This window comes from Ranitomeya imitator, chromosome 5, assembly GCF_032444005.1.
Source record: "Ranitomeya imitator isolate aRanImi1 chromosome 5, aRanImi1.pri, whole genome shotgun sequence".
NCBI classification, from domain to species: domain Eukaryota; kingdom Metazoa; phylum Chordata; class Amphibia; order Anura; family Dendrobatidae; genus Ranitomeya; species Ranitomeya imitator.
This window is the reverse complement of record NC_091286.1, coordinates 653,698,057-653,770,145: the sequence shown is the minus strand read 5'-3', so window position 1 is coordinate 653,770,145 and position 72,089 is coordinate 653,698,057. Positions and strand designations below refer to the sequence as shown.

Below are 72,089 nucleotides of genomic sequence, written 5' to 3'. Positions count from 1 at the left end.
TGGAGCAGTCTGGACATGGTTTTCAGTTGATGTAGTCAGTACATTGCATCAGTTTCCATTGCTTTCGAACCAAAGGAAATATCCAGTCAAAGCAACAAAGGCCCCCACCCCCATGCCCAAGTATCTATAGTAGGGCTCAACATTAAATATTCTTTCTGGTCACTCAACTCTGGAAACATGTACAGGATAATATGCAACATGGATGAGTTTCCTACAGGTTGGGTCAAAGCAAAGTCACTCGGCTTAATTTGATAACCATCTTTGTTCATGAGCAACATTGTCTGGCTTCAGGTCCCTGTGCACCAACCCTCTACCATGAAAATAGTCAAGAGCCCAAGATATCTGTAATGTGCACCTCTTGACTGCATCCTCGGGAATTCCAACATGCAGAAAACAGATCAGTATCATGATATTTACCTTTTTGTGCAGTGCCTTATCCCAATCAAAAACATAAAGCATTGAAGATGTTGGTCTTGTTGGCACAGTGGATGCTATAGTGGACTACACTGCTGCTGTGATGTCCATGTGGCATCAAACAGTGCATTGCTATGGAACCCTCGGCCACCAACGGAAAGGTTTGATGTATTCCCAGAGACCCCTAGACATACTAGTCAGCTGCGTAGCTACCATTTAGAAAAGTATTTAGATCCTGCCCTGACCTACATCAATCACCTGCATTTGCTTTTTCTTGAATGAAATATCACATTGAAGGAGAACATATGGACCCAGACACTTGGCTCCCTTTGGATAATATGAAGCAAAGTGCACATTGTTGCCAACTCCTGAGTCAATACATAGTGGTCCATTGTGCCAACAAAAACAGAATATGTGCTAATGTCGGTGTTCAGGAAGGGTGACTGACAAACTGTCTGGCGTTCAATTGAGTTCTGTCATTTCAGCCACTGGTTCTTCTGCAGGAAAAAAACAAATATGAAGTTTTTAAATATCCTCCACGTTCTACCATACAATTTTACTATTCAATCACCTTTTCATCATTGACTGTAGTAATGAAATGTTGAGGATGAGGGATTAATATCCACCATCAATCCTACTAATAAGGTGCCATAGTAAAACCCAAACCAAGGCACAGATTAGAAAGGAGGAATACCAGACAAGAAATCAATATAATAGAAATATTTCATTAAGGCTTTCTATATAGCAATAAGGCAAATCACAGTAATAGAAAGGTTAAAGGGAACCTGTCACCCCCAAAATCGATGGTGAGGTAAGGTCACCGTCATCAGGGGCTTATCTACACCCTTCTGTAATGCTGTAGATAAGCCGCCGATGTTACTTGGAAGAGGAGAAAAAGACATTAGATTATACTCACCCAGGGGCGGTCCTGCACCGGTGGGCATCTCGGGTCCAGTACAGCACCTCCCATCTTCATTCTATGACTTCTTCTTCTGGTTTTCATGCTGCGGCTCCTGCGCAGGCGTACTTTGTCTGCCCTGTTGATCTAACTTCAGCATCATCATTTTGTCCCGTGATATCGGCTGTGAGGTATACTGAGTGGTGCAACCTATAGATATTTTCAGATGGCCATTTTTCTGAAATCGTACAATTAGCAACAAGCATTGATTGATATTTGCCTCCAGACTGACAAATCCAGCTGAATTTGGTGTGAACTAATGACCATACTCTATTAATAGCTATCGACCCGATGCTTATTTAGCCAACACCTATTTCTCCCAACCTCTCCAAATTCAAATGATACTTCTGGGAAGAGTTGGGCATCTTCTATATGCAAGATGATGATTTAATATTCAACAAATTTGTTGGGATTGTATAACTTTACTTTTGTGTGGCAATTTTTTTTCAGCTTATGTTGCTAAAAAACCTGTATTTGCCACTGACTTACAGATGAACCTCTCCGCTCTATGGTCAGTTAAAATCAATATCACATTTTTAAACCTTATTTACCACTTGGTTTACTTACAAGGTTTTTTTTTTTTCTTGTTCACATATCTTGATTTGTTCTGTGCCAGTAGAAGTTTTCCATATGACCTCCTTTTCCAGCTTCTTGATGTTGTAGCGTTCAGAAATCTCCTGTATCTCCAAGGTTTGCAATACTGCCTCCATTGTAGCTTGGAAACTGGTTATTCTTTGGCCTAACCAACACAGTAGGTAGAACCTGCTTATGTATGGTCTAGAACGGAAGGTACAGGTAGGTTGATGGACAAAAATGAGGGCTGAGATATAGGGCAGTGCAGAACTGAAATGGTTTGTGGATGACCTGCTTTGTATTGTTTGGTAAATGGGCAACCAGTACATATACTGGAACAAGATTGAGGCATCGGTGAAGCGGCTGGGCAAAAATGACCATGGCTGCCGCATTCATGACCTATTGGAGGCGAGTTTGGTTAGAGGGAGATTGTGAGAGCAGCGGCTGTGGTAGTGACTGCATGGTCAAGGTTTCAGTGAGCCCAATGGTCAAGGAAATTGGACAGTAAAAAATCTTGGATGTACAGGAGTCTGCATGTTGACGTGAGTTCCAGAGGTCACAATTAAGACAGCAGTAGGTGAGCACTGAATGTTTAAGCTTCATCAGGGTATCTGAGCTGCATGATGGATTTTTTTTTTTTTTATAATGGTGGAAGGAGGCCCAGGGTTAGAGGAGATGTCACCATTGACTATAGTGAGAAATGAACAAGTTGCTTAACTTGTTTGGGTTTTGTTCACTGGATGAATTGGAGCGACTGAAAGATGTCAGCCTGTGTTGTACATGGGAGAGAGGGAAATGGAGGGGCTGATGTGGAGTATATCTAATAGGGACCGGGGGGAAATCGTGGTAATACTGGCACCACGTCTCCCTCATCGCATAAATATTCTGTACCTTTTGGTTGTGCTTTTTATTTTTTTTTTTTTTTTGGTTCACTTACTTGCACATCAGTCCTCTCCAGTCTGCTGAGGGTTTCCTTTCCCAAATACCATGCAGATACAGGCAGTCCATATCAAGTTTTTAACAAACAACTCTACTCAGTACTTGTAACAGCTCATCCAGATTAGTCACAGGTACAACAAAGGATCTTTCACACATCACAGCCTTTTCCTGTCCCTCCAGGAATATCATCTCCAGGAATATCGCATGGTTGTATCATCATCTCCAGTACCGCAGCATTCTCTGGCCAGTCTAACTACCTCTTGGAGTTCTGTCCATTTCATCCTGGATATTTAGACATCTTCCTACATGGCTTACTGCAACCATGTCGAAGCTGTCCTGTATTACTTCTCCTCCCAAGCTGGGCTCCTTTTCATAAATGTTGCATGGCACAACTGCTGCTCCCAGGCCTTACTGCCTCAATTCAGGAAGCCCTCTTACACAGCTGGCCCCTCCTAACTTAACTAGTTCCTATCTATTCTTACTATCCTAAATTGCCCCCTCTAGTGGGCTAATCCAAAAACTACTTCTCTATCTATACAATACCGGAACATATACATTATGCAGCATTGATACAAGGCATTATAAAACATAACATATATGTATATATGAGACATTCGATAACTTAAAAGCAGGTGCAGGGTATAAGCTGTCTGTAACCCCTTACATATGCAGAATGTGTAAAAGGGAAGCCTTACCTGCCTTCTGCCCTGTCAACATGCCATGTTTAACTGGCAAGACTATGAAATATTACACTTAGAAATGAATTGCATGCATTTGTCAGGAATGTCTGCTAAGTTCAAAATGCATAATTCTTTAACAAAGCAAATTAGCCGTTAGCAAGAGACCACAGCAGACATTACTATGGAAGATACACAAACACTCATACTAGGCAGAAGACCATATAACCTCATCAAGTGAAAACGCTGAGATGAGCCTTTTAAGCTGCAATGCTCCTCTGGGAAATATATGAATTATCAGAGGAAAAGGACTAGAATGCTAGTGCCTCCTATAGGAAGTATCACATTGAATATTATAATTGCTACTACTTAGAGGTGGCACTATTAAACATACTTAGTATATTTATTCAGGACTCATTACCAGATGTGGTAAAAAAAATGTCATATTTCTTATAAACAAAAAATGTAGTGGTTTATTGGATTGTCGACCAAAAAACATAATTTCATCAAAACGTCACCAAGGTAAAATGGTTAAAAAGAATTGTCCATTTGTCCAAATCAATGTTTGTTCCCCATCTTTCATGAGATTCTTAATGGTAAATGGCATCTGCTTCTACCATGCTTTTGACAGACCAAGAAGCATGTGGCTGACTTGCACACCAGCTGTCCATCTGTCTGTGTAGTGTGTGAAGTGTATGAAGAGACCCCAAAAGAACCCCCTCCATCCTGTCATGATTGTCTCATAGAGTAGGTGACAAAAAAAAAAATGCTGAGAACTTGTATGAGGTGATGGTGGAATCCCACTGTAGGTTTGGTGCTTATGCAAGTCAGCTATACTTGCAATGGGATTCCACCATCACATCAGATGAGCCTGAAGAAGCTGTTCTCTGCTTCCTAGGTCCACATCGTGTTGGTGTTCCTTCAATAAAGATTCCATTTTAGGTCACCAGTGGTGAGTGACTCTATCTATCTATCTATCTATCTATCTATCTATCTATCTATCTATCTATCTATCTATCTATCTATCTATCTATCTATCTATCTATCTATCTATCTATCTATCTATCTATCTATCTTCTCACTTACCTATATATGCTATTGTAGCTGAGCACTGACTTATTTTTTTTGTTCTGGTTTTTCATTTAAGGCTATTTCCCATATGTGATAAGGACTTGTGAGCAGTGCCTGGTGTTTTTTTTTTTTTTTTTTTTCTTTCTCATAATCAGTGCAAGAATATCGGCCAGTGTTGGGTATTTGTTTTAAGCTTTTATAACTGATCTGCAAAAAATCCAGTACTCTGGACCAGTGTTCTGACAGGCTAGAAATGTGCATTGATTGCCACCAGATATTGGGCTACATGTTTGGAATCGGGCATATCACTCTAGATATATCCAATATGTGGGGGATAGAGGTCCACACACGGCTCAGAAATGGCAGATATGGTTTTTCTTTCCGTAAACCTGGAACATCTGCTTTGTTTAATTATCCACACAACTTGATGCAGATTTGATAATCTTCCAGCAAAGAAATCGCTTAAAATCCTTGCCAAAAAGTGAAGCGTATACCCATGTGTGGGTGTGAAGAGGTACATGGGAATAGACCTCCCAAAAAGGACACTGGATTGGAGTTTGTTACGCTGCTATCATTCAGTGAAGTAGAGTAGTCTAGCCCAATCCAGCCCTGGTTAATTTTTGTCAGCCTTTCAGCAATTTCAGTTGACAGGCAGATGTGCTTATCAGTTATAATTCCACCAGCGGCACTAAACACACTTTGACACAAGCTGGTGACAGGACCTCAAAGGCATAGTGCATGCCACTTGTCCAGCTTGGATACCCATTAATTAAAAGGCACAAAGCAATCACGGATGTTCGTAGTCAGCAAGGTACTCCCACAGCATCTTCGAAAACCTTGCACACCTTGTGACAATACCCCGTGCCTCTGGGCCAGGGCGATAAGGTCTGAACTCCCCCAGAACTGTCAGTGTTCCCCTGCCTCTGCTGGGTTGGAGTTCTGTCGCTTGAACTCTTTGGTTGTCTAACAGACTGTGACCTCTGCTGCCAGCATTTACAGATAGGAATTTTTCTTAATTCCGCAACAAGGGCCTTCTGGTACTGCACCATTTTAGTAGATCTGTCTGCCTCTGGAAGAAGACATTGAAAGTTCTTCTTGTAGCGAGGGTCTAGAAGTGTCACCAACCAGTAATGAGTCACCCAAAATTTTGAGAATACGAGGGTCACTGGGAAAGGCAGCGCAACAGTCAGCCATGCATGCTGGACTGCTAACAAGCAAGACTTCACTGTCCTCACCAAAATGATGACTGGCCATCCACGCTTAACAGATGATGACGGCTGTGCTTGTAGTAAAGTCAGTAGTGCATGAAATACATAAGCTACTTACTGTTAGTGGTGTTTTTTTATCAGGAGCCCATGACAGCACTGAGGGGATCCACCCTTCAGGGACAGGAAACCTACAGACATAAAAGGGCGGTACCTCTCTCCTGCATCAGTTGGTTCCAGAGCGTGAGAGGACCCCCTTGGTTAGTAACCCAAACAGCATAAACTATGGTACAATTCACCATATGAGTGAAAGTAGGATTTAAAGAGAAAAATGAGTGAGCCATCCAAGAAAGAATAGGGTAGGGACTTAAGGGTGCTGTCATGGGCTCCTGAGAAAGCACCACTACCGGTAAGTAGCTTACGTATTTAATCAGTCGCCATGACAGCACTACGAGAGACTTTCAGAGAAGTAAGAAAGATTTAGGGAGGGATAACTGCCTCAAGCACCCTTCTCCCAAACGTGAGGTCAGAGGAACCACCGAGATCTAGCCTATAGTGTCTAAGAAAGGTAGATGGAGAAGACCATGTGGCTGCGTTACAAATGTCTTCAATCGACACCTGATCTCTCCGCCCAGGATGTTGCCACAGCTCAAGTGGAGTGAGCTTTTATACCTTCTGGGATCACCATGCCACCTGCTGCATAAGCGAGAGATCACCTCCCTGATCCATCTGCCTAGTGTGTTTTTAGGTATTCTAAGACCCTTTCTAACTCCCTGGTAGGCTATAAATAAGGAGTTATCTTTTTTTCCAGGTATCTGTAACTGAGATATATTAAGGACCTCTTCTTACATCTAAAGAATTAAATCTCTGTTCCTTATTAGTGGGATTAGAACAAAATGAAGGTAGGACCACCTCTTGTAACCTATGAAACTTTGAAGCAACCTTTTGGAAGATCGAGGATCAGGTTTCATAACTCCATCTTCCTTAAACTGCATGTATGGAGGTTGTCTAGATAATGCTTGTAGATCACTAACCCTTCTAGCAGATGTAAGTGCAACTAACAGGACTGTTTTAACCGACAGGATTTTTATTGGAACAGTATCAATAGGTTCAAATGGGGCTTGCGTTAAAGCTGAGAGCACAAGATTTGGGTCCACGGAACTATTTTTTTGTTTAATGACTGGTCTGGATCTAGTAACAACCTTGAAGAACCTGGATATCCAATGATTGCTGGTTAAGTTAGAATTGTATAGCGCCCCCAGGGCCGAAACTTGAACTATGAGTGCTTGTGGCGAAGCCCATTTCTAGACCCTTTTGTAAGAATTCTAAAGTTTGATTAATACAAGGTTCCTGGTCAATATGTGCTCCTAAACTTGATAAGAATTTCTTCCAAACCCTGACTTAAATGTTTGTTGTAGAGGGTTTTCCTACTCTTGAGAAGTGTATTTACAAGATCTTGAACCCCCTCCCCCTTAGTAATGACCTCTCAAATTCCACGCTGCTAGGTGTAAATTGGCTATTCGTGGATGGAAAATTGGGCCTTGGGAGAGGAGATCTGGTAATTCTGGGAGAATCCATGGTTGGGTAATAGACATCTTCCTCAGCCAAGGAAACTACAACCTCCTGAGCCAGAGCGGGTCTATCAGGTTTATCCGAGCTCTGTCTTCCCGTATTTTCCTCAGAATTATAGGAATTTGGGTTTAGAGGGGAAAGGCATAAGCGAGACTGAAGTGCCAAGAGGTTAGAGCGTCCACTGCATACGGGTTGTCCCTTGGATTTAAGGAACAGAATTGGTGTTTTCTGTTTCCTCGATTGGCAAAAAGATCCATTTCTGGACATCCCCATATTTGCACGATCTGATTGAAGATAGCTGGACTTAGTGACCAGTCCCCCTGTCTGAGTTTGCTACGGCTTAGATAGTCGGCCACGGCATTAAGCTTTCCCTTTATGTGAAGAGCCATAAGAGAAAGTAGGTGATTCTCGGCCATCTGAAAAATATGATCCGTGACCTCCATTAATGAACCGGACCGCATACCTCCTTGATGGTTAATATAGGCTACAGTTACCTGGTTGTCTGAGAACAGCCTGACGTTTCGACTCTGTAGGGGTATAAGAAAATTATTTAAAGCACTCTACTGCTAACAATTCTATTAGATTGGTCCCATTCTGAACAAGACTCATCTTCCATAGTCCCTGGACCCAATTATTTTCTAAGTGTGCTGCCCATCCCTTGGGGCTAGCATCTGTAGTTATCTGTTACATGATTTGTCCAGGGAACCCCTCTACGTAGATTTGGTAAGTGTCCACCAATCTAATGAATGAATAGTTTCAACGGACAGTAAAAATTTGCTGTTAAGATGAGCTCCTAGCCAACGAGAATTATGTAGGACATCCCACTGCAGTGTTCTGGTGTGATATTGAGCCCAGAGAAGCGCCGGAATACAAGATGTAAGTGAACCCAAAAGAGACATTGCTCCTTTTACGGAGACTAATGGATTGCTAATCATTCTGGCGGCCAGCCGTTGAATACTATCCACTTTTGGATATGGCAGGCGACATTCCTGCTGACTAAAGACTATACGAAACAAGAGAACACAAAGCGATCAAATAGGCCATTTATTAAGTATAAATATAAAAAAAAACAGGTGTATCAATGGGAATTCCCACTAACCATATGTGCAAACAAAACAGAGAAACCGGGACATGGGCACAAAGGCTAGAATATATCACAAATAGATCCAATATACATCATGTAACGAATCCTCCCACATTTAGTATATAAACAGCCGGCAGGACCACACAGAGAAAAATGGACAGCCTCTAGATGGCAAAATTAATGCCAAGCATATAGGCCATACGGACACATGTAACAAACACCTAATAGTAAGTACCGGCATATCTTACCAAAGTATCAGTGTGGAACCACCGGGGAGGTATAAAGGTGGGGGTAGCCAGAATAGCCCACGTCGCCCCAACGCGCGTTTCGGCACAGCCTTCGTTTATATTTATACTTAATAAAGTTTCGTTTTTCTATATATATTCTGGCCTATTTGATCGCTTTGTGTTCTCTTGTTTCGTGTATCTTTATATTTGCGATCTAGTAGTCTGTCACACGTCGGTATATACATATTTTCTTTATCTGTGCCATGTAAAATGTTACCTAAGTGTGTGCTGAGATTTATCTTTATGACTAAAGACTATGACAAGACCCAAAAACTCCTGTGTTTTTAAGGGCCATAACCGAGTTTTTTTTTTTTTTTTTTTTAGATTAATGATCCATCCTAACCTGTGCAACGCTGCTATCACCTTCCCTAACTGGTCTTTGCAATGTGACTCTGAATGTCCCACAATCAATAAATCATCTAGGTAGGGAATTAAGATGTTCTGTTCATGAAGGTGCACCATAACCTCTACCATAATTTTAGTAAACTGGGTGCAACTGCAACACCAAAGGGAAGTGCCTGATATTGGAAGTGTTCTACTGTGCCAGCAAGTGAAACCGCCACCCTAAGAAAACGTTGATCTACATGGATCGGAACATGATAATGGGCGTCTTTTAAATCTAAGACAACCATGAAGCAATTGTTAAACAGAAGCTTTATTGCTGTCTTTACAGACTCCATTTTGAAGGACTGAACCAGCAAAAATTTATTCAGGCCTTTTAAATGATGGTACGAAATGATCCATCAGGTTTTTTGGTTAGGAGCAAAGGGGAATAGATCCCCTTACCTCTTTCTTCCACAGGTACTTTAATCAGAACCCTTTTTTGCTGGAGTTCCTGAACTTCCGACTCCAGTGCCAATTGCTCTGCAGGGGAAGAACAGATAGGCATCAGTTTAAATTTGTCCTGAGGAACTCAATAGAACTTAAACGTCAGACCCCTTTCAATAAAACTGAGAATCCATGGGCTATTGGTGATCAGTATCCAGGCCGGATAGTAGGCTAAACGCCTACCCCCCACCTGGTCCATCAGTCATTGTGGCTTTTTTTAAGTCTTGAGAGGAATTAAACATATCCTCTACCTCTTCTCCTGTTGCTGTCATATCTGGTTGACTGTTTGAGTCTGTTAGATCTTCTGCGGTTAGACCAACCTCTGTTGTAATCCCATCTATAAAAGGGTCTTCTCAAGAAAGGAAATCGCTTTTTGTCTCCCGCCTTTTCCAATAGTTCATCCAGAACTGTACCAAACAAATGAGCTCCTTCACAGGGAATGCTACACGGCTTTGATCTGGCCTGTAAGTCTCCTGGCCAACATTTTATCCACAGCACTCTACAGGCTGCGTTGGATAGGGCTGAAGATCTGGTGGCCAATTGATCAAAATCCGCCGACGCATCTGAAAGGAAAGCTGCTGCATCCTGAATTATAGATATGGAAGATACTGTAAGATCTCATTTCTGGGAAATCTATTTTTAAGTTGATCCTCTAGGTCAGGGGTCCCTAACTCCAGTCCTCAAGGCCCACCAACATGTCATGTTTTCAGGTTTCCCTTAGTCTTGCCCAGGTAATAACTGCATCACCTGTGCAATGCAAAGGAAATCCTGAAAACATGACCTGTTGGTGGGCCTTGAGGACTGGAGTTGGGGACCCCTGCTCTAGGTGACCCAGCCACACTATTAACAACCAAGCTGTGCAAGTGGCTGCAATTGCTGGCCTCAGGGAACCCGCTGATGTTTCCCAAGCACCTTTATGGAAGACGTCAGCTTTCCTATCCAGTAGGTCCTTTAGATTTTCCTAAATCTTTAAATGGAAGAGATTTTTTTTTTTTTTTTTTTTTTTTTGCACGCCTTGGCCACTGCTGTATCTAGTTTTGGGGCCTTATCCATTTGAGGAGGAAGTCTCATCGGACACCTCTTTTTAAACACTGGTGGAAGTGAACCCTTCCTTTCGGGCTTTTTCCATTCCCTTGTAATCAATGTTTTTATCTTATCCACTACTGGAAAAGACCTTCGGCATTTCTGATCTATACCCTTAAACATTGTCTTGAATGGAGCATTCTGACTGGGTCTCCTCAATCCCCATTGTGGTGTTGACTGCTTTTAACTAGGTGGCTAACCCTATTGAGTAAGACAGGCCTGGCTAGACTCTTTATCCCCCGATGAGGAGAATGATGGGAGGGAATCTGAGCTCAGTTCACCAGAGTCTGAACCTACTGTGTGTGTATGTATGATTATATTATACACCATATTTTCCGGCGTATAAGACGACCCCCAACTTTTCCAGTTAAAGTGTAAAATCTTCTCAAAAGTCGGGGGTTGTCTTATAGGGTGGGTGCGGAGCAATTTGCAGTCAACGTAGATAGTTGGGGGGAGTGGTCCCGATGATGAGGTGAGGGAGCGCCTCACCAGGAAGATGTAAGTGAAGCAAACTGTCAGCGTCTGGGATGCCAGGGGTATGCAAAAAAGAGCGCGATGCTGTGCCTAGAAAAACTCCTTTCACTCATCTGGCTCGCCCTTGTATCCTATTATCTCCTTCTCTGCCTCTGCTTCACTTACACCTTCCCGGTGAGATGCCCCCTCACCTCGTCATTGGGGTCGCTCCCCCCACAATATGCGGCGACCGCAGATTACTCCGCACCTGCCCTATAAGACGATACCCAACTTTTGAGAAGATTTTCAGGGGTTAAAAAGTAGTCTTATACGCCAGAAAATAGTGTGTGTGTATATGTATATATATATATATATATATATATCTCAAAAATATTTCACGGATCCGCACATTCCTAAACCAAGAATCTGCAAAAACCCTAGTCCATGCCCTCATCATCTCCCGCCTTGACTACTGTAACCTCCTGCTCTGTGGCCTCCCCTCTAACACTCTTGCACCCCTCCAATCTATTCTAAACTCTGCTGCCCGACTAATCCACCTGTCCCCCCGCTATTCCCCGGCCTCTCCCCTCTGTCAATCCCTGCACTGGCTCCCCATCACCCAGAGACTCCAGTACAAAAGCCTAACCATGACATATAAAGCCATCCACAACCTGTCTCCTCCATACATCTGTGACCTCGTCTCCCGGTACTTTCCTGCACGCAACCTCCGATCCTCACAAGATCTCCTTCTCTACTCCCCTATTATCTCCTCTTCCCACAATCGCATACAAGATTTCTCTCGTGCATCCCCCCTACTCTGGAATGCTCTACCACAACATATCAGACTCTCGCCTACCATCGAAACCTTCAAAAAGAACCTGAAGACCCACCTCTTCCGACAAGCCTACAACCTGCAGTAACCACCGATTGACCAAACCGCTGCACGGCCAGCTCTACCCTCACCTACTGTATCCTCACCCATCCCTTGTAGATTGTGAGCCCTCGCGGGCAGGGTCCTCTCTCCTCCTGTACCAGTTGTGACTTGTATTTTTCAAGATTATTGTACTTGTTTTATTATGTATACCCCTCCTCACATGTAAAGCGCCATGGAATAAATGGCGCTATAATAATTAATAATATATACACACACATATATATTTATACATTGCTGCCGTTTATTTCCAGCAGCCTGGCTCTATTTGAAGGTTTGAGACGGTTAATTCCATCCGCCTATTGGCATAGTATGTTTACTCGCCAATAAATCCATCCAGTATATAGTTTGTTTAATGTGGCCATTTGATCTGCAATGTGGATTTCTAATTTACACGTTCCTGCTTTGAATCGTTCGCTGCTGCTGTAGATTTCTGCGGGTTGGCGCTAGTTAATGGCATTAGACAGCAAATTCCACCCCTTTGTGATCTCATTGGCTCATGGCGGCTTAAAAGCTCTATGATGCCTCTTTGTAGACATGCCCCCAAGAGGAAGCTGTCGCGAAACGCGCGTCGGGGTTCGGCAGGGATTGGCGTGCCTTGTGGCTGGTAGCGGGGAGCACCGCATTCTTCAGGTAATATGTACATTATTGGGTCTTCATTGCCCAGTGCGTTAGCACTTATGGACGCATGTTGGTTATAGTCAGTACGGTATTTAGATCGGATTTAGACTGTTTATTGAACGCACCCCACATATGCACGTCTGTGGCCGCTTGCTGCACTGATTGAATCTGCAGTTCTGGGTATTAGTTTAACGGGGTTATCCCAGCATGTGGTGGAGTTGTTGCATATAGTGAATTAGATGTAATATACAACCACGTGTGTCGTCCTCGGCTGCACTAATTTATAGTCTGTGGTTTCGAGTATTTGTTTTCCATCGAGGTATCTGAATTCAGTCAGGTGGTCTTCTAGTTGAAAATAGTATTCATTATAAGCGGTGTGGTTTATTTAACCGCACAATGATGTTTGGGGATCTTTATATTTATGAAATGTGGTTGCGGTCCTGTTTAGGAAATTTAGCCAGCACATTTGACTATGGAGTTTGTATAGCGCCTTTATTTACCCAATTGGGTTTATTGAATTTATACACCAAATTGCACGCTGTACAGTTTCTATTTTCTTATCATAAATATTCATGTTTAGAGCAGATGCATAACAACACATAAAGCTTATAGTACTAACATTTGTCAATTTGGCATTTGTGTTATATCTAACACATTTGAGGTATTTTCTTAGCATGCTCTATTGTTCAAACCTGGAAAATTAAAGAATGTTCGTTTTACCTGATGCTTTCCTGCTAACATTAGAATTTGTTCTACGCCTACCTGCCACCATATAATTGATCTTTATGGTTTTATTTTTTGTATTGTCCGTATTAATAAAGTTATAACTTTTTATCTAAAAGAGTAAAACACTCCTTGATTTAGCGTGCAGTTTAATAATTGTTTTAGCTGATCAGTATGTTTGTTTATAGAGAGAATTATTTTTGCATCGCTTTATTCTGAGGACTAACTTTTATTTTTGCTGATGCTGTATGGCTACTCGTTTTTTGCGGGACAAGATGACGTTTTCAGAGGTACCATGGTTATTTATATCCGTTTTTTTGATTGCGTGTTATTCCACTTTTTGTTTGGCGGTATGATAAAGCATTGTTTTGCCTGTTAATTTTTATTTTTTTTTTATTTACGATGTTCCCTAAAGGGGTTAACTAGTGGGACAGTTTTATAGGTCAGGTCATTATGGACGCAGCGATACTAAATGTGTACTTTTATTAATTTGGATAAAGAAATATATTTATGGGAACAATATTGTTTTTTCTTTAAAAAAAAGTTTAATTTTTTTTTTTTTTACACTTAAAATTATTTTTACTTTGTCCCAGGGGGGACATCACTGTGTATTGACTGATCGCTGATCTGACACTTTGCAGAGCACTGTCAGATCAGCAATCTGACATGAAGGGCTCCTGGCTTACCAGCCCCTACTGAGCAGGCACTTGGTAAGCCACCTCCCTGCAGGACCCGGAAGTAGCCCCGTGGCCATCTTGGATCCGAGGCCTGCAGGGAGGAGATGCTCGGTACAAGGTGAGCACATTGCCTTGTACCGATCGTCTCAGGGAAACCCGCAAGGAGCCCCCTCCCTGTGCGATGCTTCCCTATACCGCTGGAACACTGCGATCATGTTTGATTGCAGTGTCGGGGGTTAATGTGTTGGGAGCGGTCCATGAATCAGCTGCGTTCCCCCCTGTGAGCGTGGCCGATCGCATATGACGTACTATCCCATCACTGGGTCCCAGGTCACCTTGACGGGATAGTACGTCATATGGGATTAAGGGGTTAAAGCATCCCAAGTTTTTGATAAATTAATTGTGACAATGACTAAGGCATCAAGTCGGAATAACGCTGCCACTCTATGAACTTTTTATGCGTGATGCTGTGTAATACTTTGAGTGGTTTACCATTATCTACATTTTAAATATGGAGAAATAATTAAGAATTTTTACTTGAATTTCCTGCTGGATTTATTGTATTTTTTGGTGACAATGATTGTGGCAGTGGAAGCAATCATGGTCATATGAGAAGTTGTATTACACTTAATATGACTATCTTAGATAGTTATGTTCATGTGACACTTCGCAATTATATATTGAGTATAACAGCTCAGGTATTTATCAATTTTATTTTATCTCATTATCAAGTTGTAGGGATGTTCCAGATTCTAAATCCACGTAGCCTCATTTTATAATGGGAGTCGGCTAGTATCACCCGCTCTTCTGTTTACCTGAAGTTGGCACTTTGCCGCCAAGTGTTTTACTCTGTAGGCCTCATCTATGGAACCAGTCATGTCAGACATGGCTTACAATACATGCAGTCACATGGGGCACGCTGCACAATACAGGCATACATTGTGGCATTGGGGGCCTAATGGATGGAAGTCAAGCTGGAAAGAAGATTGTTTCGCCACTACTGATCCTCAGATGCAATTTTCAGATACTGCGAAGGACAGGCATAGTTTAATTAAAGAAATATATTTTTGTTTAACTCATTCCTCGACCTGTAGTCAATGTGTTCACATGGCCTATTTGGTGAGGTTTCAATATGGGTATTTAAGTCAAATCAGGAGTGAGAAAAATGCACCACTTCAGCAGTTTTTAATTATACTTTTCCTCAAACTCATTAAACACTCAACGTGTGCACATAGCCTTAAAGAACAACATTGATGGCTGGCTGACCCAAGCAATTATGTGGAATCCAAATCTTTTATAAATTGGAGACCAAGATTTGCCTTTTCCCTACTACATATATCACATCACAGGGACAATTTATCACTACAAATGCTGAAAGGGAGAGATTCTTCGCTTTAAGAACTCCTTGATTTTTAACCTGCCTACAAGTCTTTCCACATTCATACATCCCTGTTGGACGGTAGGGAATTGTGCCAACCCGAGTAATAAAATATTCCCTGAATAATAATGCTTCACAACAGAAGGTCATTAAATTTGGGTCATTTTTCACGATTACACTAGGGCTTTTACTAATTGTTTAATGTGGTCCAATTTGAGTACCTCTAAATATTTACAACAATACAATCCAATTAAATCACCATAGATTTGTTGGGAAATAAACAAAAAGGCCACGGCTGGCCACACACATTAGCTGACTCTCTGCCAGTAGCCATCTCATCTGATATACACAGGAGGACTTGCTTGGCCAGTGTGCTCTATGAGAAAGCCCTGGGTTCAGGGGAACAAATGATCAGCACCCTCACACAGGAAGCTGAACTTGGCAACATGGTCTTGTTCAGTCATAAATCCAGATTGTGTGATATGTGAAGATGCATTAAATTTATCAGTCTTCTGTCTAGAGCAGTTGCTACACAACTCTACACAGTCGCCATCAATAATTCTCACTTGAACGTATTTAGCTGTGATCGGGGGAACGGGTTGTTGAGCAACATTTTAAAAGCAGTAAAAATAGACAAAATTCAAAAACATTTCCTCTTTAAAAAAAGTTTGTAAAATGAGAGCAAGGATTTTGCAAATTTTTTTTTTTAAATGAATGTTGTGCAGAAAAATCAGCAATCACAATTCAAGTCCAAGCGTCCTTCCATTCACATGTTGGGCAGGACCAGTAGTGCTGAAGAACCACCCAACACTTGGGATACAGATGTCCGTCCTCATTCTGGGCAGATTTCCCAAATAGGATGGCTTTAAGAAATTATGCATATCTATCATCACTGAGAAATCCTAGCTGTGCAATTTACCAGTGTTTTATAAAAATAAGTCTCCACAGACAGGAAAACGCAGTTTAGGAGGAAGATGTGTTGGCCTGATGTCAATGACGACTTGTGAAGATGGAAGCAACCACTGAAGTGTACACAATTTTATCCAGACTAGACAATATTCCTGGGCAATATAAACAGCAACTGTACTCACACTAAAGCAAACTACAAAAGAATCAATCTGGGATCCAGGTTGTTTAAAAATATCTAGACCAGGGGACCCCGACCATTTCTTGCTTTGAGAGCCACGTTCTGCTCTGATTGATGGTCGCAAAACATGCTGTGCAAATAGATCTTGGAAGCCCCTATGTGACCTTTTAATGGTTCTAATTGCACCAAGTGCCCCTCTATTACTTTACAAGTTCTTGTGTCCAAGTGCCTCTAAATATTTACGTTTTATGGGTCATTAATACTAAGGATGCCAACAATAATGTCCTGTTGACGCCATGGCTTTTTTTTTTTTTTTCCCCCAAAATTCATCAATATATTTTCAATGGTGCCATTTTGGGGTAAACAAAACTTTTCTCTGATCGCCCATGACGGCACCACGGAGAGAGGGGATCCGCCCACTAAGGACAGGAAACCTACGGATAAAAAGGCGGTACCACTCTCCTGCATCAGTTGGTTTCCTGTCCTTGATGGGAGACCTACGGACTTACCAGTTCGACGTTGGAATTCTGGGGCCAACCAGTCCGATTCAGGCAGCTGGGGTCCCTCTGCCTCGGCTAGGGTGGTGACCCGAAGCGCCACCGCTGGGAGCCAGTGGGCCGACAGGGTGTGCGGGGGAGGTGACAAGGAGTTCGCGGTCACCTCCCCAGGTAAGATGCAGCAGCGGCAACATCCAGGGGGGGTCCCTCTGTGGTTGCGGGAGGTGCAGCGCGACCCTCCCTAAAACAAGCATCAGTATGCATGCTGCACCGCCATCGGGCGTGCAGAGTAACGCGCTATAGGGACTGCATAGGACCAGGGGCGCCGGTAAGCAGAGCCATATCTGCTTCCCGGGCGCCATCTTGAAAGTTCGGCGCATGCCTGGGATCTAAGCTGGTCTTGCGAGGTTAGGACGCTTCCGCGCAGGCGCCGGCGGATCGCCGCTCGAGCGCTGGGCGCGGTCTGCGCAGGCACCGGCGGGGTTGGCGCTTAGCGCGGTCTGCGCAGGCGCCGGCGGAGTTGCCGCTAGGGCGCTTGGCGCGGTATGTGGGCTCATGCAGGCGCCGGGCTTAATGCGCAGGCGCCGGCGTTCGGCGCTCCTCTCCGTGGAGCAGGCGCTACTGCGCAAGTGCAGAAAGGAAGAAGGAAAAAAAAAAAAAAAAGCAAAGCGGCGGGAGGGTTTAAATAGAGGAATCCACATCCTCCCAGTGGCTCTGCAGTAATAAGCAGGAGCCTCAAGAGCTAATAGTGCCGCAGTGCCAGCTCAGCCGAGTGTCAAGGCAGCTTTCGCAGACCAGCAGCAGTATGAGCGACCCGACATCACCTCAGCCCGAGTCACCTCCACCTGTAGCGTCGCCGCAGCAGCAAAAAAGGCGACAGCAGAAAGGGCACCAGGACACCAGCAAAGAACGCCAAAGGTCCCAACACAGTAAAAAGTCCAGTACGGCGTCGGGGGGAAAAAAGCCAGAGGCAGAGAATCCCCAACCGGTATTTATGGGTCCTGGAGGTGGTAAGTGGATCTTCGTGAATGTCAGACAGTAAGATTGTGATTTGTCTCTTTTAGGGGAGGAAAAGCGTAGGTAAAACTAAGCACAAAAGTTGTGCCATCTGTAGAGAGGATCTTCCACCTACATGGGATAAGAGACTATGCAATACTTGCATTCAGCAGACTGTATCTGAAAACCTTCCTGGGTTTGCAACAGATCTTAAAAGCCTGATTAAAGAGCAAGTGGAGGACACCTTCAGATCACTAAAGTGGGGAAAAAAAGGAGAAAGACCAGACACAGGTCCCCATCTCAGTCTCAAAATCCGAAAGCGATAGTGAGAGTTCAGTGTCCTCCAACTCCTCCACCTCATCTTCATCGTCTACTTCTTCCTCGGGGGGACATAACTGTTACCCTCTAGAGGATACTGATGGCCTCATAAAAGCCGTGAGAAGTACCATGGGTCTGGTAGACTCCCACCCTAAAAAATCGGTACAAGACATCATGTTTGGGGGCCTGGAACAGAAAAAGAAGAGCTTTTCCTCTTAACGAAGCAATAGCAGCCTTAATTAAGAAAGAATGGAAGAAGCCCATGAGAGACTCTTTTAACTCCAAAAATGAAATACCCCTTCGAGGAGGAATCCTGCTCCTTTTGGGAGAAGGCCCCCAAATTAGACGTAGCAATTGCTAAAGCCTCAAAAAAATTCGCCCTCCAGTTTGAGGACATGGGGGGTCCTAAAAGACCCTATGGACAAGAAGGCAGATGCCTTTCTCAAAGGCTCCTGGGAGGCAGCGGGAAGAGGCCTGAAGCCGGCAGTAGCAGCAGCATGTACTTCACGCTCCCTGATGATTTGGCTGAACCAACTAGAGGGTCAATTAAAGGGGACAACTTCCCGGGACTCAATGCTGGACACATTACCAGTAATGAGAGGGGCCGCAGCTTTCCTAGCTGATGCCTCGGCCGACTCCATCAGGCTATCCGCCAGAGCAGCAGTGTTTGCTAATGCGGCCAGGCGCGCCCTCTGGCTTAAGAATTGGCCAGGCGACCTGCAAACGAAAACAAAACTGTGTACCATCCCCTGCAAAGGAGAATTTCTGTTCGGTTCCACCCTAGATGACATCTTGGAAAAAGCAGGGGACAAGAAAAAGTCCTTCCCCTCTCTGGGTCTCCCCTCTTATAGGAAGCCCTTTCGGAACAAGAGGTTTTTCCGTAAGAACCCAGGGAGAGGCCAGGGGAAATGGGAAGATAAGAAGAACAAAAATAAGGGGTTTATCTTTAACAAAAACCTCAATGACAACAAAAAACCTTCACAATGAAGGTTTGCCCCAGGTGGGAGGGAGATTATCTCTTTCTCCCAGCCTGGGAAAAGATTACCTCAAGTCGATGGATACTAAACATCATAGAATCAGGACTGAGGTTAACATTCAAGAGGTGCCCTCGTCCCTCTTTCAAGATAACATCCACAAGATCCTCGGCAGAAGAGCAGTTGACGCTAGAAAACGAGGTTATCGGGTTAGTAAAAAAAGGAGTACTCCTGGAAGTTCCCCCTCAAGAAAGGGGGCAAGGGTACTATTCCCCTCTATTCCTGAGAAAGAAGCCAGATGGTTCCTTCAGGACAATTATCAATTTAAAAAACCTAAACTACCTAGAGGTTCAAGCATTCAAGATGGAAACGATAAAATCATCTATCAAAATGCTGTTTCCTCAATGCTTCATGGTGGTCCTGGACCTGAAGGATGCATATTATCACGTCCCAATACACAAGGATCACCAAAGATTCCTCAGAATGGCAGTCCACATCAAGGGAGTCCTAAGCCACTTCCAGTTCTCAGCTCTACCATTTGGCCTAGCAATAGCCCCGAGGGTTTTTACAAAGCTGGTCGCGGAGGTAATGGCTCACCTCAGGGAAGAAAACACCCTGATCGTACCATATCTGGACGATTTCCTGGTGATAGGCTCCTCCCCGCAACATTGCAATAGTCAACTAGATTTAGTGATTCATTCTCTAAAGGATCTGGGTTGGCTATTAAACCTAGAAAAATCCAGATTGGTGCCTTCTCAGGTTCAGGAGTACCTAGGTCTCACTCTAGACTCCAAAAAAATGGAATGTCGGCTCCCAGAGAGCAAAATACAAAAGATAAAAAGCTTAGCGTCAAGAGTACAATCTCTCCCCTCTATAACACTCCGTCAGGGCATGTCCCTGTTAGGCTCTCTGACCTCTTGCATCCCGGTGGTCCAGTGGGCCCAACTACATTCAAGAGATCTCCAATGGCAGCTACTGTCAGAGCAAATCCTCCTAGGAGAGCATTTAGACGAGCGGTTAACATTGTCTCCTCGCACCAATCACTCTCTGACTTGGTGGACGTTGCAGGAAAATCTTTCCCAGGGAGTCCCATGGGTAATCCCGATCTTGAAGGTCCTAACTACGGACGCAAGCCCCTCAGGGTGGGGGGCTCATCTGGGCGACCTAGTAGCCCAGGGCATTTGGTCTGTCCCTTGCAAACAATTCCTCCAATATGAAGGAACTCCTGGCAGTAAAATTTGCCATTCAGGAATTCTTGGGAGTCCTTCAATCTCACCATGTAAGGGTGATGTCGGACAATCGGGTGGTAGTATCTTACCTAAATCATCAGGGGGGTACCCATTCCAAAAATCTAATGGAAGTGACCAACTCGATCCTTCAAATAGCCGAGAGCAACCTTCTATCCCTGACAAGCCTACACATAAAGGGAGTAGACAATTACAAGGCAGACTTCCTCAGTCGATCCAGCCTAAAACGGGGGGAATGGGAACTAAACCCAGTGATATTTACCCAGGTCACACAAAAATGGGGTGTTCCCAAAATAGATCTCTTCGCGAGCCATTTAAACAAAAAAGTAGCCTCCTTTTGCTCCCTATCTCCCCTGGGGAACCCAGTAGCTGTGGACGCTTTCCTAATTTCTTGGGGTCACCATCTGGTCTATACCTTTCCTCCTCTCATTCTGATTCCAGCAGTGCTGAGGAAGATTCGGGAGGACGGAGCGTTGGTCATCTTAATTGCCCCGTTCTGGCCGAAGAGACCTTGGTTCTCATGGATGAGGAAGATGTCAATATCCGACCCTTGGGTATTACCAGACCTCCAGGATCTGTTGTCACAGGGCCCAGTCTGTCATCCACGAGTCAAGAACTTGCACTTGACAGCCTGGCTCTTGAGAGGAAAATATTAGAAAGCAGAGGGTTCTCTTCGGGGTTAACCTCAACTCTGTTAAAAAGTAGGAAGCCGGTTACAACAAAACAGTACGGCAAAATATTGAAAAAGTTTGTCTTCTTCAGGTGCAAAAATAGGGAAAGAGATTCCCCTTAATTCCATATTAGAGTTCCTACAAAAAGGTTTGGAGATGGGTTTAGCCACTAGTACCCTAAAAGTTCACGTGGCGGCATTGGGAGCATTATTCAATTTTGACTTAGCTTCAAATAGGTGGGTCTCTAGATTCATCAGAGCAGCAGGAAGATCGAGGCCTCTGCCAGTAAAAGTGGTTCCACAATGGGACCTAAACTTGGTCCTTAAAGCCCTGACTAATCCTCCATTCGAACCATTACACGAATCTACAATAAAAACGCTATCTCTCAAAACAGCTCTATTAGTCGCCCTCACTTCGGCCCGCAGGGTTAGCGACTTACAGGCTCTCTCAGCCAACCCTCCTCACACACAATTTCTAGAGGATAGGGTCGTTTTAAAAACAGACCCAGCATATCTCCCGAAAGTGGCTTCAAAATTTCACAGGTCTCAAGAGATATCTCTCCCCTCCTTCTGTCCCAATCCTAAAAATAAGGAGGAACAAACATTACATACACTAGATGTAAGAAGATGTCTCTTACATTACCTAGAAGTCACTAGAGAGAGTAGGGAGGATTCCTCTGTGTGTTTTCAGGGTCCCCGGAAGGGGAAAAAAGCATCTAAAGCCACCATAGCAAAATGGATCACAGACGCCATCAGTCTCTCATACACGGCAAGTGGGATGTCCGCTCCCGGGGAGGTTAAGGCTCACTCAACAAAGGCAGTAGCAACTTCCTGGGCGGAGAAGGCCGGAGCTTCCATTGACCAGATATGTAGAGCTGCTACCTGGTCCTCACCATCCACATTCTATAGGCACTATAGATTGGACCTAATCTCCTCTTCAGACCTTACTTTCGGTAAAAGGGTTCTGGAGGCGGTGGTCCCTCCCTGAATGCACTATCTATGCAATTCTCTCCGTGGTGCCGTCATGGGCGATCAGAGAAAAATATAGTTCTTACCGATAACGGTATTTCTCTGAGCCCATGACGGCACCCGTACATTCCCTCCCTTCACTTATGGGTGCGCACATTTAAAGAGTGCCATAGTCTATTCATAATCTATTTATAGTTAGTCACGCGGTATCTTATTAGACTAAACAGTTAAAATTTGCAAATGCCTTAGTAGTCTCCCATCGTTCTCTATGTAAACAAACTGATGCTGGAGAGTGGTACCGCCTTTTTATCCGTAGGTTTCCTGTCCTTGGTGGGCGGATACCCTCTCTCCGTGGTGCCGTCATGGGCTCAGAGAAATACCGTTATCGGTAAGAACTATATTTTTTTGATCATTGTTTGTAAATGCAGGATCCAAACCAAAAAATGGAGTAGACACAATCTCACAAATCATAATAATATTAATTTATTAAATGCGAAAGAACAATTATATCAAAACGTAGTACAGTTTACACAGGAGACATCTGAGGAACAAACTAGTGGTATAAGAGTTCATGGGAACAAAGCCAGGGAGTCCGTGGGATTTACTTCTCATCATGGGTAAGCCTTCATAATTACATCGGTGTATTTTGTGGCTGGCGGTATTTTTATTTATATAACTTGGTTATGGACTTTATGACACTGTGCCTCCATTATCTTGTACATTAGTATATGTACCGGTCCTCTACCATGATATACTATACCTTTGTTCCCATCAACTGTTATGCCACTAGTTTGTTCCTCTGTCTCCTATGTAAACTGTACTACGTTGTTTTAATATAATTGTTCTTTCGCATTTATTTAATCTAATTTATAATTTGAGATTTTCTCTACTCCATTTTTTGGGGGGGTTTGGATTTGTCAGGGAGTACTCACACAAACTATCTTAACAGTTTTGATGGAAGAGTGATATTATTTTACTCTAAGCCAAGGTGTAACCCTGTGCTGTATGACTCTATAAATAAATATTATAAATGCAGGATGCAGATTTTTGTAATGATTAGGTGACCTAAAAGAACATTGCTATGTACAGCATGAAGATTTCTTTCATCCATAGAGTATTGGAAGATTTAGGCTATTTTCACACATTTACTTCAGTAACTTGACATAAGAAAGCAACCTGTTAGATTATGTCAACAATTGGCAGATACTGGATAAACCAAGCATGGCCTCCACCCAGAAGTCTTTTGTACCTGGGCTGATCTTTCCACTCACAATAGACTTGTGTTAAAGGAGAGATCTTCATTTCCCTATGACTAGACGGTCACTTAACCCATTGTCTATGGAAGGAGGAGGAACCTCAATCTCATGGCCATGGTGTCCATATAAGACTGATGGGTCATTGCAGTCATTTGTGATGTGGATCTTTACTACAAGGTCTTTGCACTCCACTCCTAGAGAAGCGACTTCACAAATTGTGAGATTGCAGCTCGTCCTACGTCGGATCAAAATCTACTTGAGACTAATAGCACTGTGCATGACAGCGCCGGGTCTGCTACTACCGGGCAGGCATGGACTCTGGGCCAGAGGAGCTGATGCCGCGGCTGCTGCCGGTGGGAGACAGCGAACCCATGGATGATTTTGACCCCGCTGCTCCTCCTCGGACACTGCAGGAGTATTTAAGGCGGGTCCATATTGAGGCAGCACGATGTCCTGATGTAGTCATTGCTCAGATTGACCCTAAAAAGCGAAGAAAGAGGCAAACTGTTAGTATAGCGCTGTCCAGATGTCAGCCTGCTCCTGAAGGATATTCACCGAGCCTCCGATGGCAGCAACAGGTATCCCAGTTCTCAGCTGTATGACAGTCTCAACAAGCACAGGAGCCATTGGAAATCCCAACCCCATGACAGCAATGTATTGATGCCAAGCATAGAGGATGAGGAAAGCTGGAAACGATTCTTTGGGAGAGCAGTTTTATTCTGACCTGGCGGCTGCTCTAAACCGTGAAAATGATAACCTAGGGATTGATTATATCAAGGTTGGGTTCCCTCCTTTGCTGAGCATTCAGTCGCATGAGCCAGGCTACGGTCACATGTGTAAATCATATACATACAAGGCCAATATCCACAAATAACCAATTAAATGTGGAAAGAGCAGGAATAGATTCATGCACCACCAGGAATCAATAGGTAAAAATTGTACAAACTTTATTATAGACAAATTCATAAAAATACAGGGGATGTGACAGAGGTTAGCCAAAACATAGGTGGAAGTTCACAAGGGAACAGGCAACAATGGGTGTATGTGAATTGGGGATTAGTAAGATTGCTCCATAGACCAGAATGTACCTTACATTTATAATACAAAAACCCAAGTATGAGTGCACATCATAGAACAAAAGGACTCCAAAAGAAGCTGTATACCAAATCTGGATATAAGACAGAGTACCCAAATCTTGATCATGCGATCATAGTATTTACCTGGAGGTGCCTGGAGCCCTGTGCGACCCACCGTCCCCTGTGCGACCCACCGTCCCAATGCGCGTTTTGGCGCTCAAGCCTTCTTCCGGGGGAGTGGCTTCCAGAGCAAGGAGGTGTCTTAAAAAGGCCAGGCCGGCCAATCAAAATTTAACATTAATAAGAAGCTGCTTAAAAGTGGCACATGAAGCGCCAGCATACCTGGAAGTCAGGGTCGCCGAGGACGTCTACAGGCAGGGCGGTCCGCGTTGGAGACAATGCCCACGTGTCACTTGAGCGCAACCCAGGATGCGAGAACCACCCAGCCTAAGCAGACAGTTGGCGGCGCCGAACATACAGGAGCCGGCCCGCATGCGCGCAAGACTACAAAAGGTTTGTATGAATACCAAGTGCAATGAACAACAAGTATTACAAAAGGGTATAGCCTACCAAAAAGTTGTATACAGCAACCAACATATTTTAAATGAGTGCTAAAGTAGTGAAGGGCAACTCCCATTGCCAATAAATATACTAAAACAGAATAATAAATGCATAATAAAGATGCATATACAAGATACAAAACATATAATACGCATTTGAATATAAGACATCACAATATCCAAAATTCATAGAAAGTGATGAGTAACAGTTATGGGTGATGTATCTATTCGATGCTGTTCATCAAAATGAGGAAAATCCATGTCCGTAGAAATGTATCCCAAAGACCACACTTGTAAGAAAGATGATAAAGGGAACAGCCCGACAATGAAAGTATGAACCTAAGGGTATATACATAAAAATTAATAACAGAAGATTAAAAAGACATAGAAATAACAAACTGGAAGGCAAAATTAAAAAGCACAAGCAGAGGTGAATACATAAAGAAAAGGGGCAAAACTCAATCTCATTAAGGCCGTAAGGATGTACAGTGCGAAGCTTCCAAATCTAGAAGGCCTCCCTTTGTGCCAGCAACGACCTAAATTTCCCCCACGAGCATTAGGAACAATACAATCAATACCTCTAACCTTAAGACCCGACGAATCACAAGCATGAAGGGCTTTGAAATGGTGCGGAATAGTTTTAAGGGCCTCCACAATATCCTCTTTAGCAGCTGCTATTATATCCCACATGCTCACGTGTTCGAACCTTAAAAGCCCGAGTGGTGAGACCTACATAAACTTTATTGCAGGGACACGAGGCATAGTACACTACCATTGTAGTTGAACATGTGATAGTTTGTGTAATGGTGAAATTCCGACCTTCTGAGGAAAAAGCCTTGGCATTGATGATGATAGGGCACGCCACACAATTACCACATGGCTTACAGCCCCAGGCCACATTGTGAGGTGGCCATCCAGATGAGAACAGAGGGGGAGGAACACGAGGTGCAAAATTTTTCACTAGGTGATCACCCAGATTGCGTGATCTCCTAGCCGTAACTGAAGATTGAGCAGTTTGATACTGTTACTGATACCGTTTTAGAATGGGGTCAGCAAGGAGTATTGGCCAGTATTGGGCCAACACATCCTGCATACTGCTCCATTGTGAGTGGTATTGAGTTACCAATCATAAAAAAGGTGAGAAAAGTCTTGTCTTCAATTCACAATGATGCAATTTTATTCATTAATTCTGGGGGTTCACAGCCATGAAACAAAGTAGAGCGATCAAAGGAACCATAACTGATTTAATACCTGGTTGATCCTGCCAGTAGCATATGCTTGTCTCAAAGATTAAGCCATGCACGTGTAAGTACACACGGACGGTACAGTGAAACTGCGAATGGCTCATTAAATCAGTTATGGTTCCTTTGATCGCTCTACTTTGTTTCATGGCTGTGAACCCCCAGAATTAATGAATAAAATTGCATCATTGTGAATTGAAGACAAGACTTTTCTCACCTTTTTTATGTGTGCTGGAGGTTGTTCTATTCTATTGACTTTATTTTTTTCCTCCTAAGCACCTACTTGTATTGAGTGCAAAGTGATCCTGATTATTCATATTGAGTTACCAATCATACCTGCGAATTATCCTTAATCTTTGTTGCCGAGTAAAGCAGTTGGTGTCTCTTGGTGTTTCTGGTTCGATTGTACGCTCTTTTTTTTTAAGCACCTTTTGCTATGTCCTCTATCCAGGAAGCGATTAGTCCATCCTTGGCTTGAGCCTGTCTTCATGTGATGAACAGATCCTTCTAATTCTAAAACTAGTCAGTTGGAACAGAGTTAATCACGTGGGGAGGATGGGATGATGATGCATGCAAGACAGAATTAACTGCCGTGTCCTTATGGAAGGCATCGGCTACAAGGACCCCGCCCACGCCTCTCCTCAGTGACATCTAAAAAATCAATGGTATTCAAATCAAATTTAAATGACAGATGTATATTCAAATTATTTTTATTCAAATCTGAAAAGAAATTGTTACTCAAAAGGTGAACCTCGCCAGATCAGGAATGTCATCAATCTAGCGGGCCCAAAATATGACCCACTCCATTGACACACCCCGATCTGACGAGAACAAGTCCCTCTCCCACAGCCCCAGGAAGAGATTTGCATAGGTGGGCGCACAGGCCATGCCCATTGCAGTCCCCTGGAGCTGCAGGTAGAAGGACCCATTAAATAAAAAAAAAAATTGTCAACAAAAATTGCAAAAGTACAAAGAGAAAATCATTGTCACTTGAGAAGCTAGTCATGGACAGGAAATATGAAACCACCCTCAAGCCATCCTGGTGGCGAATACTGGTGTATAAGAACTTAACGTCACAAGTTACTAAGATCATGTTGTCATCAATGTGAACGGAGTCTATTTTCTTAAGAATCTGACGAATCCTCCATCAGATAAGAAGGGATAGTCTCCACCAGGGGCTTGAGGAATGAGTCAATAAATTTGCCGATGCCCTCTGTAAGCCCACCCACCCCAGAGATTATTGGCCTACCTGGAAGATTGTGCACACTCTTGTGGACCTTGGGGAGGAGGTAGTGTTGCATTACAAGGGTTTTTAACAACCAGCACATCCCACACTTGCGGAGTTATAACGCCATCAGTGATTGCCCTCTGCATGATTTTAATCAATTCTTCCTTATAAGAGATAAAAGGGTTATATGTTAGTTTGTTATAGCAAGAAGAGTCCCTAAGTTGGCGATAAGCCTCCACAAGATACATTTTTGAAGGCCATATCCCAATGTCCCTGCCCTTGTTAGCAGGTTTGAATACCACGTCCTTAAGTCGTTTACCTCCTAAAGCCTAAAGATTCAGCCCTAGAAAGGTTATTGTAGTGGGTGAGGGAGGAAATTCTGTCAGTCGTGGGATACCAATCTGACAAAAATCTCCACATTAGGACATATTGACAAGGGCGGGAACTTTGCGGACCTGGGGCGGAGTGATGGCAGTAACCTACCCAACTGGATAAACTAAGCATGGCCTCCACTCAGATGTCTCTTGTATCTGGACTGATCTTTCCACTCACAATAGACTTGTGTTTATGGAGAGATCTTCATTTCCATATGACTAGACGGTCACTTAACCCATTGTCTATGGGAGGAGGAACCTCAATCTCATGGCCATGGTGTCCATATAAGACTGGGTCATTGCAGTCATTTGTGATGTGGATCTTTGCACTCAACTCCTAGAGAAGCAACTTCACTGATTGTGAGATTGCAGCTCATCCTACGTCAGATCAAAATCTGCTTGAGACTAATGGCCCTGTGTGTGACAGCATCGGGTCCGCTACTACCGGGCAGGCATGGACTCTGGGCCAGAGGAGCTGATGCCGCGGCTGCTGCCGGTGGGAGACTGCGAACCCATGGATGATTTTGACCCCGCTGCTCCTCCTCAGACACCGCAGGAGTTTTTAAAACGGGTCCAAATTGAGGCTGCACGATGTCCTGATGTAGTCATTGCTCAGATTGCTTCTTTCTTAGCTTTTAGGGTCAAATGGTCAGTATAGCGCTGTTCGAATGTCAGCCTGCTCCTGAAGGATATTCACCGAGCCTCCGATGGCAGCAATAACAGGTATCAGAGTTCTCAGATGTACGACAGTCTCAACAAGCACAGGAGCCATTGGAAATCCCAACCCCATGACAGCAATGTATTGACGCCAAGCACAGAGGATGAGGAAAGCTGGAAATGATTCTGTTTGGGTGAGCGGTTGTATTCCAACCTGGCGGCTGCTCCAAACCGTGAAAATGAAAACCTAGGGATTGATTATATCAAGGTTGGGTTCCCTCCTTTGCTGAGCATTGTCAGTCGCATAAGCCAGGCTACGGTCACAAGTGTGTTGGAGTACCTGGTGAATTGGTTTGAAGAAAGAGATTTTACACCAGAACTGGGTCGTTGGCTGTACGCCTTGCTTGCCAGTATGGAAAAACCCCTACTACCAGAAGCCCATTCACTTATTAGACGGCTGGCACGCAGATGTTCAAAAGTTAGAGCTGGTGTGGAACACAGGGAATAGGCGTGTCTGCGTTAAACCTGTTTATCTGTTTAATTGGCAGATATTTTGAGTAACGAGACCTAGCTGATTCCAGTGACCCATCTTGATGTTATACAACTACCTTTCTTCCTCCTTTTTATATTTTCTGACACCGCAATACCTGGTTTTAACCAAACATCCTACATTCATTACTGCACCGGCCATCTTTTCTTTTGCAAGTGCTGGGATAAAAGTAGCAGTCCTTGTTGCTTGGGCAGCCTCAAGAGCAAAGAAAGATCCTACAGTCAACAGTTGCATGATAACATCTTCTGATAAAGGGAGACTTGGTTTTCTGTCTTCTCAAAAACAATTCTCAACCTAAAAGGTTTTGGAAATCATATATTCATACCTTTCCACTTCCCTGCAATGAACCCATTTTCTGCCAGCAGGACCTGCCTGGAACCTTGTTGGGATTTGTGGTTGAAGCAAACTGTAGCATGGAAAACTGTGAAACGTCTCATTTTATAGACACTTATTTGTATTGCTCCATTTTTTATTTAATTTTTTTTACCCTGCCTTGTATCTTCTGCCTCTGGAATTAATGGTCATATAATGTAATCACATTTTACATACATAAACTACTGTTACTAAATGTCATGCTGTAATACAGTCTCCTCCCCCTCCCCCCCCCCCCCTTAATATTGTGCTTCCGACACAAATGCTTTTATTTTAAATATTTTTTTTCATACCATGTGCTTAATTTTGATTAAAAAACCTAATTCAAAGTACTTTGGTTGCAGAGGCAATTGTAAGATTCACATTTTATCACCTGTGTATGTTCAATTGTCAGTTTCTGTAAATATATTTTTTTAATAAAATCTACTTGAGGAAAACCAACTGAATTTTCATTTCGTCACAATCTACGATGGTCACCCACACCAAAGAGGAGGACTACCAGTATTTGAAGACTCTGGGCAGCGGAACCTATTTCAAAGTGGTCATGGCTCCCGAGAAGAAGACAGGTAAGGCCTAACATTACAAGGGTGAATTGGTCATATGGGATTTTTAATATCTGAAACTATTTAACATGAAAACCATAAGTCTTCCCTGAGCCATGTAGTCTAAAGGTCTGTTATTAGTTGTGATTCGCGCTCTTAGATGTGTCAGATGTCACCAATTCAGGTCTTCACATCACCAGATCATTTTCATTAGGTTTACCCCAAGTTAAAATTGTTTGCCTACATAAAAAACAAACCAAAACCATGATGGTGTTAAAAAATAATTCTCTGCAGCAGCACCCTAACACCTGAGACTCTTCAAACCCTTTAAGAATGGTGGCTTTTGGACAAAGCTATTTTTTTGTTCATGGTAATTTCAGGAGCCATATTATTTTTGGGCAATATAGCTGTATGAAAGCTGGGTTATTTCTGGATGAGTTGTATCGGTCTTGGCTGCATTTCAGGGTTCATTTAACTACCAAAGTTTGTTTTGTGAAAAAGGAAATAAATTAAACCTAGCAGGTGCACAAGTCTCCACAGCAAAGCATCCAATACTTAAAAAACGGTCTAAACTGCTATGGGGTAGATTTAGTATTACGTTGTGTATTTTTTGGTTAACTTGTTTCTATTGTACATTTGATCTTCAACTTTATTTTTGCGAGTAGCAAGACAAACTATATATAGGACAATTCTGAATCCACCTGTAGCATCTTTCCTTTAGTGGCTTGTGGGGGAATCAATTTACAGGACAAAAGCTTAGTTTCTACTTTTGCCATTGAAAATCCAATAATTTTATTTTGCTTCATCGCATACAGTGCATGGGTTTAAGAGTTTTATAGTATGGATCATGTAACCAGTGATTATAAAATGTTAAAAAATGCATCTTGTGTAAATTACATAAATTCTCACATTTTACTACTTTGGCACAACAAAAAAGAAAGCCACTTATCACGTTCAAACCGCAGCCTTTTGTTTCATGGACCTGTAGCATCTTTTTTTTTTTTTTTCCATGATCTGGGGCTGGTGGAGGGCTTGAGTGCTGAGAAGGATGGAAGAACATTGACCGACCAATAAAAGATGCCACGATCGGTACCAAAAGTTTGAAAAAGTCAAGATCACTATGAATCTAATTCAAGATCGATATACAATTGTTTATATTTTTTTGGAACAAAAAATTATTTTTTATTAACAAGAAATAATAATTACTTTCATTTGGTTATTTTTCTATATATTAAGTGTTTGTAGAAAAATGTTAATGATTCTCCATCCCATAGTCCAGTGCCCATACACCATTCACACTACCTCTATCCCATAGTCCAGTGCCCATATACCCTTGATACCATCCGACATGGAGGCCTTGTCCGCTAACTACGTTAAGTATATAAAAATCAGATGACCTTAGTAATTTGTTTGTAAAATTAATTTCTGTTGAATAACATTGTCATTATTTTTTCAACATGAAAAAAACAGAAGTGGGCCTTTTCTTGGCAACGTACCCTGTGAAAGTATAGATGGTTGCAAACAAAATTGCATCTTGGCCATAGGAGGTAGCTGTGTCTGTACTGAAATTGGGAGTTAGAGATGGTCCCAGTCATTTCCTCCATTGGAATAATTGCTGGCAGGTCGGTTGTATGAGTAAGGCTCTCTTGCTTGTGGTTCCCTTGGTTTAGGTCGTGGCCAAAACAGTCCAAAAACCCCCATCCACACCTCATCATAAGGCATGATTGGAGCAGGGTCCTCCAAAGCGGTGAGACATTTGGCACTTTGACGTAGTGACTGCCTATCCGGTGGCAGTGAGCGAGCCTTGTGTGCAATAGTCAATGTGAAAAAAATCACAATGGTCCTCAGTTGAGGATATTTTGAGTAAATCCAGGGTAACACTAGCAATCTGTTCAGATTTATCCTTATAGATTTTATTTATTTTTTTACTAGACTCTCCTGCCACCGGATAGGAAGCTCTTCTCCATTACCACAGCTTCTGCTGAACCAGATGATCCAACAGCTGCTGAAGTTGATGTGCCTGCAGCAGCTGCTGAACATGTGGCACCAGCAGAAGCTGTGGTAACGGATGGAGAAATTGTCCCTCCCGCTCCAGCGGAACTGCTTGCTCATTCTTCCAAGGTGTCATCCACAGGTTGCGGGCTAGAAAAGTTGACCTCAGTCCTGTGTGGGGAAAAAAAATCATTAATTATGACAGCTGCGGAGGAGCAACATTTTTTGGCGCAGCAATAAGGCTGCTCCGTCCAAAACGCTGTTCACTTTTTTGCATGTGTTGATAACGCATGTTTTCATTTAACACGTGCGTTATCACCACATGCTATCAATACAATGTGCTAGTTATCTTGCAAATTCAATGTGCCAACACAAGATAAATAGACATGGTGTGGTGTAAAAAGGCAACACGTGTGGTGCTGTAGGTCTGACAACTCAATCTTTGGAAGCATAGTGCAGACAGGATTTCTGAAAATCCTCTTTACTATGGTATAACAGCTGGATGCTGTGTATTGAACGCTGCGGCTGGACACAGCGTTCAATACACAGCCAAGTGTGCTACACCACATGGAAACATTGAGGTTACATATATATTAGTGGTTTATAAAATTCTTCTGTAAAGTCCGGTTGTAATGAAGCAACAGGAAAGGGGTTCTTTTCGATTGACTGGATTTAACAACTCTGCTCTATTTTAATTTTTTTTGTATCCCTATAAGCCTTTTGAGGAATACCATCTGGGTAACCTCTGTTCAAAAAAAACTCACGTAGGTCTGGTGTTTGTTCCTGGTAATCTCACTCCGAGGAGCAATGATGGCGCACCCTCGTGTGTTGTCCCTTAGGGATGCCCTTCTTTAAGGGGAAGGATGGTGACTGTACCACCAAAGGGCATTTGTAGATGTTGGTTTTCTATTGATTTTTGTGTTGACATTTCCATCAGGGTTTTTTGGGATGTCGAAATCTTTAAAAAAAAAATATATATCTATATCCTTCCGATATTCAATGATGTAAAACCCAGGGGATTATCATTAAATTTGGCCACAAAATTAAGTTCTGGGATCCCTCCATTCCAAACCAGCAACACATCAATATAACGTGCCCAGAATGTAATTTTTGAACATTCTTCAGTATACAAATGGCCAAATGCGATTGTCTCCTCCCAGGAGCATATTTGGCATATGATGGCGCACAAGAATTGCCCATTGCGGTGCCCCTGAGCTGGTGGTAGAGCTTGCCATTGAATAAAAAATGTTTTTAGTCAAACAGAATTCCAACAGTTTGAGGACAAAAGTATTGACCATAGCACTCCTGACCCCATCTTTTGAAAAAAATTTCACCGGTTTTACTTTTATACTTTTCCTCAAACTCATTAAACACTCAACGTGTGCACATAGCCTTAAAGAACAACATTGATGGCTGGCTGACCCAAGCAATTATGTGGAATCCAAATCTTTTATAAATTGGAGACCAAGATTTGCCTTTTCCCTACTACATATATCACATCACAGGGACAATTTATCACTACAAATGCTGAAAGGGAGAGATTCTTCGCTTTAAGAACTCCTTGATTTTTAACCTGCCTACAAGTCTTTCCACATTCATACATCCCTGTTGGACGGTAGGGAATTGTGCCAACCCGAGTAATAAAATATTCCCTGAATAATAATGCTTCACAACAGAAGGTCATTAAATTTGGGTCATTTTTCACGATTACACTAGGGCTTTTACTAATTGTTTAATGTGGTCCAATTTGAGTACCTCTAAATATTTACAACAATACAATCCAATTAAATCACCATAGATTTGTTGGGAAATAAACAAAAAGGCCACGGCTGGCCACACACATTAGCTGACTCTCTGCCAGTAGCCATCTCATCTGATATACACAGGAGGACTTGCTTGGCCAGTGTGCTCTATGAGAAAGCCCTGGGTTCAGGGGAACAAATGATCAGCACCCTCACACAGGAAGCTGAACTTGGCAACATGGTCTTGTTCAGTCATAAATCCAGATTGTGTGATATGTGAAGATGCATTAAATTTATCAGTCTTCTGTCTAGAGCAGTTGCTACACAACTCTACACAGTCGCCATCAATAATTCTCACTTGAACGTATTTAGCTGTGATCGGGGGAACGGGTTGTTGAGCAACATTTTAAAAGCAGTAAAAATAGACAAAATTCAAAAACATTTCCTCTTTAAAAAAAGTTTGTAAAATGAGAGCAAGGATTTTGCAAATTTTTTTTTTTAAATGAATGTTGTGCAGAAAAATCAGCAATCACAATTCAAGTCCAAGCGTCCTTCCATTCACATGTTGGGCAGGACCAGTAGTGCTGAAGAACCACCCAACACTTGGGATACAGATGTCCGTCCTCATTCTGGGCAGATTTCCCAAATAGGATGGCTTTAAGAAATTATGCATATCTATCATCACTGAGAAATCCTAGCTGTGCAATTTACCAGTGTTTTATAAAAATAAGTCTCCACAGACAGGAAAACGCAGTTTAGGAGGAAGATGTGTTGGCCTGATGTCAATGACGACTTGTGAAGATGGAAGCAACCACTGAAGTGTACACAATTTTATCCAGACTAGACAATATTCCTGGGCAATATAAACAGCAACTGTACTCACACTAAAGCAAACTACAAAAGAATCAATCTGGGATCCAGGTTGTTTAAAAATATCTAGACCAGGGGACCCCGACCATTTCTTGCTTTGAGAGCCACGTTCTGCTCTGATTGATGGTCGCAAAACATGCTGTGCAAATAGATCTTGGAAGCCCCTATGTGACCTTTTAATGGTTCTAATTGCACCAAGTGCCCCTCTATTACTTTACAAGTTCTTGTGTCCAAGTGCCTCTAAATATTTACGTTTTATGGGTCATTAATACTAAGGATGCCAACAATAATGTCCTGTTGACGCCATGGCTTTTTTTTTTTTTTTCCCCCAAAATTCATCAATATATTTTCAATGGTGCCATTTTGGGGTAAACAAAACTTTTCTCTGATCGCCCATGACGGCACCACGGAGAGAGGGGATCCGCCCACTAAGGACAGGAAACCTACGGATAAAAAGGCGGTACCACTCTCCTGCATCAGTTGGTTTCCTGTCCTTGATGGGAGACCTACGGACTTACCAGTTCGACGTTGGAATTCTGGGGCCAACCAGTCCGATTCAGGCAGCTGGGGTCCCTCTGCCTCGGCTAGGGTGGTGACCCGAAGCGCCACCGCTGGGAGCCAGTGGGCCGACAGGGTGTGCGGGGGAGGTGACAAGGAGTTCGCGGTCACCTCCCCAGGTAAGATGCAGCAGCGGCAACATCCAGGGGGGGTCCCTCTGTGGTTGCGGGAGGTGCAGCGCGACCCTCCCTAAAACAAGCATCAGTATGCATGCTGCACCGCCATCGGGCGTGCAGAGTAACGCGCTATAGGGACTGCATAGGACCAGGGGCGCCGGTAAGCAGAGCCATATCTGCTTCCCGGGCGCCATCTTGAAAGTTCGGCGCATGCCTGGGATCTAAGCTGGTCTTGCGAGGTTAGGACGCTTCCGCGCAGGCGCCGGCGGATCGCCGCTCGAGCGCTGGGCGCGGTCTGCGCAGGCACCGGCGGGGTTGGCGCTTAGCGCGGTCTGCGCAGGCGCCGGCGGAGTTGCCGCTAGGGCGCTTGGCGCGGTATGTGGGCTCATGCAGGCGCCGGGCTTAATGCGCAGGCGCCGGCGTTCGGCGCTCCTCTCCGTGGAGCAGGCGCTACTGCGCAAGTGCAGAAAGGAAGAAGGAAAAAAAAAAAAAAAAGCAAAGCGGCGGGAGGGTTTAAATAGAGGAATCCACATCCTCCCAGTGGCTCTGCAGTAATAAGCAGGAGCCTCAAGAGCTAATAGTGCCGCAGTGCCAGCTCAGCCGAGTGTCAAGGCAGCTTTCGCAGACCAGCAGCAGTATGAGCGACCCGACATCACCTCAGCCCGAGTCACCTCCACCTGTAGCGTCGCCGCAGCAGCAAAAAAGGCGACAGCAGAAAGGGCACCAGGACACCAGCAAAGAACGCCAAAGGTCCCAACACAGTAAAAAGTCCAGTACGGCGTCGGGGGGAAAAAAGCCAGAGGCAGAGAATCCCCAACCGGTATTTATGGGTCCTGGAGGTGGTAAGTGGATCTTCGTGAATGTCAGACAGTAAGATTGTGATTTGTCTCTTTTAGGGGAGGAAAAGCGTAGGTAAAACTAAGCACAAAAGTTGTGCCATCTGTAGAGAGGATCTTCCACCTACATGGGATAAGAGACTATGCAATACTTGCATTCAGCAGACTGTATCTGAAAACCTTCCTGGGTTTGCAACAGATCTTAAAAGCCTGATTAAAGAGCAAGTGGAGGACACCTTCAGATCACTAAAGTGGGGAAAAAAAGGAGAAAGACCAGACACAGGTCCCCATCTCAGTCTCAAAATCCGAAAGCGATAGTGAGAGTTCAGTGTCCTCCAACTCCTCCACCTCATCTTCATCGTCTACTTCTTCCTCGGGGGGACATAACTGTTACCCTCTAGAGGATACTGATGGCCTCATAAAAGCCGTGAGAAGTACCATGGGTCTGGTAGACTCCCACCCTAAAAAATCGGTACAAGACATCATGTTTGGGGGCCTGGAACAGAAAAAGAAGAGCTTTTCCTCTTAACGAAGCAATAGCAGCCTTAATTAAGAAAGAATGGAAGAAGCCCATGAGAGACTCTTTTAACTCCAAAAATGAAATACCCCTTCGAGGAGGAATCCTGCTCCTTTTGGGAGAAGGCCCCCAAATTAGACGTAGCAATTGCTAAAGCCTCAAAAAAATTCGCCCTCCAGTTTGAGGACATGGGGGGTCCTAAAAGACCCTATGGACAAGAAGGCAGATGCCTTTCTCAAAGGCTCCTGGGAGGCAGCGGGAAGAGGCCTGAAGCCGGCAGTAGCAGCAGCATGTACTTCACGCTCCCTGATGATTTGGCTGAACCAACTAGAGGGTCAATTAAAGGGGACAACTTCCCGGGACTCAATGCTGGACACATTACCAGTAATGAGAGGGGCCGCAGCTTTCCTAGCTGATGCCTCGGCCGACTCCATCAGGCTATCCGCCAGAGCAGCAGTGTTTGCTAATGCGGCCAGGCGCGCCCTCTGGCTTAAGAATTGGCCAGGCGACCTGCAAACGAAAACAAAACTGTGTACCATCCCCTGCAAAGGAGAATTTCTGTTCGGTTCCACCCTAGATGACATCTTGGAAAAAGCAGGGGACAAGAAAAAGTCCTTCCCCTCTCTGGGTCTCCCCTCTTATAGGAAGCCCTTTCGGAACAAGAGGTTTTTCCGTAAGAACCCAGGGAGAGGCCAGGGGAAATGGGAAGATAAGAAGAACAAAAATAAGGGGTTTATCTTTAACAAAAACCTCAATGACAACAAAAAACCTTCACAATGAAGGTTTGCCCCAGGTGGGAGGGAGATTATCTCTTTCTCCCAGCCTGGGAAAAGATTACCTCAAGTCGATGGATACTAAACATCATAGAATCAGGACTGAGGTTAACATTCAAGAGGTGCCCTCGTCCCTCTTTCAAGATAACATCCACAAGATCCTCGGCAGAAGAGCAGTTGACGCTAGAAAACGAGGTTATCGGGTTAGTAAAAAAAGGAGTACTCCTGGAAGTTCCCCCTCAAGAAAGGGGGCAAGGGTACTATTCCCCTCTATTCCTGAGAAAGAAGCCAGATGGTTCCTTCAGGACAATTATCAATTTAAAAAACCTAAACTACCTAGAGGTTCAAGCATTCAAGATGGAAACGATAAAATCATCTATCAAAATGCTGTTTCCTCAATGCTTCATGGTGGTCCTGGACCTGAAGGATGCATATTATCACGTCCCAATACACAAGGATCACCAAAGATTCCTCAGAATGGCAGTCCACATCAAGGGAGTCCTAAGCCACTTCCAGTTCTCAGCTCTACCATTTGGCCTAGCAATAGCCCCGAGGGTTTTTACAAAGCTGGTCGCGGAGGTAATGGCTCACCTCAGGGAAGAAAACACCCTGATCGTACCATATCTGGACGATTTCCTGGTGATAGGCTCCTCCCCGCAACATTGCAATAGTCAACTAGATTTAGTGATTCATTCTCTAAAGGATCTGGGTTGGCTATTAAACCTAGAAAAATCCAGATTGGTGCCTTCTCAGGTTCAGGAGTACCTAGGTCTCACTCTAGACTCCAAAAAAATGGAATGTCGGCTCCCAGAGAGCAAAATACAAAAGATAAAAAGCTTAGCGTCAAGAGTACAATCTCTCCCCTCTATAACACTCCGTCAGGGCATGTCCCTGTTAGGCTCTCTGACCTCTTGCATCCCGGTGGTCCAGTGGGCCCAACTACATTCAAGAGATCTCCAATGGCAGCTACTGTCAGAGCAAATCCTCCTAGGAGAGCATTTAGACGAGCGGTTAACATTGTCTCCTCGCACCAATCACTCTCTGACTTGGTGGACGTTGCAGGAAAATCTTTCCCAGGGAGTCCCATGGGTAATCCCGATCTTGAAGGTCCTAACTACGGACGCAAGCCCCTCAGGGTGGGGGGCTCATCTGGGCGACCTAGTAGCCCAGGGCATTTGGTCTGTCCCTTGCAAACAATTCCTCCAATATGAAGGAACTCCTGGCAGTAAAATTTGCCATTCAGGAATTCTTGGGAGTCCTTCAATCTCACCATGTAAGGGTGATGTCGGACAATCGGGTGGTAGTATCTTACCTAAATCATCAGGGGGGTACCCATTCCAAAAATCTAATGGAAGTGACCAACTCGATCCTTCAAATAGCCGAGAGCAACCTTCTATCCCTGACAAGCCTACACATAAAGGGAGTAGACAATTACAAGGCAGACTTCCTCAGTCGATCCAGCCTAAAACGGGGGGAATGGGAACTAAACCCAGTGATATTTACCCAGGTCACACAAAAATGGGGTGTTCCCAAAATAGATCTCTTCGCGAGCCATTTAAACAAAAAAGTAGCCTCCTTTTGCTCCCTATCTCCCCTGGGGAACCCAGTAGCTGTGGACGCTTTCCTAATTTCTTGGGGTCACCATCTGGTCTATACCTTTCCTCCTCTCATTCTGATTCCAGCAGTGCTGAGGAAGATTCGGGAGGACGGAGCGTTGGTCATCTTAATTGCCCCGTTCTGGCCGAAGAGACCTTGGTTCTCATGGATGAGGAAGATGTCAATATCCGACCCTTGGGTATTACCAGACCTCCAGGATCTGTTGTCACAGGGCCCAGTCTGTCATCCACGAGTCAAGAACTTGCACTTGACAGCCTGGCTCTTGAGAGGAAAATATTAGAAAGCAGAGGGTTCTCTTCGGGGTTAACCTCAACTCTGTTAAAAAGTAGGAAGCCGGTTACAACAAAACAGTACGGCAAAATATTGAAAAAGTTTGTCTTCTTCAGGTGCAAAAATAGGGAAAGAGATTCCCCTTAATTCCATATTAGAGTTCCTACAAAAAGGTTTGGAGATGGGTTTAGCCACTAGTACCCTAAAAGTTCACGTGGCGGCATTGGGAGCATTATTCAATTTTGACTTAGCTTCAAATAGGTGGGTCTCTAGATTCATCAGAGCAGCAGGAAGATCGAGGCCTCTGCCAGTAAAAGTGGTTCCACAATGGGACCTAAACTTGGTCCTTAAAGCCCTGACTAATCCTCCATTCGAACCATTACACGAATCTACAATAAAAACGCTATCTCTCAAAACAGCTCTATTAGTCGCCCTCACTTCGGCCCGCAGGGTTAGCGACTTACAGGCTCTCTCAGCCAACCCTCCTCACACACAATTTCTAGAGGATAGGGTCGTTTTAAAAACAGACCCAGCATATCTCCCGAAAGTGGCTTCAAAATTTCACAGGTCTCAAGAGATATCTCTCCCCTCCTTCTGTCCCAATCCTAAAAATAAGGAGGAACAAACATTACATACACTAGATGTAAGAAGATGTCTCTTACATTACCTAGAAGTCACTAGAGAGAGTAGGGAGGATTCCTCTGTGTGTTTTCAGGGTCCCCGGAAGGGGAAAAAAGCATCTAAAGCCACCATAGCAAAATGGATCACAGACGCCATCAGTCTCTCATACACGGCAAGTGGGATGTCCGCTCCCGGGGAGGTTAAGGCTCACTCAACAAAGGCAGTAGCAACTTCCTGGGCGGAGAAGGCCGGAGCTTCCATTGACCAGATATGTAGAGCTGCTACCTGGTCCTCACCATCCACATTCTATAGGCACTATAGATTGGACCTAATCTCCTCTTCAGACCTTACTTTCGGTAAAAGGGTTCTGGAGGCGGTGGTCCCTCCCTGAATGCACTATCTATGCAATTCTCTCCGTGGTGCCGTCATGGGCGATCAGAGAAAAATATAGTTCTTACCGATAACGGTATTTCTCTGAGCCCATGACGGCACCCGTACATTCCCTCCCTTCACTTATGGGTGCGCACATTTAAAGAGTGCCATAGTCTATTCATAATCTATTTATAGTTAGTCACGCGGTATCTTATTAGACTAAACAGTTAAAATTTGCAAATGCCTTAGTAGTCTCCCATCGTTCTCTATGTAAACAAACTGATGCTGGAGAGTGGTACCGCCTTTTTATCCGTAGGTTTCCTGTCCTTGGTGGGCGGATACCCTCTCTCCGTGGTGCCGTCATGGGCTCAGAGAAATACCGTTATCGGTAAGAACTATATTTTTTTGATCATTGTTTGTAAATGCAGGATCCAAACCAAAAAATGGAGTAGACACAATCTCACAAATCATAATAATATTAATTTATTAAATGCGAAAGAACAATTATATCAAAACGTAGTACAGTTTACACAGGAGACATCTGAGGAACAAACTAGTGGTATAAGAGTTCATGGGAACAAAGCCAGGGAGTCCGTGGGATTTACTTCTCATCATGGGTAAGCCTTCATAATTACATCGGTGTATTTTGTGGCTGGCGGTATTTTTATTTATATAACTTGGTTATGGACTTTATGACACTGTGCCTCCATTATCTTGTACATTAGTATATGTACCGGTCCTCTACCATGATATACTATACCTTTGTTCCCATCAACTGTTATGCCACTAGTTTGTTCCTCTGTCTCCTATGTAAACTGTACTACGTTGTTTTAATATAATTGTTCTTTCGCATTTATTTAATCTAATTTATAATTTGAGATTTTCTCTACTCCATTTTTTGGGGGGGTTTGGATTTGTCAGGGAGTACTCACACAAACTATCTTAACAGTTTTGATGGAAGAGTGATATTATTTTACTCTAAGCCAAGGTGTAACCCTGTGCTGTATGACTCTATAAATAAATATTATAAATGCAGGATGCAGATTTTTGTAATGATTAGGTGACCTAAAAGAACATTGCTATGTACAGCATGAAGATTTCTTTCATCCATAGAGTATTGGAAGATTTAGGCTATTTTCACACATTTACTTCAGTAACTTGACATAAGAAAGCAACCTGTTAGATTATGTCAACAATTGGCAGATACTGGATAAACCAAGCATGGCCTCCACCCAGAAGTCTTTTGTACCTGGGCTGATCTTTCCACTCACAATAGACTTGTGTTAAAGGAGAGATCTTCATTTCCCTATGACTAGACGGTCACTTAACCCATTGTCTATGGAAGGAGGAGGAACCTCAATCTCATGGCCATGGTGTCCATATAAGACTGATGGGTCATTGCAGTCATTTGTGATGTGGATCTTTACTACAAGGTCTTTGCACTCCACTCCTAGAGAAGCGACTTCACAAATTGTGAGATTGCAGCTCGTCCTACGTCGGATCAAAATCTACTTGAGACTAATAGCACTGTGCATGACAGCGCCGGGTCTGCTACTACCGGGCAGGCATGGACTCTGGGCCAGAGGAGCTGATGCCGCGGCTGCTGCCGGTGGGAGACAGCGAACCCATGGATGATTTTGACCCCGCTGCTCCTCCTCGGACACTGCAGGAGTATTTAAGGCGGGTCCATATTGAGGCAGCACGATGTCCTGATGTAGTCATTGCTCAGATTGACCCTAAAAAGCGAAGAAAGAGGCAAACTGTTAGTATAGCGCTGTCCAGATGTCAGCCTGCTCCTGAAGGATATTCACCGAGCCTCCGATGGCAGCAACAGGTATCCCAGTTCTCAGCTGTATGACAGTCTCAACAAGCACAGGAGCCATTGGAAATCCCAACCCCATGACAGCAATGTATTGATGCCAAGCATAGAGGATGAGGAAAGCTGGAAACGATTCTTTGGGAGAGCAGTTTTATTCTGACCTGGCGGCTGCTCTAAACCGTGAAAATGATAACCTAGGGATTGATTATATCAAGGTTGGGTTCCCTCCTTTGCTGAGCATTCAGTCGCATGAGCCAGGCTACGGTCACATGTGTAAATCATATACATACAAGGCCAATATCCACAAATAACCAATTAAATGTGGAAAGAGCAGGAATAGATTCATGCACCACCAGGAATCAATAGGTAAAAATTGTACAAACTTTATTATAGACAAATTCATAAAAATACAGGGGATGTGACAGAGGTTAGCCAAAACATAGGTGGAAGTTCACAAGGGAACAGGCAACAATGGGTGTATGTGAATTGGGGATTAGTAAGATTGCTCCATAGACCAGAATGTACCTTACATTTATAATACAAAAACCCAAGTATGAGTGCACATCATAGAACAAAAGGACTCCAAAAGAAGCTGTATACCAAATCTGGATATAAGACAGAGTACCCAAATCTTGATCATGCGATCATAGTATTTACCTGGAGGTGCCTGGAGCCCTGTGCGACCCACCGTCCCCTGTGCGACCCACCGTCCCAATGCGCGTTTTGGCGCTCAAGCCTTCTTCCGGGGGAGTGGCTTCCAGAGCAAGGAGGTGTCTTAAAAAGGCCAGGCCGGCCAATCAAAATTTAACATTAATAAGAAGCTGCTTAAAAGTGGCACATGAAGCGCCAGCATACCTGGAAGTCAGGGTCGCCGAGGACGTCTACAGGCAGGGCGGTCCGCGTTGGAGACAATGCCCACGTGTCACTTGAGCGCAACCCAGGATGCGAGAACCACCCAGCCTAAGCAGACAGTTGGCGGCGCCGAACATACAGGAGCCGGCCCGCATGCGCGCAAGACTACAAAAGGTTTGTATGAATACCAAGTGCAATGAACAACAAGTATTACAAAAGGGTATAGCCTACCAAAAAGTTGTATACAGCAACCAACATATTTTAAATGAGTGCTAAAGTAGTGAAGGGCAACTCCCATTGCCAATAAATATACTAAAACAGAATAATAAATGCATAATAAAGATGCATATACAAGATACAAAACATATAATACGCATTTGAATATAAGACATCACAATATCCAAAATTCATAGAAAGTGATGAGTAACAGTTATGGGTGATGTATCTATTCGATGCTGTTCATCAAAATGAGGAAAATCCATGTCCGTAGAAATGTATCCCAAAGACCACACTTGTAAGAAAGATGATAAAGGGAACAGCCCGACAATGAAAGTATGAACCTAAGGGTATATACATAAAAATTAATAACAGAAGATTAAAAAGACATAGAAATAACAAACTGGAAGGCAAAATTAAAAAGCACAAGCAGAGGTGAATACATAAAGAAAAGGGGCAAAACTCAATCTCATTAAGGCCGTAAGGATGTACAGTGCGAAGCTTCCAAATCTAGAAGGCCTCCCTTTGTGCCAGCAACGACCTAAATTTCCCCCACGAGCATTAGGAACAATACAATCAATACCTCTAACCTTAAGACCCGACGAATCACAAGCATGAAGGGCTTTGAAATGGTGCGGAATAGTTTTAAGGGCCTCCACAATATCCTCTTTAGCAGCTGCTATTATATCCCACATGCTCACGTGTTCGAACCTTAAAAGCCCGAGTGGTGAGACCTACATAAACTTTATTGCAGGGACACGAGGCATAGTACACTACCATTGTAGTTGAACATGTGATAGTTTGTGTAATGGTGAAATTCCGACCTTCTGAGGAAAAAGCCTTGGCATTGATGATGATAGGGCACGCCACACAATTACCACATGGCTTACAGCCCCAGGCCACATTGTGAGGTGGCCATCCAGATGAGAACAGAGGGGGAGGAACACGAGGTGCAAAATTTTTCACTAGGTGATCACCCAGATTGCGTGATCTCCTAGCCGTAACTGAAGATTGAGCAGTTTGATACTGTTACTGATACCGTTTTAGAATGGGGTCAGCAAGGAGTATTGGCCAGTATTGGGCCAACACATCCTGCATACTGCTCCATTGTGAGTGGTATTGAGTTACCAATCATAAAAAAGGTGAGAAAAGTCTTGTCTTCAATTCACAATGATGCAATTTTATTCATTAATTCTGGGGGTTCACAGCCATGAAACAAAGTAGAGCGATCAAAGGAACCATAACTGATTTAATACCTGGTTGATCCTGCCAGTAGCATATGCTTGTCTCAAAGATTAAGCCATGCACGTGTAAGTACACACGGACGGTACAGTGAAACTGCGAATGGCTCATTAAATCAGTTATGGTTCCTTTGATCGCTCTACTTTGTTTCATGGCTGTGAACCCCCAGAATTAATGAATAAAATTGCATCATTGTGAATTGAAGACAAGACTTTTCTCACCTTTTTTATGTGTGCTGGAGGTTGTTCTATTCTATTGACTTTATTTTTTTCCTCCTAAGCACCTACTTGTATTGAGTGCAAAGTGATCCTGATTATTCATATTGAGTTACCAATCATACCTGCGAATTATCCTTAATCTTTGTTGCCGAGTAAAGCAGTTGGTGTCTCTTGGTGTTTCTGGTTCGATTGTACGCTCTTTTTTTTTAAGCACCTTTTGCTATGTCCTCTATCCAGGAAGCGATTAGTCCATCCTTGGCTTGAGCCTGTCTTCATGTGATGAACAGATCCTTCTAATTCTAAAACTAGTCAGTTGGAACAGAGTTAATCACGTGGGGAGGATGGGATGATGATGCATGCAAGACAGAATTAACTGCCGTGTCCTTATGGAAGGCATCGGCTACAAGGACCCCGCCCACGCCTCTCCTCAGTGACATCTAAAAAATCAATGGTATTCAAATCAAATTTAAATGACAGATGTATATTCAAATTATTTTTATTCAAATCTGAAAAGAAATTGTTACTCAAAAGGTGAACCTCGCCAGATCAGGAATGTCATCAATCTAGCGGGCCCAAAATATGACCCACTCCATTGACACACCCCGATCTGACGAGAACAAGTCCCTCTCCCACAGCCCCAGGAAGAGATTTGCATAGGTGGGCGCACAGGCCATGCCCATTGCAGTCCCCTGGAGCTGCAGGTAGAAGGACCCATTAAATAAAAAAAAAAATTGTCAACAAAAATTGCAAAAGTACAAAGAGAAAATCATTGTCACTTGAGAAGCTAGTCATGGACAGGAAATATGAAACCACCCTCAAGCCATCCTGGTGGCGAATACTGGTGTATAAGAACTTAACGTCACAAGTTACTAAGATCATGTTGTCATCAATGTGAACGGAGTCTATTTTCTTAAGAATCTGACGAATCCTCCATCAGATAAGAAGGGATAGTCTCCACCAGGGGCTTGAGGAATGAGTCAATAAATTTGCCGATGCCCTCTGTAAGCCCACCCACCCCAGAGATTATTGGCCTACCTGGAAGATTGTGCACACTCTTGTGGACCTTGGGGAGGAGGTAGTGTTGCATTACAAGGGTTTTTAACAACCAGCACATCCCACACTTGCGGAGTTATAACGCCATCAGTGATTGCCCTCTGCATGATTTTAATCAATTCTTCCTTATAAGAGATAAAAGGGTTATATGTTAGTTTGTTATAGCAAGAAGAGTCCCTAAGTTGGCGATAAGCCTCCACAAGATACATTTTTGAAGGCCATATCCCAATGTCCCTGCCCTTGTTAGCAGGTTTGAATACCACGTCCTTAAGTCGTTTACCTCCTAAAGCCTAAAGATTCAGCCCTAGAAAGGTTATTGTAGTGGGTGAGGGAGGAAATTCTGTCAGTCGTGGGATACCAATCTGACAAAAATCTCCACATTAGGACATATTGACAAGGGCGGGAACTTTGCGGACCTGGGGCGGAGTGATGGCAGTAACCTACCCAACTGGATAAACTAAGCATGGCCTCCACTCAGATGTCTCTTGTATCTGGACTGATCTTTCCACTCACAATAGACTTGTGTTTATGGAGAGATCTTCATTTCCATATGACTAGACGGTCACTTAACCCATTGTCTATGGGAGGAGGAACCTCAATCTCATGGCCATGGTGTCCATATAAGACTGGGTCATTGCAGTCATTTGTGATGTGGATCTTTGCACTCAACTCCTAGAGAAGCAACTTCACTGATTGTGAGATTGCAGCTCATCCTACGTCAGATCAAAATCTGCTTGAGACTAATGGCCCTGTGTGTGACAGCATCGGGTCCGCTACTACCGGGCAGGCATGGACTCTGGGCCAGAGGAGCTGATGCCGCGGCTGCTGCCGGTGGGAGACTGCGAACCCATGGATGATTTTGACCCCGCTGCTCCTCCTCAGACACCGCAGGAGTTTTTAAAACGGGTCCAAATTGAGGCTGCACGATGTCCTGATGTAGTCATTGCTCAGATTGCTTCTTTCTTAGCTTTTAGGGTCAAATGGTCAGTATAGCGCTGTTCGAATGTCAGCCTGCTCCTGAAGGATATTCACCGAGCCTCCGATGGCAGCAATAACAGGTATCAGAGTTCTCAGATGTACGACAGTCTCAACAAGCACAGGAGCCATTGGAAATCCCAACCCCATGACAGCAATGTATTGACGCCAAGCACAGAGGATGAGGAAAGCTGGAAATGATTCTGTTTGGGTGAGCGGTTGTATTCCAACCTGGCGGCTGCTCCAAACCGTGAAAATGAAAACCTAGGGATTGATTATATCAAGGTTGGGTTCCCTCCTTTGCTGAGCATTGTCAGTCGCATAAGCCAGGCTACGGTCACAAGTGTGTTGGAGTACCTGGTGAATTGGTTTGAAGAAAGAGATTTTACACCAGAACTGGGTCGTTGGCTGTACGCCTTGCTTGCCAGTATGGAAAAACCCCTACTACCAGAAGCCCATTCACTTATTAGACGGCTGGCACGCAGATGTTCAAAAGTTAGAGCTGGTGTGGAACACAGGGAATAGGCGTGTCTGCGTTAAACCTGTTTATCTGTTTAATTGGCAGATATTTTGAGTAACGAGACCTAGCTGATTCCAGTGACCCATCTTGATGTTATACAACTACCTTTCTTCCTCCTTTTTATATTTTCTGACACCGCAATACCTGGTTTTAACCAAACATCCTACATTCATTACTGCACCGGCCATCTTTTCTTTTGCAAGTGCTGGGATAAAAGTAGCAGTCCTTGTTGCTTGGGCAGCCTCAAGAGCAAAGAAAGATCCTACAGTCAACAGTTGCATGATAACATCTTCTGATAAAGGGAGACTTGGTTTTCTGTCTTCTCAAAAACAATTCTCAACCTAAAAGGTTTTGGAAATCATATATTCATACCTTTCCACTTCCCTGCAATGAACCCATTTTCTGCCAGCAGGACCTGCCTGGAACCTTGTTGGGATTTGTGGTTGAAGCAAACTGTAGCATGGAAAACTGTGAAACGTCTCATTTTATAGACACTTATTTGTATTGCTCCATTTTTTATTTAATTTTTTTTACCCTGCCTTGTATCTTCTGCCTCTGGAATTAATGGTCATATAATGTAATCACATTTTACATACATAAACTACTGTTACTAAATGTCATGCTGTAATACAGTCTCCTCCCCCTCCCCCCCCCCCCCTTAATATTGTGCTTCCGACACAAATGCTTTTATTTTAAATATTTTTTTTCATACCATGTGCTTAATTTTGATTAAAAAACCTAATTCAAAGTACTTTGGTTGCAGAGGCAATTGTAAGATTCACATTTTATCACCTGTGTATGTTCAATTGTCAGTTTCTGTAAATATATTTTTTTAATAAAATCTACTTGAGGAAAACCAACTGAATTTTCATTTCGTCACAATCTACGATGGTCACCCACACCAAAGAGGAGGACTACCAGTATTTGAAGACTCTGGGCAGCGGAACCTATTTCAAAGTGGTCATGGCTCCCGAGAAGAAGACAGGTAAGGCCTAACATTACAAGGGTGAATTGGTCATATGGGATTTTTAATATCTGAAACTATTTAACATGAAAACCATAAGTCTTCCCTGAGCCATGTAGTCTAAAGGTCTGTTATTAGTTGTGATTCGCGCTCTTAGATGTGTCAGATGTCACCAATTCAGGTCTTCACATCACCAGATCATTTTCATTAGGTTTACCCCAAGTTAAAATTGTTTGCCTACATAAAAAACAAACCAAAACCATGATGGTGTTAAAAAATAATTCTCTGCAGCAGCACCCTAACACCTGAGACTCTTCAAACCCTTTAAGAATGGTGGCTTTTGGACAAAGCTATTTTTTTGTTCATGGTAATTTCAGGAGCCATATTATTTTTGGGCAATATAGCTGTATGAAAGCTGGGTTATTTCTGGATGAGTTGTATCGGTCTTGGCTGCATTTCAGGGTTCATTTAACTACCAAAGTTTGTTTTGTGAAAAAGGAAATAAATTAAACCTAGCAGGTGCACAAGTCTCCACAGCAAAGCATCCAATACTTAAAAAACGGTCTAAACTGCTATGGGGTAGATTTAGTATTACGTTGTGTATTTTTTGGTTAACTTGTTTCTATTGTACATTTGATCTTCAACTTTATTTTTGCGAGTAGCAAGACAAACTATATATAGGACAATTCTGAATCCACCTGTAGCATCTTTCCTTTAGTGGCTTGTGGGGGAATCAATTTACAGGACAAAAGCTTAGTTTCTACTTTTGCCATTGAAAATCCAATAATTTTATTTTGCTTCATCGCATACAGTGCATGGGTTTAAGAGTTTTATAGTATGGATCATGTAACCAGTGATTATAAAATGTTAAAAAATGCATCTTGTGTAAATTACATAAATTCTCACATTTTACTACTTTGGCACAACAAAAAAGAAAGCCACTTATCACGTTCAAACCGCAGCCTTTTGTTTCATGGACCTGTAGCATCTTTTTTTTTTTTTTTCCATGATCTGGGGCTGGTGGAGGGCTTGAGTGCTGAGAAGGATGGAAGAACATTGACCGACCAATAAAAGATGCCACGATCGGTACCAAAAGTTTGAAAAAGTCAAGATCACTATGAATCTAATTCAAGATCGATATACAATTGTTTATATTTTTTTGGAACAAAAAATTATTTTTTATTAACAAGAAATAATAATTACTTTCATTTGGTTATTTTTCTATATATTAAGTGTTTGTAGAAAAATGTTAATGATTCTCCATCCCATAGTCCAGTGCCCATACACCATTCACACTACCTCTATCCCATAGTCCAGTGCCCATATACCCTTGATACCATCCGACATGGAGGCCTTGTCCGCTAACTACGTTAAGTATATAAAAATCAGATGACCTTAGTAATTTGTTTGTAAAATTAATTTCTGTTGAATAACATTGTCATTATTTTTTCAACATGAAAAAAACAGAAGTGGGCCTTTTCTTGGCAACGTACCCTGTGAAAGTATAGATGGTTGCAAACAAAATTGCATCTTGGCCATAGGAGGTAGCTGTGTCTGTACTGAAATTGGGAGTTAGAGATGGTCCCAGTCATTTCCTCCATTGGAATAATTGCTGGCAGGTCGGTTGTATGAGTAAGGCTCTCTTGCTTGTGGTTCCCTTGGTTTAGGTCGTGGCCAAAACAGTCCAAAAACCCCCATCCACACCTCATCATAAGGCATGATTGGAGCAGGGTCCTCCAAAGCGGTGAGACATTTGGCACTTTGACGTAGTGACTGCCTATCCGGTGGCAGTGAGCGAGCCTTGTGTGCAATAGTCAATGTGAAAAAAATCACAATGGTCCTCAGTTGAGGATATTTTGAGTAAATCCAGGGTAACACTAGCAATCTGTTCAGATTTATCCTTATAGATTTTATTTATTTTTTTACTAGACTCTCCTGCCACCGGATAGGAAGCTCTTCTCCATTACCACAGCTTCTGCTGAACCAGATGATCCAACAGCTGCTGAAGTTGATGTGCCTGCAGCAGCTGCTGAACATGTGGCACCAGCAGAAGCTGTGGTAACGGATGGAGAAATTGTCCCTCCCGCTCCAGCGGAACTGCTTGCTCATTCTTCCAAGGTGTCATCCACAGGTTGCGGGCTAGAAAAGTTGACCTCAGTCCTGTGTGGGGAAAAAAAATCATTAATTATGACAGCTGCGGAGGAGCAACATTTTTTGGCGCAGCAATAAGGCTGCTCCGTCCAAAACGCTGTTCACTTTTTTGCATGTGTTGATAACGCATGTTTTCATTTAACACGTGCGTTATCACCACATGCTATCAATACAATGTGCTAGTTATCTTGCAAATTCAATGTGCCAACACAAGATAAATAGACATGGTGTGGTGTAAAAAGGCAACACGTGTGGTGCTGTAGGTCTGACAACTCAATCTTTGGAAGCATAGTGCAGACAGGATTTCTGAAAATCCTCTTTACTATGGTATAACAGCTGGATGCTGTGTATTGAACGCTGCGGCTGGACACAGCGTTCAATACACAGCCAAGTGTGCTACACCACATGGAAACATTGAGGTTACATATATATTAGTGGTTTATAAAATTCTTCTGTAAAGTCCGGTTGTAATGAAGCAACAGGAAAGGGGTTCTTTTCGATTGACTGGATTTAACAACTCTGCTCTATTTTAATTTTTTTTGTATCCCTATAAGCCTTTTGAGGAATACCATCTGGGTAACCTCTGTTCAAAAAAAACTCACGTAGGTCTGGTGTTTGTTCCTGGTAATCTCACTCCGAGGAGCAATGATGGCGCACCCTCGTGTGTTGTCCCTTAGGGATGCCCTTCTTTAAGGGGAAGGATGGTGACTGTACCACCAAAGGGCATTTGTAGATGTTGGTTTTCTATTGATTTTTGTGTTGACATTTCCATCAGGGTTTTTTGGGATGTCGAAATCTTTAAAAAAAAAATATATATCTATATCCTTCCGATATTCAATGATGTAAAACCCAGGGGATTATCATTAAATTTGGCCACAAAATTAAGTTCTGGGATCCCTCCATTCCAAACCAGCAACACATCAATATAACGTGCCCAGAATGTAATTTTTGAACATTCTTCAGTATACAAATGGCCAAATGCGATTGTCTCCTCCCAGGAGCATATTTGGCATATGATGGCGCACAAGAATTGCCCATTGCGGTGCCCCTGAGCTGGTGGTAGAGCTTGCCATTGAATAAAAAATGTTTTTAGTCAAACAGAATTCCAACAGTTTGAGGACAAAAGTATTGACCATAGCACTCCTGACCCCATCTTTTGAAAAAAATTTCACCGGTTTTAGACCATCAACATGGTTGATGGACGAATACAAGGCCTCCACATCAATACTACATAGAATTGATTCTAGTTACAACATTACTCCCAGCTTTCTCAAGAGATCTGTTGAATACCTAGTGTAAGAATTTAAGGCCTAGACAAATTGTTTAAGAATATCATCCAGATACATCCCAATATGGTGGCTGATGCTAGCTATTCCAAACACTATTGGTCTCCCATTCAATGGTGATACTCCCTTATGGATTTTCGGGAGACAATAGGTTGCCATAACCGGATGTGTTGGGTTTAAAAAGTCCTATTCATTTTTGTCAAGTGACCCCGCCAGGCCATCATCCAAGATCTTTCAAAAGCCTACTAAAATTGGAGGTTAAATAACAAAAGGAACCCGAGTCAATGCTAATTGAAATAAAAGTATTGTTTGTTTTTTTTATAAATCACATAGAACACACCTTATTTTGTCAAAGTACAAAAGTTTAAAAAGCAATGTATAGAACAGTAAAATGGGCTAATAACTCTACACTGGGTCAGTGATAAGAGGTTTATAAAGCTGCCATATAGGTAGTATTAGTAGGTTGGTGCAGCTTAGAGGAACAGAGTTGGTAACGCTCACAGGTGCTAAAAGCTACCAATAGATAATACATAAAACCCCATAGACCTCATGTAATCTGCTCACCAATCACTAAATACCGACCGTATACAGGCAGCGGCAAAACAGAGGTATAAGCTGTGGTCAAATACTATTACCCGTCATGGCACAGAGCAGGAAAGCTGGGACTCACTCCCTGACATACGTTTCAGTACAGATGACCTTCTTCAGGGGATGTGGCTAGCGAGGGTAAAGATCCCTGTATTTATATTCGTCCTCCTGATCATCTGATCAGGGGACAGCAATTGGAATGTGCTCAATTGTGCGCACACGTGGCTGCAGAGCCGTCCATCGCTGCACTCCGACATCATCAGTCCAGGCCCAGTCACGTGGGGCGGCCGGCGCCTAGCTGTCACCAAGCAACCGGGTACACAGAAGGCGGTGCCGAAATAGAGCGAGGGCGAACAGAGAAACCACATAGCGCGCACATCAGGCCTAGCCAAAGGTAGACATGATATAGCAGCGTTTATCTATTGCTATAACAAACCATTAAAGTGCATACTGACACCACTACTATATCCTGTAGGTTTAATTCCATGATCCCCATATTACAAAAACAATGCACTAGCAAGAGAAAATAAAACAAAACAGCAAACTGAATCATGAGTACTGGTGTTATTATGTAGTCCATTTCTTGAGTCCAAATATGGACAGCAGTACATCGATTTCCTTAGCCAAGTAGCAGGCCTTTGAAAAAATGTACCAAGCCAATTCAAAAATAGCAAGAGATGATAATCGGTTAAATATAAATATATATTACTATAAACCACTGGAATATGGCCAAGACACAAAAGGTAGAGTGGCAGACCACTTGGTATAATGAATGAAACACTACAAAAAGAAACCCAGAGTGATATGCACTTAAATAAATAATAAATATATATATAATTGAGGACAAGGATGTGATTAAAAAGCCGTTATTACAATATTTTGGCAATGGCCCTAACCATGTGCCTGTATCTGGAGTTTACAAAAAGATATAGAACATATATATGTGTACATAGATGGGATATATGTTATGGACGGACTAAACACATAATAGTAAAAAATTGAGGCAAGAAATATGACAATGGCTCAAAAAAACCCTGTGACACCAGTGTCACCCAAAATAGCTCTTATGTACAGCTATATCAAAGCAAAGCATAGTATGACATAAATTCTCATTACAGTACCATGAACATACAGCGAAAGCAAAATTACATAGTGAAAAAAATGTATAAATGTGGATATCAAAGGAAAAATATGTGTAGCCTGAAAAATAAATAAAAGTGTATAGGGGGCTGAGTGAAAAAATATGAAAATATATATATTATATTTATTTTATATATGTGTTGGAAATATTAAATATAAGCAAATGTGTTAAAGTGAATAGGTGATATAAAAAAAATAAAATAAAAAAAATAAGTTGAAAAGAATGTGCAAATATATCACTGTATGTAAATGTACTATATAGCATATGAAACCATATATATAAAGGAACACCCACTTATGGAGTAAATATATACAATTATATATAGGTGCACACTGAGAATATATGATGAGTGCAATACCTGATAGGGTGCACCTATAGAACAAGATGCACTAAATTACGTGGGCGTATATATAAAAGCTCCTTAGATAACAAGGAGCTTGACGCAACAAAGGGTGTCACCAAAATAGAGGGGTTTGAAAGGGGTAAAGCCCAGCACAGATGTAAATAAAATGTATGATTACATGGGCAAACGTATTCTATAACGCAGGGTAGGGACCACACTGTATGTGCTGGATACTCCTAACCAAGAATGATTTTGGATTGCATTGATAAAACAATCCCTAGACATTATAAATGTTTCTAGTAGTGTCAAGTAATATTTAGAAGACACTGCACACTCTTAATAGATATTTATGCAAATTGTGCAAACTTTATTAAATAGAACACTACACATTAGTGACACATGGGAGCAATGTACAATTCAAGGATAGGCGACCGCTTGTAGTAACAATTCAATTGACGTTTCGGCTCTCCTGAGCCTTAATCATAATATCGCTGCAAAAACACAAACAAAACAATGGTAAGTAAACACAACAAAGTATATACATATATACAGCATCCGTGCATGATGAAACAATAAATAGTACGCCAAGGTATAAGATGGATGGCAAGCAACTAAATAGATTTCCAAGCACCAAGGATGCACCGAAGTGAATAGAACTCCGAGTCATATTAGATGTGAATATAAAAGGTCAAAAGGTTAGGAGCAAGATCAGAAGGGGAGCAGGACAATAGGCACTCGTTACCTTAGTAAAGCAATGGTAGGTACACATAGCGAATTCCTTGCTTACAGGTATAAGTGGTGCTATAAGGGATAGACAGGAGGTAAGTATGAGTACGATGTGCCAATATAGGAAACAATTGAAGAGGGGAGCCTGAATCAATACCTATTAGCAGATAAGGCGGTATGTGGCCAGTCGTGGTATGCTGCCCTGTGTGCTGAACCTATATTGGACCGAAGTAAAGAATCCTAAGAATCGCTGTATATTAAAGGTAAAGGTGAGTGGGAGTAAAACAAAATAAAATAAAAGGCTGTCCAGGAATAGGCTGGGGGAGAGAACTGGGTCTATATAGGAGTGGGAAGCCTGTATTGAGAGGGATCCCACTGCCTGTAGTTCATGCGTCCCCCGTGGAAGGAACCTGTATATAGTAACAGGGAATATGGAAGCAGAGGATATGGGGGCAGAGTCCCACTATACCTGGGGTGGTTGTCTTGTAAGGCGGCGCTCCTGCGCCTTGCAGATGCCAGCATACCCAGGAGGTGGGACTGTTAAATAGCAGCGGTGACCGCCAGACCGGAAGTGCGTCATCCGGACCAGAAGTCCCGCTGTATGGAGCAAGAAGGAGTTACTGCGCATGTCTGTGTCACCATAGTAACCTGCTTTAATATAGAACCCTGTGGTGATCGCAAAGTGTAGTGACAATGCTCCTATAGGCATATATATGAATATAGGGGGATAATAGGACTATATAGGGGAGAGTTTGGTATGACTGCAGGATATTTGCGCTGCATGTGTATCACTATAATAGCCCTACTTGTACGACCCCTTATGGTAACCAGGATACAGTTATGGTGTCACTAAGGGCATGTCGGTGAGTGTTAATATAGATGGCTGGACTGTGCAACATGGGGTCTGAAGTAATTATGAGATCCTGACGCTGACAGGGCTTGAATAAATCACGGGCTTGAATAAAGCACGGGCTAGGTGGTATGGGTAATAAAAATATTAAAAAATAAATAAAAATTGAAAAATAAAAAATGGCTAAATAAATGTGGTATAAATGAATGGACCATGAATAGAAAATAGTCGACTGAAAAATTGGAGAAAAAACAATACAATTGAGAATACAGTTGAAAAAAAGACAATGAAATATGAAAATGTATAAATATGAAAATAAAATAAAAAATAAAAAAAGTTGAAAATAAAATGGGAAAAATAGAAAAAATAAATGAAAAAATGAGAATAAAAAAAATGACGGAAAAAGGAGGGGGGGGGGGTTTGAGTCGCCACTCACCTTTTTTATGTAGTTATCAGCGGGTCTGGAAAAAATGGAATATATAGTTAGTACTACAACTTAACATACCTGCCAATCAATTTCACTATTGAGACCCCTCGGAGCCAGAGTATCTAGGGTGTGTATCCAGAAAGTCTCTGGTTTTCAGTAATTTGATATGGTCGCCCCTCTTCTGGGACGTGGAACCTGTTCAAGTATTTGAAATTTTAATTGGGCCACAGAATGTTTGAAAGTGACAAAATGGTCGGGGATAGGAAGCCATGTTTTCCAACAGCGGATAGTTGACTTGTGGCTAGCGATCCGGTCTTTTACGTGTTGGGTAGTTTCTCCTACATATAGGATGGCAAAATTGGTATTGCAGGTAAAGAAACCCTAAATAGGATATGATTTCCCTGTCCTAGGATGGGTGACTTTATCGGAACTGATAACGTTTGAACATGCTGCACAATTAAGGCAGGGGAAAGTGACACATCATTGGCTTGCTAAAAGCCTCTGTGTAGTCTGCGGTTGGGTACTCCCAATGTCAGCGCGTGCTAGCTGATCCTTGATGTTTTTTGGTCTTCTTGTGCTCATCAATGGTGGTGATTGAAAAGGTTCCACTGAAGGGTAGGCTTTGTGTAAGAGGGACCAGTGTTTTCAAATTACGGAGTATATTTTGGGCATACATGGATGGTGCGTATGCACAAAGGGTAGACGCTCCCGAGGAGAAGGGGAATGCAGGGAATTGATGCGTAATTTTTCCTGGTCCAAGAGTTTCAAAGGGTATTATCTCTCCTGGAATTTGAGGGCCATGGTGTCCATCCTATCCTGGCATAGGGCAGGATCAGTGACAATACGAGAGACTCTCTTAAATTTTGACCATGGGAGGCTATTTTTGTTTTAGGATGGCATCTAGAATAATGCAATAAGTTGTTGCAATCCGTAGGTTTGGTAAATGTCGGTTGTGAGGTTGCCATTATCATCTTTGATAACACAGGTATCCAAAAAGGAAATTTTCTGGGCATCATAGTGGATGGTAAACTGAAGCCCTGGGGAAATGGAATTAAGGTATGTAAAAAAAAAAAAGTGGTGCAGAGTGTCTGTCCCTGTCCAAATGAAGAAAATGTCATCAATATGGCAAACATAATTGGTGGCATAGGTTAATAGCTCGTTGTCATAGATGTATTTGATTTCAAACTGATTCATAAATGCATTTGCATAAGCTGGGGCTATGTTTGAGCCCATTGCGGTCCCCACGTGTTTGGACATAGTATGTGTCTTGGTATAGAAAAAAGTTTTCATAAAGGACCAGTGTGAGGAGTTCGAGGCAAAGTTGGGAGGTTCTTTTGGGCATGTCAGATTTCTCAAGTAGAGATTTGGTGGCTGCAATACCTTTCACATGATCAATGGAAGTATACAAACTGTTGACATTGAGTGTTACCAGGAGGCTATGGGTAGGAATGCAGTGAAGACCTTAGATTTCAAGGAATTGACCTGTCAAGTAAAAAAGCCCTAGTGGTTTTTACCAGCGGAGTAAGGACTTTCTCCAGAAAAACGGAAAGAGGTGAGAGGATGTAGTCTGTGGAGACCACAATGGGCCTGCCTGGGGGATTGATAAGGGATTTGTGTATTTTGGGTAACACGTAGAAGACAGATGTGATGGGGTGCTGATTCTGAAGAAAAGTGGCTGTTTTTTTGATCAAGTGGTGTTATGGAGGAAGGGATTAATAAGATCCTGGATTTTTTTTCTTGATCCTGAAAGTAGGGTCACTAGCAATGATTTGGTATGTCTCCGTATCTGAGATCTGTCTCGTGATTTCATTACAATACTGGACCCGATCATCACTACCACAGCGCCCCCTTTATCTGCGGGTTTTATTACAATGCTCTTGTTTGAGCGGAGTGTGTCCATAGCCTGTTTTTCAACTACCGTGAGGTTTCTATATGTAGGGTAAAAGCCAACGCGCTGTTCATGCACAAGAGATTTGATTTCACGATCCACCAAGGAAATGAAACTCTCAGTGGCATGATAAATGTGAGGGGGGAGAGAAAATACTTGGGTTGTGGAGTCCCAAGGTAGAAATGGATAGCTCAGGAGTCATGCTTCCTCAAATCAAGGAGCCACCACTCGATTGAGCCTGAGGCGTGGTACAAAAATGAGTTTTTAACCTTACAGATTGATAGAACCGTTGTAGATCCTTTTCAAGCTGGAACGCATCCTATTTAGGCGTAGGACTTCTGTAGTACTGTCAGTTCAGCAGGGGAGAGGGAGTAGCTAGAGATGTTTATCACCAGGTTCGATGGCCTACCTGGGATCTCGTTGCCATTCTTTCGCCGTGACCTTGTCGGTCTGCATTGTTGTGCCCTCCCATGCGTCCCTTGTGAAAAAAAAAATGTGGTCTGCTTGCACCTGTGGACGAGTCGCTGCCCGAGCTGAATGAATCAACTGTTCATTTGGTGGACGTCGCCAAGAGTTGGAGGTGGAGTCATTCCATATATACACGTTGTTACTTGTATAGTCCTCATTGTCTCGTTGACATTTTATCCTCTTACGTTCCTGTAAATTTTTCTCAAAGTCCACAATAATTTTGTCCGTTTTAGTATTCAGTGAAGACAATTCAGAAGAAAGAAGTGTACTGATCAACTGAGTCTCTATGGCCTGGATATTTTTCTGGACCTCTATGATCTCCTTCTGGAGATATTCTACATTAAGGATTATGATATCTAAGGAACACTTGTTTAAAATTCTTTTGAATTTGTCACAAAATTCCTGATAGTTGGAAAACAATGTGGGACGGAGATTGCTTCTCAGCCCTCTAGGAATTTTATTTTGTCGGTGGTATTCAGCCAATGTGGTGCAATGAAGGTCATAAGAGACCAATTTCTTTTTGGCTTTTCCATAATCCCATGTCCTCAGGTCCAATACAGGAAGTGTCAAATCAGTAATTGCAGCTGCTGCCTGAATATCTCGTACATGCTCTCGTGTGTGTACCTTTAATTGACGTGATGTTAGACCTATCTAGATTTTGGGACATCCACATGTCGCATAATATATTACCTGTGTGGTGGCACACGTGATATATTGTTTCATGGAGAATTTTTTCCTACCATCCACAGAGGTGAAGGTAGTTGTTCTCATAATGTTTTTGCAGGTCACACATGTCCCAAAAGGGAAGCATCCCTGTGGGGGCCACGGGAGTTGAAGAAATTTTTAGTCACTGGAGCATAATGGCTATGGACAAGAATATCAGCCAGATTTCGGCTCCTTCTTGCCGTCATTAGGGGGGATTTGGGTTAGCATCCTGCCAAAATGGGATCAGTCAGTAAAACGCTCCAATGGCGCTGGAGGCATTCCCTCATTTGCGCCCATTGTCCGTTAAATGTTGAAATGAACCTGATCTGATCCTGTCCTTTCTTAGTTTTTGTCTGGGAATGTAAGAGTGCAGTGCAGCTGCTCCTCTTAGCCCGCATATAACCCCTTCTGATACTACTTGCTGCTGTACCCATGCATCTGGAACCTGTCCTTCAGGTCTATGGCCTGCCACTCGAATCCCTCCTCAGATGAACAAATTAGCCTGATTCGTAAAAATTGACCCACTGGGATGGCCCTAATGGTGCTCCCAGGATGAGTAGATCCTGCATGCAATAAGGCATTGACTGAGGTGGGCTTTCCATAGACATCCGTCTGCAGGTGCAGATGTCTGTCAACCAATATTTTAATATGTAGAAAGTCCACCTCGGTCCTACTATATTTGTAAGTCAATCTAATAAGTGCATTTGAATTGAGACCTCCATGAAGGACTGCAGTTGTTGTTCACTGCCCTGCCAAATGATAAACAAATTGTCGATGTACCTTAGCCAGCACTGCACATGGTCCGGGGCCTGCGCGCCCTCCCCGCCAAAGATGCCCCTCTCCTAATACCCCATGAAGAGATCAGCGAAAGCTGGCGCACAGGCTGCCCCATGGCAGTGCCGCACTTTTGTAAAAAAAAAAATCCCGAAAAACAAAAAAATTGTGAGACAAGAAACTGCAGCAGTTCCAGTATGAGGTCACACATAGGGCCATCCCAGTTGCTATTGGAGAGAAAGAAGCGATGGGCATTGAGTCCATCATGATGCCGGATGCATGTATACAGCGACTCTACATCAGCTGTGACTAGTAGCATGTCTTGATCAAGAGTCATACCATCAATCCTAGCCAGGACGTCCATCGTATCCCGGGCATAGGAGGGCAGCGATTCCACAAGTGGTCTCAAGTAGTAGTCTATAAATTTGCATATTGGTTCGCACAGCCCCGCCCCCCCCATGCCGGAAACGATGGGCCGACCCGGCGGATCAAATGGGTCTTTGTGGATTTTTGGTATAAAATATATTTTTGGAAATTTAGCTAACAATCCTTCCAAAACCTTTTTAGGGATGATTCCCTTGTCAAAAGCCTGATGTAGTATCCTTTCTAATTCTACAGAAAAGGCTGTTAAGGGGTTCAGGTCCAGGTGAAGATGTGGTGTTTTCTTTTAACTGCCTGGATGCCTCCCTTTCATATAGATATTGTGGCCAGATGACTGTATTTCCCCCTTGTCAGCCAGCTTTGACTATATCATTAGTTTTTAGCTCTTTAGGAGCAGTTTGTGAGCTCGTAAGGTTGTCATTGCCCCATGTTTCTGATATATGTCTAAAGTCATCCTTTACCAGCCTTGTAAATGTCAACGGCTGAGCAGGCTGACAAAGGGGAAATCGAGTGGACCGTGGGTATATTGACTGAGGGAACATACCTGAAACAGTAGGCTCCTGTTCATTTAGTAGATCTTCAAGAGCATGTAGGGCCTCTTCTGCCTGATCTCTATTAGATGGCTCACCTGTACCCCTCGTGTGCAATTTCCTAAGAATCAACTTTCTTGACAATAGGAAGAGATCCTTTATAGCTGTAAAGGAATCAAAATTGTTAACGGGAGAAAGTCAAACCCTTTGAAAGGACCTCTATTTGTGGTTTAGTAAGTACATGGGTAGACAAATAGTCATTTACAGGTAATCAACCTGTTTCTCTTATCCTGTCTATTAGGCTGCGTAATTTTACGTTTGACCACTTGGGCCTCCCTATTAAAAAACATTGTGGGGTTCCACAGTTGTCATTTGTGATTTGGAGGATTCCTCACTAGATGCATGGGATGTCATGGACACTGACATTGATCTTGATCTTCTCCTGGGAACTCTCATTGGTCGGCATGATTTACGATTCCATTTGTATACGGTATTAATCTGCTTGTCACCTATATCCCTCAAACTTTGTTGTTTTCATTGTGCATATCTCCATTTCCCATTTTTGAAACTCATTGTCTATTTCACGATTTAATACCTGCAATTCAGTTTCCAACAGCTCCTGTTTTAAGGCCCCGTCACACATAGCGAGATCGCTAGCGAGATCGCTGCTGAGTCACAAGTTTTGTGATGCAACAGCGATCTCAGTAGCGATCTCGCTATGTGTGACACGTAGAAGCGATCAGGCCCCTGCTGTGAGATCGCTGGTCGTGTCGGAATGGCCTGGGCCATTTTTTGATCGTTGAGGTCCCGCTGACATCGCTGAATCGGCGTGTGTGACACCGATTCAGCGATGTCTTCGCTGGTAACCAGGGTAAACATCGGGTTACTAAGCGCAGGGCCGCGCTTAGTAACCCGATGTTTACCCTGGTTACCATCGTTAAAGTAAAAAACAAACGCTACATACTTACCTACCGCTGTCTGTCCCCGGCGCTCTGCTTCTCTGCTCTGGCTGTGAGCGGCGGGCAGCCGGAAAGCAGAGCGGTGACGTCACCGCTCTGCTTTCCGGCCGCTGTGCTCACAGCCAGAGCAGAGAAGCTCAGCGCCGGGGACAGACAGCGGTAGGTATGTAGCGTTTGTTTTTTTACTTTAACGATGGTAACCAGGGTAAACATCGGGTTACTAAGCTCGGCCCTGCGCTTAGTAACCCAATGTTTACCCTGGTTACCGGGGACCTCGGGATCGTTGGTCGCTGGAGAGCGGTCTGTGTGACAGCTCTCCAGCGACCAAACAGCGATGCTGCAGCGATCCGGATCGTTGTCGGTATCGCTGCAGCGTCGCTAAAGTGTGACGGTACCTTTAGACTATTTTGGACTTTCAATCTCATTATCCAAATTATCTATCATGTCTTTATTTAGTTGAGCCAATAATTCCATTAAACCTTTTGAACATATATTGGCGCATTCTTCCCATTTTTGCCTGAAGACTATATCTTCAATCTCAAATGAGGGAAACACCTGAACCCTTAGGCCCTTTGGTGTGAGACATGTTTCGATATATTTGAATAAAAATGCGCAGTTAAAATTGGAGGTTGGATTACTCAACAATTGCTTAAATGAATCCAGATTTTTCAAAATGGTCTCACATAGATTGATGATTTGTGTAATCCATAACTGTATTCCCATCCTTCAGATGGTTTTATAACAATACTTTGGTCTTCCTCCAAAGAATTCAGAGCTTTTATCTCTTGTTTTGAGATTATATTTAACCCCCTTGTGTTTTTTTTTTTTTGTAAATAAGGGCTAGGGTCTCCAAGTCCCTGGTCACTACTTCCAAAAATGCATCTATGGTGGACTGCTCGCCCGAAATTGGTGGCATCTTACTTTTTGATTTAAAATTAGTAAAAGGGCTTACTGTAGATCACTGGTGAAAGATCTGAGAACCCGTACAACAGGCTAACATCTGTTAGCAAGGTGTTTTGAATATTTGTCTCAAGACACAATCTTTTGTTCTCTAATAAAATGTTTCTTCCACTTTAATTCCCTCACAAAGAGGTGTAGGTCCTTATATACTTTCAAAAATTTGAAAATCAGAAGTGGGTACAAAATTTAAACCTTTATTCAAAACTTGACTCAAAATCACTATGAACTCTTGAAGAGATTAATGGTTTGATTGGATTTAGTGGGTGTCAATTGTTCAGATATACAAAGAAAAGTTGTTTCAGCTCACCCTTATAGATCACATCCAATGTGGTTTAAAGATCAGTCCGAGCACGTTAAAGGTAACCTGTCACCTGAATTTGGCGGGACTGGTTTTGGGTCATATGGGCGGAGTTTTCGGGTGTTTGATTCACCCTTTCCTTACCCGCTGGCTGCAAAATTGGATTGAAGTTCATTCTCTGTCCTCCATAGTACACGCCTGCACAAGGCAAGATTACTTTGTGCAGGCGTGTACTATGGAGGACAGAGAATGAACTTCAATCCAAAATTGTAGCCAGCATGCAGCCAGCGGGTAAGGAAAGGGTGAATCAAACACCCGAAAACTCCGCCCATGTGAGCCAAAACCAGTCCTGCCAAATTCAGGTGACAGAGTCCCTTTAAAGGCCTTACTGCCAACGTCTATAACTTGAGTAGAAAAAAGGATTCCAGCTCCTGAGTTAAAATGAATATTTTTTTTTTTTTTATTGAAACATATTAAAATTGGAAAGCTGCTTGCTAAAGATCAACAGAATCGTTGGAAAGAAACAGCCATGACCCACTGAACGTGTTTTTAACACCTTGCGTGTTTAGTCCTCAGTGCAATGGTAAAGCAAACACATTACAAATAAAACCGTTCCCAACATGTGAGTGCAATTACACGTGATAAGTCGACCCTTAACTAAAACGTACAAAACATGCATGAAAATGTAACAGACAAAAATTCAGGTGAAGAAATCACAATCAAAAATTAGCAAATATGAAATGATTCCACAACAGAATAAAAATAAAACTTAAAACCAGATTAATAATGTAACATGATTTCCCTTCTTAGGTTTAATCCTAAAGGTGCCCTGGTATTTAAACGGTAGATCCAAAAGGCTTCTCTATCCCGCAATCTTCTCTCCCTGTCTCCACCACGTATGTTCTAATAAATTTGTTCTATAGCATAAACTTTTAAATGTGTCGTTTTTTTTTTTTTACTAAATAGCAAGCGGAGTACATATACATAGACAATCCTAAAATTCCGATTTTTACATGCTGCTTTTTTCTAGTTAAGTGTTCAGACCTGGTCTGTTTCTCAGAAAATAACCCTGGTCTAAAAAACGAGTATTTGTCACCAGGGCGCCCCCTCTGGTTGCCCCTGCCTGTGTCTACCCCTAGATATCTTTGGGCACGTGTCTGAATCTGACAAATCCCTATCTATAAGGAATCTAGAAACTGACATTTCAACAAAGTGAATTGGTTAGCAGGAAGGTGATAAGCTTTCCTCTCCTTAAATTGTTGTAAATCATGTACAAAATTATTGTTTATTTTCCTTAAGATAATACTGATGCCTTCAATCGTGCTTTGAAGCAATCTCTTTTGAGAAATCGGCTTCAGCTGAAAATTTCTTAGTGATCTCTATTTTTTTTCTTTCAGAGGATCACTTGAGGTTGGTTTTTTTTTTTTTGTTTTTTTTTGTTTTTTTTTTCTCATTCTAAAAGGAGATTCATGAATCTTAAAGAGCTTGCAGTGGATGCTTTTTCCCACTGTTCGCTCAAAGTGCAGCCCCTATATCTGAAACCGGGTTGCAAAGTAATTCTTAAATGCCGGGGGACTATACCCGCTTTTATAGTTTTCCAAACTTTGGACCTCCCACCAACTCGAAATTTGATTCTTATATACTTTTGTCAACTCCTTTTAAAGCATTACTATAAGATGGAGTGTATTTTGTTTGTACAAAGGATTCTGAAGACTTCCTTGGCTTCAGCAGCCCAAGTGTCCGTGTTAATGCCCCTTGTCAGGAAACCGGCCATACCCCAATTGAAAATAGAGGCTAAACAATTTACCAATCACAAAAATGTTTATCACAGCAAGGTAAATATGTAAAAAAATTATTAAAATAGAAGTTTTAATTTAGACTAATAAAAATTCATCAACACACAAAAACAAATGCACAAATAAGACACCACACAATTCACATGCTAGCAGACGCTCATGCCTGAGTGCTGCCAATCCAAAAGCATGGTAGTAAAAACTATTGTACATCCCCAACCAAAAATACAACCGGGTATGATTGTTGCCTTACTGTCTGGATAAATCAAATAAAGATTTTGACAGAAAACAATATTGTATTCTCAATCTTTCAACCTTAATAGGTATATTTGAAGAGTAACAATCTCACCCAAAACATTACTCCTTCCTTTTTTTCTTGATTGGTAAATTGTCTAAACTCTCATGTTCACACAACTCGCTGTGTAACCACACCACTGCAATTATTGCTTTTTAGCTATAAAGATGTAATATAACTTACCATAGGAAATGTTTGTGACCTAATTTGCATCATTTTCATTATAACATACAGGGCACCTGGAGCGCCCCCATAGGGTAGTGGGGTACTCTGTACCGGGTCCTTCAGTTCTCAAGGGGGATGTCACAGTGGCTGACCTGGTCTGTGGCTCTAGAGACATCCATTGATAAAAGGGAAAGGTCTTTAAAGGGATAATGTTCATGATGCCACCTGTGGTATTCGGTCAGGGTGACCAACAGTGCTTAGGGATCCGCTGGGGTGATGTTATGGCAGCTAGATGGTATACCTTCCCCACAGGTGAAGTGTCACCAGGGCTTCCCAGAGTGGAGATGGTGGATGGTGTGAGACGCAGTGAAGAACGAGGACACAAGGATGCAGTCTTTTTTTTTTTTTTTTTTACCTTTTTACTGAAGGCTTCAGCATCCACAGTCCAGAGCACCAGATCTGGACTTGGAGACGATTGCTCCCTCGGTGTTCCAGCTACCGGATTTCTGCAGGGCAGAACTCCTTCTGGTTTTCTCTCCTTTAGCTATGACTTTGTTTCTCACCCTCTACAATACAGTTCACTTTTGTGTTCTTCCTTAGGATGCTGCCACACGCCGGACTGACGCTGCTCCGTGGCCTTTTGTCTAGGCCTCTGAGAGGATCCCACCCGTGTCAGGGACCCTCTGTTGGCAACTGCTAGATGTTCCTCCCTTTCCCTCTGTCTGCCTGACAGGTGCTGCCTGGGTGAAGCCCAGTCAGCTTCTCACAAACTTCCTATCCAGACCACCAGTTTTACCTAATTGTGAAGAGTGCCCTAATAGGAGCATGGCTCCCCCTGGTGGACTGGAGTGTGAAGTGTGGTGTCATTTGTGTTTACCTGGTAGAGATCTCCTTTATTGCCTTTAGATGTAACATCACACCCCCTGGTGGAAGAATGACATTACTGCAACAACCAGAACCTGGGGGCACTGCACACCCATGATACAAACATCCCTGAAATTCAAAGGCAATGTGTCTCTTAACATATGCATACCCATGTCAAATTTCCCGACTTGTTTTTCACCCCTTCTCAAAGCATGTTGAATGTCTGTTCTGTGTGGGCTACATACATGAGTCACTGTATAGAGGCTGAGAAGCATTTTTTTTTTGTCTTGTGATAATAGCTTTGTAAAATGGCGATGGTGCTTTTTGGTAGAAATTTAAACCTATGACATACAGATGCCAGAGTAACGAGTTTAAAAGGATCAATACATCTGGAAACATCTATTTTTTTTTTTTTTGTTTTTGTTTTGTTTTTTTGTTCCATGTCCCTTCCATAACTCGCTCCCTATAGAGTTCACATGGGTGTCTAAGGATCTCAACACCTTGTTTGCAATCAGCTTTTACTTCAGACTTATCGCTGTGGACGTGTCTGCTCCTCGAGACACTGGCTTCTGGAGGACTGAGGGGACTGGACATCGTTCCCTTCCGGTGTTTCCCGCTGTTGCAGAGGCACCTGCGATTCCAGGAAAAATAAAATATAAAAAGTCAATAACATACAAACAACTCAGCCCTAGAGAGCCCCCACCTCCCCAACACCTCTATTACAGTCCATGGGAAGCTATGAGGAACTGTTACCTAGATGGCAAACCACAGGGGTTACAGAGCTTTCAGAGCTGGGCTGAACTACATTGGCCAGCAACACTGTACGTACGAATGTGCGGAAGACACAAATGTAAATGTATTTATCTTTGTTATAGAATTTGGAAATAATAAAACGGCATTTAAAGGAGGGGAAGGACTGTTTGGACATACTTATCTGAACAGGAAGTGACAACTGTTATTATCTGGGGGATTAAACATGAACAACGTGAATCATTATTATTGGAAACCGTGCAGTCTCATAAACATACAAGACACACGGCATGCTACAAGAAGGGAAGCTTGGGGGTACTTACATGGTCGTCAGACTCGGGCAGGTTCTCTTCAGGCGATGGTGCACAAATGTTTGTGACAGTCTGGCACGGGCGAGGGATTTCCTGGTCACGAGTGAACGCCAGCAGGTCATAGTACCACAACTTGGGCACATAGACGTCGTCAGTTCCGGCCCCAGACTTCTGCGACTTTTCCACCTTGTTCAACTTTTTTTTTTTTTTTTGTAGACTGTGCGGAGAGCCTGGATCTTTTTACGCACAATGTGTTCATCCACTGTCTCAGTGGGATGATGCTCCTTGTAGATGGCCACCAGCTTCTCATACAAATCTTTCTTTTTGTAGCGGTTGCTGTAATCCGCCGACTTTATCTTCCACAAGCAGGGCAGGGAGCAGTACATCTGAGTGCCCAAACATAGTCCTGGTCATTGTCAGACATCTGTAAAAAAGAGAAAAAAAAAGTTAAGCAACAGCAAGCAAGAAAGTGATGGGCCGTGTGCCATTCCTATTGTGAGCAGCCATTTCTTGTATGGGATGGGCCATTTCCTATTGTTAGTCAGCATTTTGGGGATGGCGTGGTCCGTGTGCTTTTTCCTATTGTTGGCAGCCATTTTGTGCATTGAAAATGGCAGATGAATACAGCATAAAGATATACTTACCATTGAGGAGCTAATGGAGAACGCTGCTGAGTTCAAGATCTCCAAACAGGTCACTCACAAGAAGCTAGAGAACGAAGACTATGCAGAGTTCTCGATTTACAACCACGACGCTCACGAGATGTTGGAGAATGAACACGGTGCAGAATTCTGGATCTCCAAACAAGACGCTCATGAGAGGTTACAGAACGAAGACGGTTCAAAGATCTTTATTTCCAACCAGGACGCTAACGAGATGGAGAATAAACACGATGCTGAGTTCAGGATTTCTGTTATGATCAGGTGGCCTTGGAGCAGCATGAAAACCTCTCTGGAGTAGGTGGTAACTTATACTGACCGCAAACCCTGATCCTATCATCGCAACTAGAAGTAGCCGTGGGGTGTACCTAACAAAACCTAGACACCTCGACACAGCCGGAGGACTAAATACCCCTAAAGATGGAAATAGGAAAACTATCTTGCCTCAGAGTAGACCCCCCAAAGGATAGGCAGCCCCCCACAAATATTGTCTGTGAGTTGGAGAGGAAACGACACACGCAGGCAGAAAACAGGCTTAGCAAAGGAGGCCACTTCTAGCTAAATAGAAAAGGACAGGACAGAGTTCTGTGCGGTCAGTAAAAAACCCTTCCAAAATATCCACAGCAGAAAATACAAAAACTCCACCATCTAACTAAAGACATGGAGAGTATAACTGCAACTCCAGAGAATCCAACCAGACTGAGAAAAACAGCTGACAGTGTCTAAGCTGGACAAATAGAAACAAAAACTCAGCACTGAAAATAAGCACACAGCAAGTGTGCTTCAGAAAAAGAAACAGACACTTATCTTTGCTGAACTGGCAGCTAAGCAGGTGAGGCCAGGCAGAGATCCAATACTTCCAAAGAAACATTGACAACTGGCAAGGGCTAATGAATCCAGCACACTTAAATATCCCAGTCAGAACAGCAATTAGCTGATACACCTGGCCAGTGCTGTGACTCAGACAACTGCATTCCCACCTACAACCACTGGAGGGAACCCAAGAGCAGAATTCACAAAAGATTTCCAACCAAGACGATTACGAGAGGCTCGTAGATGGCGGAGTACGCACAAGTGATTGCAAAGGAGTAGAGTCGCGGTTTATATTTCGGAACATAGGCCACAGCGGGATCATCTGTAGCTATCAGAGTTCACAGGGAGACAACGTCACACCCACTCCATATGTAATGTATAACGTTATGGCATCACCTTTTTTAATGTAATGTAAAGGCGTCTCCTTTTGTAATTGTAATGTATTGTAAAGACCCCTTTATGTAATGTACACACCACCTCAAAAAAGGGACAGAGGGAGTCTCCTTTTGTAATGAAATGTAGCGTAATAGCGTATCCTTTTTTTATTTAATGTAATACTTTCACTGTGCGGTTCCCTATCCTTTCAGTCATTGCATTTTAGTATTTGGTAACAGGGCGGTGATATTATCTGGTAACAGTATTGTGCTATTTGTCATATTTTATTGTATTAATCAGTCTATCTGTGTTGGAATTATGCTATCATAGTATGGTAGGTTTATGCGATCATGGTAAATTGATATTTTTCAATTGCACTTTTAAAATGTTTTTTAGTTCTGGCAGCAACCACACATGAAAATCTATTATGAGCGACATTGCAATGTATTGTAAAGGCGTCTCCTTTTCTAATGTACAACGCCTACCTGGCTAGAACGAGACGCTGCGATGGCCCCTATGCTTATTGCTGGCGTCGTTGCTTTTGATGTCAAACACGACGATACACGCCAATCTAACGACCAAATAAAGTTCTGAACTTTCAGCTCCGACCAACGATATTACAGCGGGATCCAGATTGCTGCTGCGTGTCAAACACAACGATATCGCTATCCAGGACGCTGCTACGTCACAGATCGTTGTCGTTCTCGTTGTAAAGTCGCTGAGTGTGATGGTACCTTTAGTCAAAAGTTCTGTTTACCTGGGTCTCACACCACTCCAAGAATTCCCCTTTCTCACGATATGACAGACCACCCCATATTTTACAGCGTGTAGGGGACCTGTATAGTTTTAACTTTCTTCAGTGTTAAAGTTGGGAAAATTACCTTTTGAACCTGAAAATCTCATAGCCTGTGGCAATTTATTAACTTTCATGGGGATGAAATTAGGGACTCTAAATCTTTTCCAAATCGGGCAGGGTCACACACAAGAGATGACCGCCTCGGGATATCCATGTCACGCAGTGTTCAAGAAATAAGTTCCTTAACCATAAAGTAGGAGTTGTATCTTCCAGCATTATGGGCAATAAATGAATGACTTAAAATTTACTTCTTGTAAAGAACTGTGCAAAGTCATGAGTGCATGATTTACCTTCAAACTCCCAGGAACGTATACCGTATAGCGTTGTAGCATAAGTGTAATTTGGGATGTTTGTGCCTGCCTCCTGCATACATTCAAAGTCATAACATGGATAGATAGATAGATCAGTATCCTCTTTGGGTACATAACACTGCATGTGGAAAAGATGCTCATCAAATTCATTTAAGTGTCTGTCAAACAAAACACATTCCTTTATATTTATGCTGTTTCACTGTTTACAGCCACAAAATGATGACATTAGTGATTAGCAAGTATACTCGTTGCTCGGGTGCTCTCCGAGGATTTGTGAGTGCTCGGAGATTTAGTTTTTGTTGGCGCAGCTGCATGATTTACAGCTGCTAGACAGCTTGAATACATGTGGGGATCCCCTAGCAACCAGGCAACCCCCACATATACTCGGGCTGACTAGCAGCGATAAATCATGCAGCTCCATCAACAAATACTAAATCTGAGCATTCACAAATACTCGGGAGACCACCCAAGTATGCTTGGGGAAAACCTGAGCAATGAGTATACTCGCTCATCACTAGATGACATCTATCACAAAATTTGTCAGCAGAATGCTGGATTATCTGCAGCTAAAGGTGTGTGGTGAACTAAGCACTCGCTCGAGCATCAACACCCGGCAGATACGACAGCGAGGTGGATGTTGTGCGTCAGTGCTCTCCACACAACTTTGTCAAACTTCACAAAAATATTGACAGGAATGATTAAACTTATGATGGAAGAACGAATTGCAATTTTCACAAAAGTAAGCGGCCCCAATAAATCCCTTATTTTTGATACTGTAGCAGTGACGATCACGATGCAAAATGACGATGGTTTTAGAGCCAGCTGTATTACCTGCTTGAAAGGAACACCAGTCACCCTGATTGTAGTAAAGCACTTTAATGCTGACATCAAGATACTCACTATAAATTTCAAATGTTTTTACACCTCCACATCTGTTTCAAATAATTGACTAGTTTAAGCGAATTGGGTGCTATACATTCAGCATTACTTTGCAATGTACAAGCAACAGCATTTAAAAATGATTTGGAACTAAAATTATCTCTTGTTTTTTTTGTAGTGAAAATGGTATCTAATGTCTCCCCACTTTCAAGCCTTAACTGAACAAAGTCCCCAGGAACAATGTCTGCTTCTGTCCAGTAAGGGTTGAATGAAGTCATGTACCATATTTAGGCTACGTTCACATTGGCGTTCCGCCAATGTGCGTCGCTGTTGCGCCGGCGACGCAGCGGCGACGCAGCTGTGACGCGCCCCTATGTTTAACATAGGGGACGCGTGCGTTGTTTTGGTGGCGTTTTTCGCCACGTGCGTCGTTTCCGACGCTAGCGTCGGACGCAAGAAAACACTACATTGTAGCATTTTCTGTGCGTCCGATTTTCGTCAAAAACGACGCACGCGTCGCAAAACGCGCGTGTTTTTACGCGCGTTGCGTCGCCGACGCAGGGCGGCGCAACGCTAGTGTGAACCTAGCCTTAGGATCCATTCTTTTGTAGAAGCTCTATCTAAAGTCACAAATCTTAAACAATCAATGTACATGCGGGCATTGAAATTGCTTAAATCTCTTTGCTGGTGATAATAATGTAAAAATACTGAATGATCTACATGCATTTCATAATCCTAAACTCCATTACCTACAGAGGATGCATCGTGAACATTTGGATTCACATGATGAAAATGTATAATGCTTCAAGCATTTGGATTCACATTGATGTTGACACCTCCAGGGTTATCTTGGATGTGTAAAGGGAAATCTGATCATGTAACAACCTCTGGGGTATTGTGTAATTGGGCTGCGAGCTGTGCTTTGCCCTCTTCTAGCTGTTTGCGATCTTCTCGAATTAACCATCTTTGAGCCTTCATAACCCTGCTGTTTAGTTCGCATTTACTTTACACTTGTAGTGTTCCGGGTCACTATGACCCGGCTTATTAAACCTTGATTTTAGACACTCTAACTCCATATTTTTTTTTTTTTTATACTTTTTGCTTACTAGACTGTTTGTGAACATGTTTGGTAGTAAAAAAAAAAAAAAAAAAAAAAAAAAAAAAAATGAACTAGAAATCTTTTTGTCTTCTGAAAAAACAGATCAATGAGCAAAACGAAAATAGAAAACTACACATTTTGTAAAAACAAAACAAACATTTTGTGATAAAAAAAATTAAAGATAATAAACATTACAATGTGAATATATTTACA

The 72,089-nt window shown here is 42.8% G+C and overlaps 4 pseudogenes; all 4 read left to right on the top strand.

Moving 5' to 3' along the window:
• Positions 1-23,799: 23,799 nt before the first annotated feature.
• On the top strand, positions 23,800-24,417 carry LOC138637911 (gem-associated protein 2-like; annotated as a pseudogene).
• Positions 24,418-28,421: 4,004 nt separating this feature from the next.
• LOC138680960 (gem-associated protein 2-like) lies at positions 28,422-29,218 on the top strand (annotated as a pseudogene).
• Positions 29,219-41,939: 12,721 nt separating this feature from the next.
• Positions 41,940-42,557, top strand: LOC138637909 (gem-associated protein 2-like; annotated as a pseudogene).
• A 4,004-nt stretch (positions 42,558-46,561) lies between these two features.
• On the top strand, positions 46,562-47,358 carry LOC138680959 (gem-associated protein 2-like; annotated as a pseudogene).
• The last annotated feature ends 24,731 nt before the right edge of the window (positions 47,359-72,089 follow it).